The sequence below is a fragment of the Mastacembelus armatus genome, chromosome 22 (genome assembly GCF_900324485.2).
Source record: "Mastacembelus armatus chromosome 22, fMasArm1.2, whole genome shotgun sequence".
Taxonomy (NCBI): Eukaryota; Metazoa; Chordata; class Actinopteri; order Synbranchiformes; family Mastacembelidae; genus Mastacembelus; species Mastacembelus armatus.
This window is the reverse complement of record NC_046654.1, coordinates 22,334,441-22,406,529: the sequence shown is the minus strand read 5'-3', so window position 1 is coordinate 22,406,529 and position 72,089 is coordinate 22,334,441. Positions and strand designations below refer to the sequence as shown.

The following is a 72,089-nucleotide window of genomic DNA, read 5'->3' as shown; positions in this document are numbered from 1 at the left end:
AAAGACATGATCAGGTTGGAGTTTCAATATGACAAATATAAATACAATTAGTCAATTTTCGCTTACCTGAATGGTCAAAAGCATGGTGGCTGAGTGGTTAGCACTGTTGCCTCACAGCAAGAAGGTCGTGGGTTCGCATCCCGGCCTTTCTGTGTGGAGTTTGCATGTTCTCCCTGTGCTTGCGTGGGTTTACTCCGGGTACTCCGGTTTCCTCCCACAGTCCAAAAACATGCATGTCAGGTTGATTGGTGACTCTAAAATTGCCTGTAGGAGTGAGTGTGAGTGTGAGTGTGTGAGGTTGTCTGTCTTTGTGTGTCTATATGTGGCCCTGCGACAGACTGGTGACCTGTCTAGGGTGTACCCCTGCCTTCCACCCGAGAGAGAGCTGGGATAGGCTCCAGCGGATCCCCGTGACCCTGAACAGGAAAAGCGGGTATAGAAGATGGATGGATGGATGGATGGATGAATGGTCAAATTAGTGAAACTTGCAAGTCAGAATTTAAAGCCACATTAAAATCTTTGTTTTGTTTTAGAGCCCCCTACAGAAATGAGCAAATTTCACATTGGAAGCTACAACAAGATATGATCTGATTATGAAAACTAATTAAATTATTTGTTGATGAGCTGACTAATCAATTATTTCAGCTCCAGTTTAAGGTTCCAAATAGAGTGACAAAAAGAAAGCATTTAAGCATATAAAAGTTTAAATTTCCCCTGAGATCAGGCTTGTTTGTGTGTTCATCCACCTCCCTCTCCCTGATGAGGAGCCTGTTGCCATGCTAACTAATGGCCGACGTGTCACCAGGGCAGTAAATGTATATGTCGTAGTTGTTATAGACTGATATCCCTGCTGCCTGGCCGCGGCCCAGTGCACCCTTGTCAGTTTAGCGATTGTAAAGTGGCCACAGGAGGTGACGAGGCTCAGCCAACGCTACACCAGCCAGCAGCGTTAACCAGATACTCAGAGCCAATTAAAACGCTCGTCCTGACCCCAGGGGCCAGGACAGCAGTGCTTGCATCCCCCTCATCCCTCTCATGCTTCTCTCTCTCTCTCCCTCCCTCACTCTTTGGGGCCTTCATTAAAGACGAGATGCAGAGTATTCATCTCCAAGGACACTTCAGACACACAAATGTGCATCGCACACACACACAAAATGAACAATGAGTGCAAAGCAGATTCAGAGTGTGCACACATGATTCCATTATGAGTAACAATGCAAGTGCACAGTTGAACATGTACACAGTGCCCCCCACACATGGACACACACAGGATATAATTAAGCAGAACAGTAATAACAGCGGCCAACAAGATTGCATCAGCAAGAGGGGTGCTGAAAGGAAAAGGCAGGGTTGCATCACAGCAGCAGTGGTGGTGATAATGGGGTGGAGGGGTTGGTGTGTGTGGATGTGTGTGTGGATGTGTGTGTGGGGGGGAGGGGAGGTGGTAGTCTGCTTACCTGCAAGCACCAACATGAATATACATTGTAAGCATTTTAGGGCATGCAACCAACTCAGCTGACAGGCACAACAGTGGTGCTGATCAGAATACAGCTGTGTGACAGATGCTACAGTAATGTATTTGGGGGGCAGGAGAGGGCACAGTATAGTACAGTATATGTTTTATAATGTTTTATTGTTATAGCAGGATCAACAGTTAACATTGCTATAGAAAAGCAAAGTACACATGAGAAGGAGAGCTCAACATTAAAGTGGCAATGTTAATTCCAATGTTAATCTTTTCCCTAACCTATCCAATTTGTTTTTGTGCCTGAAACTCTATAACCACATTTAAGACAAGGAAGGTCCAGTAGACATGCCACAACATGTGCTGAATTTCAGGAGACACTCCTATAATTTGTATGTGAGGATCAAGGATAAGTGACCTTTATTTAAGTTGGAGAACTTGATTGACAGAAGAAAAGGCAGTAAAAAGTTGGATGTAGAAAGTGTCTTTCAGTGTTAGGGACTATAGGACAGATAGTCTGTAAGCCGAATATTAAATCATTTGAATACTCACAAAGTGCAGAAGACTGTGGTGACTTAAGGTATAAAAGATACCTCAAATATATTTATATGTCACTACTTTGGAAAGGAAACATTATCAATATGAGAAAAATGTTGTTAATATGTGTAGTTGCCCACTTGCAAAATGTTTAGACTGAACATATCTGCAAAATATTGACATAACATAACATAATTTGTTTCCCTGCAGGATCTGCTTGTAGAAAGTTAAAGCATGATTAACATCAAATCTGTCAAATAATCATTAGTCATTATCTGTGTGATGTTTCTCATTTTCTGTTCAGTTTGAGGATTTATCAAGTCTTTTGCTGTGTGCAGCACATAGAGTCAGATTGATACAGACAGCCAGGACACTTTGTGTCCCTTGTTCCCCATTGGCAAACACGCCTCCATAAAGAGAGGCCTGCAGCAATGCCTGGAGGAAGCACCAGCTCAGCAGCACTCTGACTGTCTGACCAGGACCCAGGGACCAGAGCCATAATGTGCTTTTAATTGGGGACTAGGAAGCATGGTGCGAGGACAGGTTTCAGAACACATGTTCCAGGGTTACTGCTTAATGTGTAATAAATGAGATTTATGACACGTTGCTCAAACATGTCCCCCCCTGGTAGTTGCAGAGGGAGTGATATAGGGCGATGCACAGATGTGGGGATGGCTTGTTTAGCCATGGGATTCAAAGTAGGGCCATACAACATTTACTGTGGTTTGTTGTATTTTTTTTCCTGACATTTGTTATTTTACAGTTAGCAGAGACAGAGAAAGAAGTCTGGGTCAAAGGTGCCAAGCTGGCATCTAGGGTGTGAACATGACATGATGTCAGTCAGTAGCCAGTGACTGCTGTCCATTTTCATTTGCATACACTTTAAGAAGTACCATAACAATGGTTTAGCTGTCCATAGTCATGAATCATAAAAACATTTCTGGTAATCAAGCTGGTCTTCTTCATGTACTGTATATTCTGGAAGATCCAAATGTCTGGTCTCCCTTGACCCAAAAGATCTACTTGAACAATAGTTTCCAGAATTTAGCTAGCAGAGTGGGTTACTATAACAAAGGCTTTCAGTGAACATTATCCTCAAACTGAGCCTGTAACAGCCACTACACACATAGAGACTGCACAAACATACAGAACTGTACTTCCACCTCACCAGCTCTGAGAGCTCTCAACTGCATCTCATGGTCTTAACTGAAACAATGAAGTTGGCCCAGATATCATGTAAACACAATGTGGATTTCTGTCATTCAATTCAATTCAATTCAATTTTATTTGTATAGCGCCAAATCACAATACAAATCATCTCAAGGCACTTTACAAAAACTAAAACTAAAAACCCAACAATTCCCTTATGAGCAAGCACTTGGCGACAGTGGAGAGGAAAAAACTCCCTTTAACGGAAGAAAAAAACCTCCAGCAGAACCGGGCTCAGTTTGGGCGGCCATCTGCCTCGACCGGTTGGGGTGAGTGGATAGAGCAGAGAGAAAAGAACAGCAACAATAAACAACAAATAGACACTGCAAGTTGGTGGGGCCAGTAACTGCACATCAGCGATAAACAGCTCCAGGACCAGGGACACCTGCAGAAGGTACAGAGAGAGAGAGAGAGAGAGGGAGGGAGAGAGCACAAACGGGGAGAGAGAGAGCACAAGGTTAGTAACATTCAATGGTGGAATATACATGAGGTGGGAGAGAAGGGGGGGGGGGTAGGGTAGGGGAGCTCAGTGCACCGATGGTCCTCGGGCAGTCTAGGCCTATAGCAGCATAACTAAGGGATGGTTCAGGGTTGCCTGAAGCCAGCCCTAACTATACGCTTTGTCAAAGAGGAAGGTTTTAAGTCTAGCCTTAAAAGTACAGAGAGTGTCTGCCTCCTGAACCCAGGCTGAGAGCTGGTTCCACAGGAGAGGAGCTTGATAGCTAAAGGCTCTGCCTCCCATTCTGCTTTTGAGAACTCTGGGAACCACAAGTAGGCCTGCACTCTGAGAGCGAAGTGGTCTATTGGGATAATATGGTACTATGAGGTCTTTAAGGTATGAAGGAGCTTGATTATGAAGGGATTTGTATGTGAGAAGAAGGATTTTAAATTCTATTCTATATTTTACAGGGAGCCAATGAAGAGAAGCCAATATAGGAGAAATATGATCTCTCTTGCTAGTTCCTGTCAGGACTCTGGCTGCGGCATTCTGGATTAATTGGAGGCTTTTTATTAAGATATTAGGACATCCAGATAGTAATGAGTTACAGTAGTCTAGCCTTGAGGAAACAAACGCATGGACTAGTTTTTCTGCATCATTTTGAGACAGGATGTTCCTAATTTTGGAAATGTTGCGCAGGTGAAAGAATGCAGTTCTAGAAATTTGTTTTATGTGTGAGTTAAAGGACATGTCCTGGTCAAAAATAACTCCAAGGTTTTTTACAGTAGTGCTAGAGGCCAGGGCTATGCCATCTAGAGTAGCTATAATTTTAGAAAAGTTATTTCTGAGATTTTTAGGCCCAAATATAATGACTTCTGTTTTCTCCGAGTTTAAAAGTAAAAAGTTACTGGTCATCCAAGCCTTTATGTCAGTTAGACAGGCTTGAAGTCTGGTTAACTGGTTTGTGTTAACAGGTTTAATAGATAGATATAACTGAGTGTCATCCGCATAGCAGTGGTAATTAATAGAGTGCTTCCTAATGACATATCCTAAAGGAAGCATGTACAGGGTGAACAGAATCGGTCCTAGCACGGAGCCTTGTGGAACTCCATAACTAACTTTTGTTCGTGTGGAAGGTTCATCATGGACATGAACAAACTGGAATCTGTCCGATAAATAGGATTGGAACCACTTTAACGCTGTTCCTCTGATACCAATCACATGCTCCAGTCTCTGTAATAAGATGTTGTGGTCAATGGTGTCGAATGCTGCACTAAGGTCTAGGAGGACAAGTATCGAAACAAGTCCATTATCTGAGGCTAAGAGAAGATCGTTGGTAACTTTCAACAGTGCTGTTTCTGTACTATGATGTGCTCTAAATCCTGATTGGAAATCTTCAAATAGTTCATTCCTGTGTAAGTGGTCTGATAGCTGCTTAGCAACAGCTTTTTCTAGGATTTTAGAAATAAATGGCAGGTTGGATATTGGTCTATAATTAGCCAAGACACCTGGATCAAGACTAGGCTTTTTGAGTAAAGGTTTGATTACTGCAGTCTTAAAGGCCTGTGGTACGTAGCCTGATACTAGAGATAAATTTACCAAGTCCAATAAAGATGAGTTCATTAATGGCAGGGTGCCTTTAAGCAGTCTAGTCGGGATGGGGTCTAAGAGACGTGTTGATGATTTAGATGACGCAACTACTGATGTAAATTCAGAGAGATCTATGGGAGAGAAGCAATCTAAACATAACTGAGGTCCTACAGATGATTCAAGAGCTACTGTAGTAAAAGATTCATTTATTGCAGGTATAGGAAGCACCTGATGAATTTTATCTCTAATAGTTGTGATTTTATTTGTAAAGAAACTCATAAATTCATCACTGCTGAGAGCTAAGGGAACACTGGGCTCAACGGAGCTGTGACTTTTTGTCAGCCTGGCTACAGTGCTGAAAAGAAACCTGGGATTGTTCTTATTTTCCTCTATTAGTGATGAATAGTATGCAGTTCTGGCTTTACGGAGAGCTTTTTTATATGTTAGTAGACTGTTTTTCCAGGCTAGAAAAATTTCCTCTAAGTTTGTGGAACGCCACTTCCTTTCCAGCCTTCGTGTCATGTGACCTCTGTTGTCAGCACTGAATTTCTGATCTGTCTAGCTGTCCATTGATACTGCGTTGATTACCTTCAACCTTTTCTCAATGGCTGCTGTGAGCATTTTAGGGTATGTGATCACAGTGTTTGTTGTCCATGAGATCTGACTGAAAGCTGAGGAGCTAGGAAGTGAACATCTGAGATTATAATAGATATTGAGATAATTTACTAAAGTAGAGGTAGGAATACTAAAGTGTAAAAACACTTGCACTCATCATACTGTATTACTGAAGTAACATAACGTAAGTATGTTCTTATACAATGAAAATTAAAGAAAAACTAATGCCCAGAATGCATGTCTTACATTTGTATATATGTCTAATTTGTCACTACTGATTTAGTAAATTCCAAGCAGGATTTTAATGTTGTGGCTATTTCACATGTTACAGTTCTAACTATTCTCTCTGACTGGTCTTTGGTATTAAGGTACTACATTTTATAAAATGATCATATGTTTGTATGCAACGTCTAGATTCTTAAAACTTCGGCACACACGTAGTCTCTCCACATAGGTTACTTCATTAGACCTCTGCTTATCTTTCTCAGTGTTTTTTGTGTGATGTGTGTGTTAGAAAAAGACAAGCAGGTTATTGTTTCTATTATGCTGTCCATCCATCCATCATCTATACCCGCTTATTCCCTAACCAGGGTCACGGGGATCTGCTGGCACCTATCACAGGTGTGACACCTGTGAATTCTGTGGCAAGGTGTTCAAGAACTGTAGCAACCTGACGGTGCACCGGCGCAGTCACGCTGGCAAAAGGCCGTACAAGTGTGAGCTGTGCAACTATGCCTGTGCCCAGAGCTCCAAGTTGACACGCCACATGAAGACACATGGCCAGCTAGGTAAGGAGGTCTACCGCTGTGACATTTGCCAAATGCCCTTCAGCATGTACAGCACTCTGGAAAAACATATGAAAAAGTGGCATGGAGAACATTTGATGACAAATGAGGTCAAAATTGAACAAGCAGAGAGAACCTAAAAGTAGGTTCCCTATTTCCATACTCTGCACCACATTTTGACTTAAAAAATGAACAAAACGGGGTAGCTGGATACTCTTCTCCTGAAATATTGCTTTTGGATTTATTTTGTGTTTTTGTCTAAGAAACTGCCAATTGAGAAAAAGTGAGAACAGAAATCTTAACACCAACTGAAGCTGTCTAAACTGCCTCTCTTGGCGTTCCTTTTTAAGCAATCAGTCAATTAAGTTATAACATGTGGAGCCTTTAACTGTGCAATAATTTCTGTATTTATTGAATTTTATATCCCAGCTCTGTTTCGGGTGGAAGGCAGGAGTACACCCTGGACAGGTCACCAGTCCATCGCAGGGCCACATATAGACTCACAAGACACACTACCACACACTCACTCCTATTCTAATCAACTTTGGACTGTGGGTGGAAAGCAGAGTAGTCGGAATAAACCCATGTAAACATGCAAACTCCACACAGAAAGGTTGCGAACCCAGGACCTTCTCGCTGTGAGGCAACAGTACTAACCACTCAGCCACGCTGTGTTCATGCAATATCTCTGACTAATTTTGAGCAGCTGTAGTGAAAAATCTACTTTAAGACAGCGTTAAACTGAATACCTAATCATGAGGCTTAACCAATACTGAATATGTAAAGTTGACATTTATGTCTTAAAAAAGGTAAATTTGCAGTAAATAACTCCACTGGTTCACAAATACTGATTGAAAAAATCTTGTGTTAAAAGGCAGAACTACAATTGTTTAACTTTTGATCTAAAAATCCAAGTCAGTTTGCTACATGTAGGTTTGGTGACAAACTTGGACATTGAAGATTAAGCAATGCTCCATAACTGGATCAGATCAGACCTCTGTAAGATCAAGTTACCAGCTGTCAGTCATATGAACCAAGACCAAGTTTAGCTACATAAAACCCTGCACGTCTGACTTTTCTGAAGTTGTAAACCCCACCAAAATGAAGTTTTTGACATTGCAAAACTGGAAATCTTCTTCCTGAAAATTTCAATGACAAATTCAAAAAAGATGAATTCAGAGAGATGGTGTTTAGATGGAAATATTTCAGTAGTATGAATTCAGGGGGATTCAAATATCAATATATGTGAATGTGCAAAGTATCTCTTGTAGTAACATTCTTAGAGATAAATATAGTGCAGTAAAACAAACTCTCCAACTTAAATGTACTAAAATTTAAATTTAAAATTTAGGCAGTAGTAAAGTACAAATAGTAAAGTACAAGTTCTTCAGCACTTCAGTACTTGAGTAAATGCACCTCCTCACCTCCTCTGGAATCACCTAGTATAGTGTATGTGTATACTAAAACCTGCAGGTTACTGGTACATGCATGTCATAGATGACTGACATCAGAATGCTTCTTCATGGTGACTCCCTCAGTCAGCCAGTCGGATAAACACTCCAGTATAAAGGCACTCAGAGCACCAATACTAAATTCATAACCCACCATAAAAAGTTAATGAGGGAGGGAAAACCTGTTGCATGGCTTTTGTTTTTGCTGTTTAGATATCAGTCTTTAGTTAATTTCAATATAGTCAAAAAAACAGGCGGATGATAGCTCTGTTGTCCCTGAGGATCATCCCTCTAAAGACACATAATACTCCTGAAGACATTCGACCTTTTTAAATATTAACATGTCCTCTCTTTTTTCATTTTATTCACAAGGCCCGCATCATGTTCTGGGAGTGAAAAATATAAAGTGAGGTGCTAACAGGAAGACAGAATAAAACACTCTGCAGCCTCAGAGTTTTGCAGAGTGCAAACAAATAGCTTAAAGGTAATGTTACAACATGTTCGTTCATTACCTGTACAAACTGTACTCTAAACATCAAAAATAAATTCCTGTCATCTGCTTTTAAACATGGCTTTTAAACATTTTTGTTTAAACAAGTGAAACCATCTGCCTTCTGGATAATTACATCCTAATTAGCATCGCAACATCATTTATCTAGAATGGAGATGATTGATTCTAGAAAATTTTGTAAAAAATACAAACACGTCAGTAAACTAATTTGTGTACTGTGTGATTTTTTTCTATTATTTTATGACATCCTGATTTTCTAGTATATGTCTTCTTTTTAAATTTTTTTGGCAGTGATTTTGTATTTTACCCTTTATAGCCATGTTGCCATAGAGGTCTCATCTTTTCTGTCCAAGAAAATGCATTGATAAGGTCTGAGCATTTCTATCATGATAAGACATGATATTCCCATACTTTAGATGAAAAAAATGCTTCATATGTATTCAAATGTTTAAACACTATACATTCTTTCTGACAAAATAATAAGTTTTCAGCTTTATGTTGCAATAAAGGCTAAAGTGTCTTTACATGACAGAGTGAACTGCTGATGTGGGTGGGGGTGAATTACAATAAAGTATTCAAAGATAGTTCTATGTTGGTCTGGAGTCTCATCATTCAAAATACTGGACATTCACACTTTCTACACTATTTACATGGCTGAGCTTAGGGAAAGATTAATTGCAGTCCAGGGACAGTAAACAAACGCCTGTACTAATGTAGGCACTACATGCCTGCAAACCTTTAGTTTCTGCCTCAATGCTATGCTCGTCATTTGTGCTTAACCACCCGGTTGGAATGTTGTCATGCTCTTAATACTATAATTATGGGTCAGTAGGTCCCTGCTCACCTACTGGAACCTACTGGAAGGTTCAGTAGGTCATTTTCATCCTACAGAGCTTCACATTACATACATTACATGAGTTATGACCTTAAATTTAAGCACAACTACTCAGTTTATTTAGGCATTAAAACATGTCGGTTAGGTTTAGGCATTAAAACGTCTTGGTTAGGTTTAGGCATTAAAACATGGTTAGTTTAAGGCAGGGGTCTCAAACTCAATTTACCTGGGGGCCGCTAGAGGCAGAGTCTGGGTGAGGCTGGGCCGCATCAGGTTTTCCACAAGAAAAGCTTTGTTAAAAAAATTCCAATCTTTTTAAATCTCTTTATTTTTATTTTTTAACACAAAATAAGATAAAAAAATAAACAAATTAAGAATTAATAAGAAAATAAATAAATCAATCAGTAATAAATAAATAAATAATAATAATAATAATTAGATTTCTCTAGTCTGTGACTATATGTGGTTTCTATTTCTTTCAAATGTCTGTATTAACAGTTCTTTAACCTTTAACCTTCTTCTGAACATGAATTGTCCTGAACATGAATTGAACATTGAAGAACATGAACTGTTCTTCTGAACATGGCTTGTCTTGCAATGCAAATAGCGCGATGCAAATAAAAAAACAAAAAAAAAAACAAATGACCGACAAATAACAGTGCAACCTTATATTTTATAGCTGGGCGCCACGGACAGACGCCGAACGGCACATTAATAATTTTAAAGACGTGGCGCGACGCGACGCTGCGTTTCGTTCGGTGTGCGACCCCCTTAAAGTGCCATACATATCAAACTTGCGGGCCACACTAACATTAAACTTTGATATTAAGGCGGGGGCCACAAACTATCGTCCTGCGGGCCGCAAATGGCCCGCGGGCCACGAGTTTGAGACCCCTGGTTTAAGGCATTAAAACGTCTCGGTTAGGTTTTAGGCATGAAAACATGATTAGGTTTAGGCATTAAAACATGTTAGTTAGGTTAAGGCATTAAAATGAAAAAAATGTTTATGTCAGTTGCTAATGTTAATAACCACTGACTCTCATATTCTCCAGTAGGTGTAGTAGGCTCCTACTGACCTATATATATATATATATATACACACACATACATATATATATGTAGGACTGATGTACGCTGATAACACTAAACCACTGTCTTTTGACATAAGTACAGAGTTCTAGAATACTCATGTACCCATTTTCCTACACTTTTCACCACTTATCCAGGGTAGTCGGCTAAGCAAGGTTGTCTCTAAGACCTTCTTATCAGCAGCATGTTCCAGTTCGTCCTGTGGGATCCTGAAGCATTCCCACACCATATGAGATATATATAATCTCTTTAGATTGTTCAGGGTCTACCATCATCAGAGCCAAGAGCACTTTCTAATGGAGCCCCCAGTTGGCATCCTTATCAGCCATATCAATACAAAGGATACTGTACTACTATCCCCCCCAGAAGCCTGAGCTCTTCATCCTGTGTTTAAGGGTGAGCTGTCCTACAGAGTAAACTTGTTTGAAGGACACATAATCTTACTACCTAATGTGCATGACTGTAGGTATGGCCAAGTACAATGCTAGCATTCCTTCTGACTCAACATCAATCGTCCTGTTGACCTCACACTACATTTTATCCTGACTTGTCAGCCAGACCACGAAGCATTTACAGAAATTTATCCCCAACACAGTGTTTTTCAGAAATTAACCATGGCCTCCAGTTAGGGGTACCTTCCATTCCAATTGCCATTAACACTGCTTCAAACCATCCCAGAGCATGCTGAAGGTCACAGTGATTTTAAGGTGACTTACTCTAACTTAGCAGTTTTGTGGATTACAGTTTGCAAGTATTTATGGATGGTGGAGACTATGCTGTTTACTTTTCCAAATGTAACACTTTATGCAATTCTCATGTAATTCCAGAGCTGGGAAGTAACAAAGTTCACATTCTTCATTACTAAGTAGATTTTTCAGGTGTACTTTACTTATGGTGTATTTATTTTTCTGAGGAGTTTTTACTTTTACTCCCTACATTTAAAGACAAATATCTGTACTTTCTACTCCTTACATTATCAAAACAGGCTTTTAACTTTTTCAACCTCCACGGATGACGACAAAACGTAACTAATTAGAGAGGGAAATCGAGTGAGTGTACAGGTTATGATAGAGAGAAAATTTGCAGTGCGACATGCAGGAAGAAGGGGATCCAGGGAGTATTGGAGAGTCCGACATCGATGCAGCAGATTCGGAAAAGCCAGACATTCCCCATGCATGGGCTGTATTTAAAAAAACTGTTCAATGTTGATGGCTCCAAGCTTGATTCATGGTGAATGTGTTTTGTTCCCTGTACCAGCACTGTACAGGTTGTTAATAAAAGAAGAATCTCCTTTTTTTGTGTCAAAAGATGTATTGTGTATCAATAAAGGCAAAAAAAAAAAACATTTTTACTTTTTATTTTTAGTTAAGTACATTTCAGACCCTGTACTTTCTTACTTTTACTTTAGTAAAGGAGTTGAGTTAGTACTTCTACTTTTACCAGTCTTTTTCACACAAGTGTCTGTACTTCTACTTAATTATAGAATGTGAGTACTTTTGCCACCTCTGTCTAATTCATTGACCAGATCCCAACAACTGAAACTATCCAAAAGAAATGGTAACAATTACCTGGAAGGATGGATGCTCACTGTCAGGATAGCACAGTATAATAGTACAGCTAATTTAGTAATTATCATCAAAGCACAGTACCATCATATACCACGATATAACTATTGAACTGCAGCAACATGGTTGTAACCAAAGACCAGCTCACAAAATCTTAAAGCTTAAAGATATCAAAGATATCAAATTCAGGCAGACAAGCCCATTAACGAAGAGGGGAGCGGGGTCAAGCAGCGGGAGTTGAGTTTGAGTGGCCAGTGACTGCTGCTATCTGCATGTGTATATGGAAACATTTTTTTGTGGGAGTTAATGCCCATTCTATAGACACATTTATGTATATGTGTTTGTGGGTACTGCATGTACATGAGTCTGTGTCCCTTCTCCCACAGGAGGCCCTTCACCACACTCTTAATGAAGTCCCATGGAAAGCATGGAGGAGAGTGTGTGTCTTTGTGCTGTTAGACATGTATGTGTGTTTCCCTTGTTTTTCTCCCCAGCCGCCTTTTGAGCCGTGGCCTTAATTGGGGGCCCGAGCGTCCAATTAACAGTGAGCCAGCACGGCTGTTTGGTAAGGCGAACATGCGGTGGCCAAATGTAATGTTTTTATCACAGCCCAGCCCCTGTCCCCCTCCAACCACCTCCTCGAAGCCCCCACCCATGGGATCTCCTTTTAACTTGTGAGACCACATGGGTTAACAAGTTTCTGCCTGGCGCCTCGTCCAGTCCACTTCACACGATGAGAGAGGTAAGTTTCTCTTTCAATCTGTGTCCTTTGCTAACCGTCCAGCATCTAGGTCACAAACAAGGGAAAGGCAGTGGGTGTGTGGAGGGGGAAGATAGAAGGAAGAGGACAGACTGGGAGAGAGAAAGAGATGCTGGGGAGTCCCTCGGTCCCTACTTCATTAAAACCAAATAAAAACGGGAGGTCATTTATCTCTTTCCCTGCAAAACCATAAACATAAATAGGTTCACTGTGGCCCTCCCGTCTTCCCTCTCTGAGCCTGAGTATGTATCACAGCAGATAAAACTGGCCAAAGATGATAGGTTATTTTCAATTGGAATGTAAGTCAAATTTTAGATTGCTGATATGACTGGTGGGGTGTTAAATCACTACTTCCAGTCTGAATGATGAGCACTGCTGCTTTTCCTTTTGTAAGCTATTAAGGTGTTTAGTGGTGTATATTGTTGTATTGCTAATCAAGCCATATTAAGATGTATCAGGACAAGTTTCAGACATCTCTAGGTGGACCCAGCTTTTAAAAGGATACCAACAAATGTGGTCATTGATATAACTGTGTAACTGTTTGTTCATAACACTGAAATTCAGTTGGCAGCCTGCAGCATGTGATAATATGCAAAAGTAAATTTATTAATCAGATAAGATACTTTAATTATTGATCCATAGCAAATGTGGTAGGAGAAGGCTAAGTAGTGCATCAATGTAATGTATGTACAAAACTGCTGTTGTCATATAGTAGATGTACTGTATATGAAAAATAAAAAATTTGTATTTCTGTGTTGATGTGTATTAAATATAATCAAACCTATATTGGGACCTTGCATGTTCCACCTGCATATGGAACATGCAAGGAAGAAATTACGTTTTTCCTGCAGCTTGGTAAACTGCTCCGAAAAAGGTTTTCAGCTGGACAGCAAACTGTAATAAAATATTTAAAAGTATTGTGTTATCATAGTACCTTTTTTATCAATACATCACTGTTTTAGAAGAATACATAAAAATGCAGACACAGTCTGTGTTTGGATAATCGTCAATAGACCATTGTCAAAAATGTTTGATTAGTAGTCAGTCCATAGCTTAAGAATCAAAATGTTTTGTTTGATAAAGTTTCTATATGTCTTAGTAATATTGCCACTGATATTGGAAATCAAATTAAAGTATCTATATTTACAATTAAATTCATACAATTGTAGCTTGGCCATCAAATCACATAAAATGCAATAAAAATGAGATGGCAGCTACTTATAACCATTGAATGTCCAGTGGAAATGGGCCTATAGGGTGTGACCTAAAGCCATAATGATATGGGTAAAGCAACCTGTCAATCAAACCTATCAATCATCCCCATGATTGGTCAATAATTTACTGTAATATCTTTTATTATGGAACAAATATTGACATAAAGAATTTAGGAATATTAAAATCGTGTTCAAATAAAAACACTGATTACTGTGGCTGTGTCCAAATGTCCTCCCTAATCACTACATAGGGCCTTATATAGTGGATACGCCATTTTGTAGTGGTTACCCGATTTGCTAGTAATCGAAAAGTAGTTCCCTCAAAATTTCCCACAGTGCATTGTAAAAAGTAGTGAGCAGCGACCGTCATGCATTGAAAAAACATGGCAAAATTAGTATAGTAGCATACAGCGCAAATAACCACAGTTTAGAATAAATTCAATTTTAATTTTAGATACTGAAATTACTCATTTCAGTACTCATTACTCATTCTCACTTTAGGTGAGAATGTACACATGAAACTTAAAAGCCATAAAATTTCTTCATTAGTAGATGGACAGTAAAAACTGAGCTAAAACAGACCTGAACTAATTTAGTGTGGACAAACAACTCTCCAAATGAATAGCCTATGTCCTCCCTGTTAGTCTGAACTTTTCTGTTTTTAGGTGAGCGTGCTGCCTAGTAACATGCTTGCACAAGTGTGTTTTGTGGTGTTCTGAAGTGTATCTGTTCAATGAACGTGCTTCATCATTATGTTTGATGCTAATTTGATTAAAATTAACCAGATTTAACACTTATTGATAAGTGATTGGATTGGTGAGGCAGACAGCCCCATTACCCCAAGCCTCACCTCCACATCTCTCTCCCCCAGCTTCGCCTCCACTCATAGTGGATACCATGAGGGAAGTGACAGTGAAAAATCTTCACTAAACTATATATATTAACCTCTGGCTAGGAGAGAATAGGATAGAGAAAGGAAGTGCATGGGAGAACAAGACCTCAAGAAAGAAACAAAGATTCGTTTTTATGGCATTTGTGCTTCCAAAGTCCCTAAACTGCACTGCAACCATCAGCCACTGGGGAAGGCTGCCTTTTGATATCCAGGAAAGCCATTCCACAGAGACACTGAGTTGGCAATGTGTTGGCGTTGAGTCCAGTGGAAGTGTCCAATATTATCACTGTTGCATTTATCCTAAAATAGTTAATTTGAGTGAAGTTTTGAACTACGAAAGCAGATTGTTAATGTGAAGTTTGTTTCTCCTCAGCTTTATTGACATCTATAGTGATGATGGGAACATGTCAAAGTTGAACTAATGCACAGTGATGGATCTGATCCAGATGTTTTTCTGTTATGTTGTGCTTTCAAAATTAAAACCTAAAACAGACGGGATTTGAATGCCTTTGCTTTAAATAATTCATTTACCCCAGTTGGAGAGAAAAACACCTTTATTTAAAATGGGCATATACTGTATTACAGCTAATGTCTGTAAATTCTAAATATACTTCAGCAAGAAGGGTCTGTGTTGTTTGACATTCTCCTACAGTATTTATTAATGCAAACCTAAAGGTACCTGTTATAAGAGAGAGTTTGGTATAACCTACATTTCCACAGCACAATGGAGTCATCATACTCACCACCCTGCTGTTAAGAGTTTCTTCTTTAGTCGTCATACACTCACTGGCAGCATCATTTTAAAATTGTAGCTGACACCAATAACACCACTGATACTGTGTGTAAGGATTATATCACTCAGATGTAATCTATTTGAATACATACAATACCTTTCAACTGACAGAGCTAATGCTGTGAAAATGTACACGATACTAAGTCATTATAGTATAGTATTCCTACCAGAGTATATATAGTATTTCATACTATACACCTACCAGAGGATGTATGTATGATTTTTTTTTTTTACTGTACTAGATGGAAGACAATCATAACATGCTTTAATTTGTCACAATGTGAAAACAATGCTTTAGACTGACAACAACAATAAAACTACATTTGGAGAAGTAGTTTGAGTCTAATTAGTGCGGATGGCACACTTTCAACTGTTGCAACCCCATGCTGTGAGTTTGGATGATGAGACGAATGGATTTTTACATGAGCCATTATTCCAATCTATCTTCCTCCTTATCTGCTGTCTGGAGCAGCAGAGCAGAGCAGGTTAGCTGGAGAGAGGCCCACTGCTTCCTGTCCTCTGAAAGCCAGAGCCACACAGTGCAGGCTGATCCAGAGCACTTGTTAAATGGACTGATGTATGATAATCCAGAGATGAGCCCACACTTGTAGCTCATTTTACTGTACAACCTTGCCGTACATCATAGTGAAACGCTTCGTAAAATTCCTACCTGCACACACACACACAACTCATAGTTACAATTCCCAAGACACTGACTTCAGGGGTCTTCCAATGTTGTAAAACAATTACACACACTATAATTTCTCATGTAAAATGTCACTACTAGTAGAAGTCTATGGCCTACATTAATTAACTAAGGTAAAGGTGCCTTTCTGTAATTACAATGATTAAACCGTGCATATGATCACATGGGATTAGGAATGTCTCCCTACCAGAGGACTTCATCTGTTTTCATGTATATCAAGACTTCGTCCTAAAAAATTTAACATATTTATTTTATTTTGAAATGTACACTGTATGCTCCGTGACCCTGGCTTTCAGGAAAAAGCGGGTATAGAAGATGGATGGATGGTTGGATGTACACTGTATGCTTCTTACAGTGCTCTGTCTATCACCCAATGAGAAGCAGATAAGTAACACCAACCAAAACATATGATTACAGCTGCTACAAACCATTAGCTATCAACACAATGGCGTTCTATGGACTTGCCTGAGTCAGAATTCACTTCATATCATCCTTTTATCATAGTTTATCTAGATCTTCCAACTAACCCTAACCAAAAACACTTTTTTTCACAGTTTATTCTGGGATTGACCTGCCATTTTTTTTAACCCAAATACTTCTTTGTAATACTTCCTATATCTGCAGTAAATTAATCTTCTACTACAGTAGCTCTTGAATCATCTGTAAGACCTCAGTTATGTTTAGACTGCTTCTCTCCCATAGATCTTTCTGAATTCACATCAGTAGTTGCTTCATCTAAATCATCAACGTGTCTCTTAGACCCCATTCCGACTAGACTGCTTAACCTCCTATGACCTGGCATCCACATACGTGGACATCATATTTTTTGTTATCTGCACAGTAAAACTTCATTTTGTGTCATTTTCTGTCTTTCACAAAAGTGTGATCCAACTGTTCCCACAGACAAAAAGGACATTCCTGTTTTGGAGTAGTAGTTTTGGTAGTTACAAAAAAACAAAAACAAAAGCAATAACAAAACATAAGCACATTACTTATTGGGTACATCTAACCCCAAATAGCTAGAAATCTAAAATGCAAGCCAAACCAAAGCTTGGGTCTTAGGAGATTAACGACACCCTGCCATTAATTAACTCATCTTTATTAGACTTAGTAAATTTATCTCTAGTATCAGGCTACGTACCACAGGCCTTTAAGACTGCAGTAATCAAACCCATACTCAAAAAACCTAGTTTTGATCCAGGAGTCTTGGCTAATTTAAAGACCAATATCCAACCTACCACTTATTTCTAAAATTCTTGAAAAACCTGTTGCTAAGCAGTCCACATACACAGGAATGATTTAGAGCACATCATAGTACAGAAACAGCACTGTGAAAAGTCACTAACGATCTTCTCTTAGCCTCAGATAATGGACTTGTTTCTATACTCCTCCTAGACCTTAGTGCTGCATTCGACACTATTGACCACAACATCTTATTACAGAGACTGGAGCATGTGACTGGTATCAGAGGAAAAGCGTTAAAACAGTTCCAATCCTATTTATCGGACAGATTCCAGTTTGTTCATGTCCATTATGAACCTTCCACACGAACAAAAGTTAGTTATGGAGTTCCACAAGGCTCTGTGCTAGGACCGATTCTGTTCACCCTGTACATGCTTCCTTTAGGATATGTCATTAGGAAGCACTCTGTTAATTACCACTGCTATGCAGACACTCAGTTGTATCTGTCTATTAAACGTGTTAACACAAACCAGTTAACCAGACTTCAAGCATGTCTAACTGACATAAAGGCCTGGATGACCAGTAACTTTTTACTTTTAAACTCAGAGAAAACAGAAGTCATTATATTTTGGCCAAAAAATCTCAGAAATAACTTTTCTAAAATTATAGCTACTCTAGATGGCATAACCCTGGCCTCCAGCACTACTGTAAAAAACCTTGGAGTTATTTTTGACCAGGACATGTCCTTTAACTCACACATAAAACAAATCTCTAGAACTGCATTCTTTCACCTGCGCAACATTTACAAAATTAGGAACATCCTGTCTCAAAATGATGCAGAAAAACTAGCCCATGCATTTGTTACCTCAAGGCTAGATTACTGTAACTCATTACTATCTGGATGTCCCAATATCTCCATAAAAAGCCTGCAGTTAATCCAGAATGCCGCAGCCAGAGTCCTGACAGGAACTAGCAAGAGAGATCATATTTCTCCTATATTGGCTTCTCTTCATTGGCTCCCTGTAAAATACAAAAATAGAATTTTAAATCCTTATTCTCACATACAAACATATACCACATACTTGTGGTTCCCAGAGTTTCCAGACTGGGAGGCAGAGCCTTTAGTTATCAAGCTCCTCTCCTTTGGAACCAGCTCCCAGTCTGGGCTCAGGAGGCAGACACTCTCTGTACTTTTAAGGCTAGACTTAAAATCTTCCTACAAAGCATATAGTTAGGGCTGTCTTCAGGCAACCCTGAACCATCCCTTAGGTATGCTGCTATAGGCCTAGACTGCCCGAGGACCATCGGTGCACTGAGCTCCCCTACCCTAATCCCCCCCTTCCCTTCCCCTCCCCTCTCTTCTCTCCTCCCACCTCATGTATATTCCACCATTGAATGTTACTAACCTTGTGCTCTCTCTCTCCCCTAGTTTGTGCTCTCTCCCTCTCTCTCTGTTCTCTCTGTACCTTCTGCAGGTGTCCCTGGTCCTGGAGCTGTATATCACTGATGTGCAGTTACTGGTCCCACCAACCTGCAGTGTCTATTTGTTGTTTATATTTGCTGTTCTTTTCTCTCTGCTCTATCCACTCACCCCAACCGGTCGAGGCAGATGGCCGCCCAAACTGAGCCTGGTTCTGCTGGAGGTTTTTTCTTCCATTAAAGGGAGTTTTTCCTCTCCACTGTCGCCAAGTGCTTGCTCATAAGGGAATTGTTGGGTTTTTAGTTTTTGTTTTTGTAAAGTGCCTTGAGATGATTTGTATTGTGATTTGGCACTATACAAATAAAATTGAATTGAATTGAATTATTTGAACATCCCTTTGCCTGACCCCTCCAGATACTTGTGACCTCTTCTGCACTCTGCAGCCTGACGATTGAATCTGTTGCCTCATCCAGACTGCACTCTCTAGACCTTTGTCTCACCTTTAGTTCTAAACCCTCAACACCTTTTCATGCCACTCACTGCGTATGTAAGTGGGTTAGCGCTGCGCTAAGGCTACCTGCCTCTCACTTCTATCAGGCTGTGAGGGTTCAGCTGGGGTACAGGTCTTAGGGAATGTCCTTTTTTAATGACAACCATATTCTCACCAATGTGGGAGAAGAAGGATGGGGGGGGGGGGCACAGGGTTTAAAGGGGTTAAAGGAGGGAGAGTAACAGCACTCCTTTGGATTTGAACTTCAACTTGACCTCTGACACTGCTCACTCTGGCTCGGATATCAAAACATAGAACCATCTGCCCCTTACTGGAGGTTGAGCAAGGAGCGTGGGGTTAATATCATACACTTAGGGAGCAGAAAACAGACTGCAATTATCTTCTCTTCTCAGACAGAATCCTATTATTTGATCCTGGAGTCACGACAGATGGAAGGGGGCTAGTCACATCCTTTCTTTCCTTTCACATCCCTCTCTCCCTCTGTCGTTGCTGCCATTCCTGTGCAACACAAATCTGGAGGGCAGGGCAGGCATGGATGAGGACATAATGGTGAGAGAGGGCAAGGAAGGGGCAAGGGGCAGTGAGAGAGGGCACAGGGTGAAGTGAGGTTGCAGGGCTGTGGCAAAGAAAAGGAAATGGAAAACCGAAACTTGAGCCGGGAGCTGGTGGCTTCCTCCTCCCTGCTTCAGCAAAAATAAATACAGATACCTTAGAACTGTCCTGAAGTACACTACTTAATGTACTTTGTTACTTTCTACTATCAGGGATGGCAGCACAACTTGAGTAATTATTCAAATCTCTGGACACAGCCTGGACCTAAAGTTAATTAATATTCCATGTTTTTCTACATGGCACTTTAGAAAATAATCTGTCATGGATTTCATGGTTATATAGTAAAATCATCGGGAGTAAAGCAGAGGTCCATAAGCTGAGTCCTGAGCTCCGGCTGATAAAAATTCAAATGCCAAACCCAAATATTTGTTTTGTCACTTTAAGAGGATTATTGCAGTTTTGATTTTGGCACTTCTGATCATGTTTATGAATATTTGCCGCTCTAGCCTATGTACATGGGGGCATGATACATAACTAAACTAAAAACAAGCACATATATGTTTTCTTTCTATAATGTTATTATAATTTAGGCAAAATTCTGCATTGGGCTCACAGACCTGTATACAGCCCACACCAACAAAACTTGCCACAGGCAGATGCCGTAGCTGCAAAATCATCTCTGAATCAGATGTGATCAGATGAGATAAGCAGCAAAGGCAGGATTCTGTAAATGCTCACAACTACAAAAGGTAAGACTATAAATGACTATGTAACTTTCAAATTTTTAGTCATTAAAAGACTAAATTGCATGTTCTCCCTGTGCTTGCGTGGGTTTTCTCCAGGTACTCCAGTTTCCTCCCACAGTCCAAAAACATGTATATCAGGTTGATTGGTGACTCTAAATTGCCCATAGGAGTGAGTGTGACTGTATGATGTTGTTTGCCTCTATGTGGCCCTGTGATGGACTGGTGACCTGTCCAGGGTGTACCCCTGCCTTTCATCCAAAGAGAGCTGGGATAGGCTCCAGCAGATCCCTGTGACCCTGGTTAGGAATAAGCAGGTATAGATAATGGATGGATAGAAACATCACATCAGTAAGTGATGATTCATGTCTGTTCAAAGCACCATGAAGAAAATGGAGTATTTCACACTGTGTGGATAAAATGCTGCTCATGAAGAAATAGTACCAATGCCTGACTCACATAAAGCCTCCAGCACAACACATTATCTTTAGATTTCTGTTAATGTTACTGTTACTTATCTATAATTTTAATGCAAATATTAATTTTGAAATGCTTTTTTAAACATGCTTAACATCAATAAATATTTGGTGTGTGTATCGAAATAATTGTAAAATGGGAAGTTTGTGAAGCCACAAGACATTTTTCAATGTTTTCAAATTCCAAGATTTTTTTGTCAAATTAATAAATCATGAACAAGAGGCCTGTGCCAGAGACATACAGCAGATATGCATACATCTGTGGGAGAAAAGTTTTCAGCTAAAAGATTCATTAAGTGTAATCCCATAATCCAGTGCTTCCATGTACAAATGCACACATGCACACACAGTGAGGGCTGTGAATGGACATGTTTTCCAGGCAGACATCTGAAAATGGACCCTCACAGCAGAGTTTCCTTTAGTATTAGGCCCAGGAGAACTGGTTTACAGGGCAAAGAACCAGCTTCGCTCATTTAATTACCGCCTATCAGTGCCATCACTGTGTGTGTTGCTACCAGCTTAAATGGAAAGTGGAATAAAGCAGGCACTGGCATCGAGGGCAGAGACCAAACGCAGCAAGCTGCTGTAATAGTTTCATACCGAGATTTTAAACTGGTAGCTGTTGTTTATCTCACAGCTCTTCATGAAAATGCAAAAAATAAAGTGATTTAGAAAATAAGGCAAGATCTACTCTGATGTCATCTTATGATAACATAGTTTGATGCTTATGAACGTGCTCATAAGTACAAATTTGCTTATCTGTGAGATCAGTTATGACATCATAATGTGATGTTTAATAGAATCTGGTAGGAGGAAAATCTTTCTACTTCTGTCAGTCTCTCTATTCAGCCCTTTGATGTAGATTATGGCATCTTTGGAGATTTCCAATCATTTTGGTTTACCTATTCAAATGGTGATTATTCATAAACTTAGTGACCTCTCTAAACTTCACTCTACCTTATTCTTAGTCCAAACATACTGTACCTACCGGCCCAGTGTCTGGGAGAGATCGTATTAAGTGATGTGGAATTCTATGTCTGTTTTTAGTTCTAGACCTTGAACCTTTTTAAATAGTTCAGACACCTAGCATAACACAAACTCTCACACTCACCAGTGGAAGGAACATCCAGAAATGCTGGCCGTTATTCATTGGGCAGGCCACCATTCAATTTTCTACTTGGTCCATGACAAGCTATCTTAACGAAGATTGTCATGGACCAAGTCCCTTCAAGTCCCTCTACTTGGAGGTGTTTTTGACACAGACACAGTCTGTGCCCAATTGTACTGAGAACAGCGTTATTAGACTGACATATTTTAGCTTTTTAAATGATCTTGAGTTAAGATTGCTCAAACAACCACCTATAATCTGTAGATTTTACTGACACAGGCCAGAGTTTATTATGCATTTAAATAGAGATGAGATCACTCGTCTTTTTTTTTTTTTTTTTAAATCAAAGGAGTCCACTGTAAAGTCACTGCTCACCAGTGAGGAAATGTTTTTAGAGCCACCATGAGTATGTCATTTAATTCCTGACTTCATTATGCTAGCATATGCTAGGAAAAGGAACTGAAACTGTTGGACTAGTTTGTCCTTTCCTTTAATAAACCAATCCTGATCACATATGAGATAGACTATTGACCAAAGGAAGATTCTGGCAGGATCTGCTCTCCAGCTGACCACAACTCTGTTGTAGCTGAACTAACAGATTTCCACCACAACATTGTTCTGCGGCCTTAGTGTGGGACATTGCCCAGAGCTTCCCACCGGCCCTCAGTGTTCATGAATGAGCATATCTTCCCTGTGGACCACAAACAAGCTTCTTCACTCTCAGCAGAAGTCATTCTCCTCCCAGCTACAACACCCCAGCCCCAGTCAAGGAGAGCGCTGCCTGGGGCCAGTCTACCAGCTGGACCCTGACGCTATTTCCAGACATCTAGGGGAACTAAATGCTCTCCGGTGGAATGAAAGCTCCACCCCCATGACACACCAACTGTCTGAAGTGTTAAAGTAATATTGTGTCAGAAGACAGTCATACAGCATGAAGGGCTTTTGACTATAGGTCATGAGTCGTTGCACCTCTGCCACTTTAGGGTAATATGACTCCAGCAAAAGAAAGCAGGGGCAAGCAGGCAACCTCCAAATAAACTTTCTAAGTCAAACAGAAAGGATGACCAAAATTAGGTGCACAATTAAGATGCTTGGATTTGCTACATGAGCTAAACAGATTGGGACCTACTGTACTACTGCACAATTTAGCTGGTGAACCTTTCTGGACATAGTTTCAGTGTATTTCAGTTGGAGGTGCCTTGTTTCAATTGATTTATAGCAAAACTGAAGCTTATTTGGAGAGCTTTACTAGAATCACTTTATTAATATATTTAGTTAATCTTTCCAAAATGTCTATACAAAAGTGGCAAGTGCAAAGTTACAGTTAACAATACATGATGTAATATGGCAAAGAGTGTATATATGCTATTGCAACTTATATTAACCAGCAGATACATATACCATCAGTTAGTCCTCTGAAATAAAATATCTATATACAGCTCCTGTGTGGGTCTGATTTGACAGACAAGTCCACAGGATCACCAGGGTGGGCACCCTATCAATAATGGTGCTTTGTTGAGTTGGGCCCACAACACCAAGAAGGCTCCAGTGTGACTTCCTAAAACTACTCTAAATTGCCAGTTTCTCCCTGCTTTTAGTTGCCTTATATGTTAAAAGTTTCTTCCTGCCTCTTTCACTCTCCCACTATCGTCCCATGTGATTGGACCTCTGTAAAACAAAGTCAGACATTATGATATTCAGTTAAGCCTCTAGCAGGGAAGTCATACTGTCAGTAAACAACCTTCTCTGATTAGCCTTAAATAGATGTTTCATGGGCTGAGGTGCAAATTGCTTAATGAATATGTCCACATAGGTTTATTTCCCCTTAATGGCACTCCCAGCATGGCATCCATTAGTCGCTGTGACCCAATTTAAGAGCCATCACTCACACAGCCAAATCAGAGCAGATGAACATCTCTGCTGCCAGTATCATTTTACCATCCTGCTGAATATGTTGACAAAACCGCCCACGAACAGGCTGACGAGGATGGGTCAGGGCTTTGGCCTCAGAGTCGTGAAGGTCTGTTTGGGTTTGAGGTGGCTAACGGGGTGAAATTAAACTCTGAGGCAGTTATCATCTAGGTGGGAGTGTCCTGACTGAAGCAGAGATAAAGGGTGGTGTCATTACAGCTATGTGAAGGCTGCTGACTCCAGACCATTAATGAAAATATCAGCACACAATTATATTATGTTATTGTGTTCATAGATGACAGTGACTGTTTAACCTCTGAATTCTCGATTCTTCCCTTATCCAGATCCTAAATTCTAACCCTAAATTAACCTTAAAGAGCTGCAGTAATTCTGAGGGGAATTTAATCTACTCGATTCATTATCTGACAAGAACATTGGCACCAATTATCTCCATAGCTGGACTGAAGTCATACAAGAAAGGGGTACAGCTGAAGTCCTCCACGTCTTTGCAAAAGAAGTTAGTGGGTAATTCACCGCAGCAGCTTGACAGTCACCAAGGTTGTCAATTCACGTTCAGACTGATTGATAACTTTACAATGAGTTAACTTTGAAAGGTATATCTGTAAGATTGACTCTGTATCCAAGTAAATCCAGAGAACTTTTACAGACTTCACAAATGAAGACCAGAATGACCTTAGGTCTTTGTTAGCTGGTTAGCTAATTTCTGTCTTCCTGATATCTCAAGCTGCCTGTCAAAAGCCTCTTTTGTCAAAAACGACACGTTTATTGAAAAATAAGTAGAGCCCATATACTAGCATCACCTTAGGACACACTCAATTTAGGAAACAAATACTTAATACAACCTTTGGTTTTAAACGGGTAAACAGGCCTATTACAAATATTGTCAACAATACCATTAATGCAACAAGAACCCCGGAAGTAACTGATCCAGTGGTGTCTAGCCAGTAGTATAGATATTACAGAGTGAATGCGTGTGTGGGTAGGGCTAAGCACTGATGAACATGTCTTCTTGATGACTGCTGAGCCCAGACAAAACCTCCGCCAGCACGAAATCAAATTAAAGCTGCCACGTGGCCTGCAGCTGGCTCACCCTGGCACTGTGCTACTCTTACAAGAGCCCATCACCCGAGGGTCTGAAGAAAGATGTTGACACTCATCCAGCTCCTCCTCTGTTATGACATCTATGAACACACATTCACAAGAACCACATTATATGGCCATCAGACTGTTCACTCTTTTCCCTAAATTCTCATCTACTGCTTCTTCCTACCCCTGAAAAAAAGAAAAAGGATCAAATTAAATGTGTGTGTACATTTTATCATGTCTGCTATCAGCTTTTGAAAATAGCAGGTAGCAGAATGTTTAACATTCTCTTGTCAAGCGTCCTCCTGCTGGGACAATAAATGCCTGTCCAGTTTTGCTCACAGCGGCGGCTGCAGATTACAAACAGCAGGAGCACACCGTAGTCTCAACACAATACCGATAAGGACGCCTGTCTTAGTGCCGCCGCTTTGGCTGGCTTCTCCTCACGCCAGGAACCTGCTGCTTTCTAATATTTACACACAACTAGAATGGCAAATGTACCGTAACTTCAGCCACACACTCCTCCTCACACCTGGAGCCGTGTGCATACTTTTCAGTGTTTTTTTGTCTTCTGGGAGAGGGGGGAGGGGGAGGACTAAATTACAGCACAAACAGAGTGAAATTTCCATTGCATCTTTTCAAACAGGAGTTTCAGGAGGAGGTAGGTGTGGATGATTGCAACTGATCTCTTGTGGTGCAACTGTTGAAGAATTTTTATTGTACTTTTTTGGGTGGAAGGTGGGTGAAATGAAGAGAGTTCAGCTTTACTTTTTTCAGGTGAGGCGGGAGGGTGAAATGCAGATTTACTGTCTAAGCTGTGACAATTGAAGAGCCAGAGGATATAGGGAGAAGACACAGGAGGCCACTGACACAGCGGATTATTCATGACCATAAGACAAAGAAGTGCATATGGTTTAGATTAAAACACAATCAAAAGAAAAATGACTTTTGAAACCTTTTCATATCTAATTCTCTGTCATAACAGGCACCAAAAATACATTTATTCTTTCTTCAAAATGTCAATAGTCTAACAGCGAGAATGGCAAGATTTGGTAACACTTCACAGCATACTAGCATTGTTTTTAAATAATCTGTCACTTCAGCTGAAATCAAAAACCTTAACTTTTATCAGTGTTATTATCAGACAGATCTTAGTTCTTAACTTAATATATAATGCTTGTCATACAGTACTTTGCAAAGGTTTTAAGCAATAAAACACATGGGATGCTTTTAATATAAATTACTTAAATATTTTTTCATTTATGAATTAACTTCATTCAAAGTGCCCTTTGCCGTTAAAGCAGCAGCAGTTCTCTCTGGTTTGACCTGCACCTTGGAGAAGCTGCTGCAGTTCTTCTGTAGATTCAGCCCCTCCCAGTGTATCTTCCTCTTCATATGATCCCAGACTGAGTCCACATTGCCCAGATCAGGCCTCTGTGGGGGTCAGACCATCTGCAGCAGAACTCCTGGTTCTTCTTGTCTCTGAAAATAGTTCTTCATGAACTCTAGTGGGTTCTTTATGGACTTGTCCTGAACAGTGAACCTGGATCAATTAGACACCTGATGGTGTTGTGTGATGAGAATCTAAAACGTCTGTAAAGTACATCCATTCATCATCTATACCCACTTATTCTTTAACCAGTGTCACAGGGATCTGCTGGAGCCTATCCCAGCTCTCTTTGGGTGAAAGGCAGGGGTACATCCTGGACAGGTCACCAGTCCATCACAGGGCCACATAGAGACAAACAACCTCACACACACTCACACTCACTCCTATGGGCAATTTAGAGTCACCAATCAACCTGACATACATGTTTTTGGACTGTGGGAGGAAACTGGAGTACCTGGAGAAAACCCACACAAGCACAGGGAGGACATGCAAACTCCACACAGAAAGGCTGTGTTTCTGTAAAGTACAGTACTGTATATTTTTCATCTTAGCCTACATATAAAATTAAGTATGTGATTTACAGTATGTGTTTTGATAGCAGAATGTGAACTCCTCCCAGATTGCTAACACAGCAATTGTCACATGCCCAGCATGCATTGGATTTGGTCAAAAATCCAATGCATGAATGAATTAAAATATTTAATTCAATTCAATTCAATTTTACTTGCATAGTGCCAAATCACAATACAAGCATCTCAAGGCACTTTACAAAAAAAAAAAAAAAAAAAAAACCCAACAAAACCCATATGAGCAAGCACTTGATGACAGTGGAGAGGAAAAACTCCCTTTAACGCAGGGGTCTCAAACTCAATTTTCCTGGGGGCCGCTAGAGGCAGAGTCTGGGTGAGGCTGGGCCGCATCAGGTTTTCCACAAGAAAAGCTTTGTTAAAAAAATTCCAATCTTTTTAAATCTCTTTATTTTTATTTTTTAACACAAAATAAGATAAAACAAATTAAAGAATTAATAAGAAAATAAATAAATCAATCAGTAATAAATAAATAAATAAATAATAATAATAATAATTAGATTTCTCTAGTCTGTGACTATATGTGGTTTCTATTTCTTTCAAATGTCTGTATTAACAGTTCTTTAACCTTTAACCTTCTTCTGAACATGAATTGTCCTGAACATGAATTGAACATTGAAGAACATGAACTGTTCTTCTGAACATGGCTTCTCTTGCAATGCAAATAGCGCGATGCAAATAAAAAAAAAAACAAATGACCGACAAATAACGGTGCGACCTTATATTTTGTAGCTGGGCGCCACGGACAGACGCCAAACTTCACATTAATAATTTTAAAGACGTGGTGCGACGTGACGCTGCATTTCTCGTTCGGTGTGCGACCCCCTTAAAGTGCCATACATATCAAATTTGCGGGCCACACTAACATTAAACTTTGATATTAAGGCGGGGGCCACAAACTATCGTCCTGCGGGCCGCGAGTTTGAGACCCCTGCTTTAACGGAAGACAAAACCTCCAGCAGAGTCCAACTGAGTTTGGGCGGCCATCTGCCTCGACCGTTTGGGGTGAGTGGATAGAGGAGAGAGAAAAGAACAGCAACAATTAACAACAAATAGACACTGAAGGTTGGTGGGGCCAGTAACTGCACATCAGCAATATACAGCTCCAGGACCAGGAACACCTGCAGAAGGTACAGAGAGAGAGGACAGAGAGAGAGGGAGAGAGCACAAAGTTAGTCACATTCAATGGTGGAATATACATGTGAAGGGGGAGGAGAGGAAGAGAGGGGAAGGGAAGGGAGGGGAGGGTTAGGGTAGGGGAGCTCAGTGCACTGATGGTCCTCAGGCAGTCTAGGCCTATAGCATAACTAAAGGATGGTTCAGGGTTACCTGAAGCCAGCCCTAACTATACGCTTTGTCAAAGAGGAAGGTTTTAAATCTAGCCTTGAAAGTACAGTGTCTGCCTCCTGAACCCAGACTGGGAGCTGGTTCCACAGGAGAGGAGATTGATAGCTCTGCCTCCCATTCTACTTTTGGAAACTCGGGGAACTACAAGTTGACCTGCACTCTGACAGCAAAGTGCTCTATTGGGATAATATGGTACTATGAGGTCTTTAAGGTATGAAGGAGCTTGATCATGAAGTGATGTGTATGTGAGAAGAAGTATTTTAAATTCTATTCTGTATTTTACAGGGAGCCAATGAAGAGAAGCCAATATAGGAGAAATATGATGTTTCTTGCTAGTTCCTGTCAGGACTTTGGCTGCGGCATTCTGGATTAACTGGAGGCTTTTTATTGAGATACTGGGACATCCAGATAGTAATGAGTTACAGTAATCTAGCCTTGAGGTAACAAATGCATGGACTAGTTTTTCTGCGTCATTTTGAGATAGGATGTTCCTAATTTTGGCAATGTTGCGCAGGTGAAAGAAGGCAGTTCTAGAGATGTGTTTTATGTGTGAGTTAAAGGACATTTCCTGGTCAAAAATAACTCCAAGGTTTTTCACAGTAGTGCTGGAGGCCAGGGCTATGCCCAGGGCTAAAGTAGCTATAATTTTAGAAAAGATATCTCTGAGGTTTTTAGGCCCAAATACAATAACTTCTGTTTTGTCTGAATTTAAAAGTAGAAAGTTACTGGTCATGCAGGCCTTTATGTCAGTTAGACACGCTTCAAGTCTGGTTAACTGGTTTGCGTTAACAGGTTTAATATATAGATACAGCTATCTATATATTAAACCTAATGACATAGCCTAAAGGAAGCATGTACAGGGTGAACGGAATCGGTCCTAGCACAAAGCCTTGTGGAACTCCATAACTAACTTTTGTTCGTGTGGAAGGTTCATCATGGACATGAACAAACTGACATCTGTCCGATAAATCGGATTGGAACCATTTTAACGCTGTTCCTCTGATACCAATCACATGCTCTGTAATGAGATGCTGTGGGTCTAGGTTGGTGACTTTTAACTATGCTGTTTCTGTACTATGATGTGCTCTAAATCCTGATTGAAAATCTTCAAATAGTTCATTTCTGTGTAAGTGGTTTGATAACTGCTTAGCAACAGCTTTTTCAAAGATTTTAGAAATAAATGGTAGGTATTATAAATGGTATTGGTCTATACTTAGCCAAGATTCCTGGATCAAGACTAGGCTTTTTGAGTAAGGGTTTGATTACTGCAGTCTTAAAGGCCTGTGGTACGTAGCCTGATACTAGAGATTAATTTACCAAGTCTAATAAAGATGAGTTAATTAATAACAGGGTGTCTTTAAGCAGTCTAGTCGGGATGGGGTCTAAGAGACACGTTGATTTAGATGAAGCAACTACTGATGTGAATTCAGAAAGATCTATGGGAGAGAAGCAATCTAAACATATGAGGTCTTACAGATGATTCAAGAGCTACTGTAGTAGAAGATTTATTTATGGCAGATATAGGAAGCGTCTGTTGAATTTTATCTCTAAAAGTTGTGATTTTATTTAAAAATTTAATCACTGCTGAGAGCTAAGGGAACACTAGGCTCAACAGAGCTGTGACTTTTTGTCAGCCTGGCTACATGTTAATAGACTGTTTTTCCTGGCTAGATTAAATTCTTCTAAATTTGTGGAACGCCACTTCCTTTCCAGCCTTTGTGATGCCTGCTTTAATGTACAAATATGTAAATTGTACCATGGAGCTAATGTCCTCTGATTCACTAACTTCTTTTTCAGAGGAGCCACTGTATCAAGTGTTTCATGCAGTGAGGCTACTGCACTGTCAACAACATGATCAACTTGGTAGGGACTAGGATTGAGGCAGCTGTGTTGGCACATGGCATAGATGTAAATAAAAATGGAATCATTTTCTTAAATTTATTAACAGCATTGTCAGATAAACATCTGCTGTAGTGAAATGCTGCATGATCCATTATCTTAAATTCAAAAGTTATTAAAGAATGATCTCAAAAAAGAGGATTTTAGGGAAAAACTATCAAGTGATCAATTTCAATGCCATAGGTCAGAACAAGATCAAGGGTGTGATTGAAACAGTGGGTGGGTTTATTTACATTTTGAGTGAAACCAATTGAACCTAATATTGAATTCATGCAGTGCTGAGGCAGTTATTTTCAACATCTACATAAAAACTCCCACTATAATGACTTTATCTGAACTAGCACTATATCAGACAGGAAGTCTGGAAATTCAGTTAAAAACTCTGAGTAAGGAGCAGGTGGACGGTACACAATGACAAGTAGAACTGGTTTTTGTGTTTTCCAGTTTGGATGTGAGAGACTAAGAGTGAGGCTCTCAAATAACTGTCCTGAGGATGAAAGTTTAATAATAAGTTTGAGTGGAAGATTGTAGCTACTCCTCCACCTCGACCTGTGCTTCGAGGAACATGACAATTTTTGACACATACAATAAGTCACATATCTAATTTTATATGTAGGCTAAGATGAAAAATATACAGTACTGTACTTTACAGAAACACAGCCTTTCTGTGTGGAGTTTGCATGTTCTCCCTGTGCTTGCGTGGGTTTCCTCCCACAGTCCAAAAACATGTATGTCAGGTTGATTGGTGACTCTAAATTGCCCATAGGAGTGAGTGTGAGTGTGTGTGAGGTTGTTTGTCTCTATGTGGCCCTGTGATGGACTGGTGACCTGTCCAGGGTGTACCCCTGCCTTTTACCCAAAGAGAGCTGGGATAGGCTCCAGCACCCACACTTTGTTACAATGCAAATACACTATGGACTGATGATGGTATGAAATACATATGGAAGCAAGGCACCATCAAATCACTAATTTTTCTGCAGAATCACCAGCCAGTAAAAATATGCATATATTAGGTGACATGTTTTCCTGTTTGTGGTGTTGTGACCCAAGCCCTTGACAGGATCAGTAGTCAGTAGTAGCAGTAAACATGTCCACACCCTCATGACTCTGTACACCCACATATCTCATGGATAAACAGAAAAACAAAAGGAAAAGGGAATACCAGTTAGGCGGCTGCTGAGTCGCATGGCAGAACATGCCCGAGCAGATGTTCAGGCTATATCAATGCTGACAGCAAACCCTCTCTAAACTGCAGCACTGTCAAAGTTTTTTAGATCTGCATCGCCTTCAAATGCCTCCACTTGCACACAGTTTCTTTGAATTAAATTCAAAACTTTTTAACACTTTTTTCTAGTACTTCGCAGGTTTAGTGATTTTGACTTTTCTATATGATTTACATTATCCTGCAGTGTCTTGCAGAAGCAAAGGACTCTGATGGACTGACTATCCTTTGGGGCAATACAGCACTGTGACGCTGATACAAGAATCTACACAGGCTTTATTACCACAAAGTCCTAGTCTTGAATAATACTCTGACTTTTCAATAGCCGTTGTAAATAAGACATTAAAATGAAGTAAGGCTATGTAATTTTGTAAATAAGATAATGTGCTTTGAGACATACTGGGAATATATGAGAAAAATAAAGTTTGTGTAATGTATCCTTTCTTTGAATGGTAGATGATGACTGACTAGTTTCACTACTGACTGATTAACTACCTGAATTTCACTTCAGTAATGGTAGTAATAAAGTTTATCGTATCTCATCATCTCACATTAATGTTCTTTCCCTCATGTTTGCTGTAGTTCCTTGCTCCCTGGGGACACATCTATGAGGCTGTCTGCACCAAAGCAATTTTGGTGACCTGACCAAACTGGCTTACTACAAATTCTGTTTATCATCACATGATGCCAAGGCAAAAGAGTTAGTGTCGCCTTGTCATTTGCATGTATGCCTTTAAGACACAGCTAACTGCAAGCATGGAATAGGTGACCACATTCCACATCGTTTCCTTTAAAACAACATCTAGACCTGTATGAAGTGCCCTAGGTCTGCCTTACACTTCAGTCTGAATATTTTGGATCTTCTCTTACCCCTCCCCACCAAAATACTGACAATTGTCACAAACACAGGAAGCCCACTGGTTGGGGAAACTGTTATTGAGTTATTGGTGTGTGGTCCCGGGGAAGGTTGGCATCCATACCATGAGAGTGGTGGTTAGGCCACTGCTGTGAGGTGTTCATGCACTGTTGGCTCACCAATGAGAGGCTGGCCACAGCAAACACACAGACAACAACTGCCTACCAGGCTGGCCAATGGATAACACAGCACCAGTAAATGAAAAAGGCCAGCCAGGGTGAAAATGTGCACCACTGCCTGAAAGCAGAAGAGATGCTAGAGTGTTGTGTTTAAGTGCTGTCCCTTTCCCCTTCATTTTGTGGCCCCCTCCACCCCCTTACCCCCACCAATCTACATCCATTTGCTATCATTATGTACTACTGCCCCCTACTGTGGGACCATGCCAGTAATGGCCCCAAGGTCAGTGTCTGGGAGGCAGTGGAGGTGAGTAGAGGTGTTCTTTACTCTTTAAGAGGCGGGAACAATTGATGGCAAGCCACCAGCTATGTGGGGGCCCCTGAGGACCCTCAACAATAACAACAGTGGGGAGATGTCCTCCTCCATGGGAAAGGAAGAAAATGGGTAGTGGGGCAGCCTGATTGGAAGAAGGCGGGGTGGGGGTGAGGTCCTATCGGGGATGGTGTATAAGCTGAGGACTGTTGACAGCTTGTCAACAGCTTCTCATGAGTGAAATTTTCTCCTGTACACTCTGTGATAGAAAAGTAGTTTAGATGATTTGACACAAGTTAAAAAATATCTGTCAAATATGGGATATTTCCACAGTAGGAAAGAGATAGACAGGAGGACAAAAATCTGCACATTCAAAATAGCTAATGCACTGAGCTCAGCACAGGTGCATTAGTTCCCTCAAAGGTCTTAGAAAGTGAAACATAACATCTACATTTATATCTACATTATAAAAGTAGTGAAAGCTTTTAAATAGTCAAAATCCTTCCTTATTACAGACTTTACACTGTCAACTAAACCAAATGTGTCTCAGCTGGTGTTAGTCTTGTAGAAGATCCCCAAAACATTCTTCTAATCAGATTTCTTTGCCTACACTTAAAACATGTTGGCTTCATTCAAAGTATTTGCCACTGCTTGACATACTCTTCAAATTCAGTGGACTTAATGGCTAATAAATATATATTCTAAAGGTTTTATAGGTCAATCATTTATAAACCAGCAGTAAGAACTGTAGATTATTGCTTCAGCAGCACACCTTCAAGCCTCTTATTCAGCAGGCAGATCCACTAATGGATGACTTGTGGAGAAACAAATTCATTTATTTACATTTATAGCAGAAGTGATGGCTCATTAATGCACTAGATTACAAACGTGGCAACAATAGTTAAAGAAAAAAAAGCCATAACCTGGGAGTTTTCACCAACTTCATATAAAAGAAGGTGAAGTAAATGATGTATTAATTTTAATACAGTCATTAGCTACAGTACAACTAATGAAACTTTTACAGAGGGTAACTTACCATAAACTCATAATGCCAAACATCACAGTGATTAGCCTACACTCATTAGTACTGGGTTAGACAACAGCAGCACAAACTGCTTCCACCAAAATGCTCAGACAGCTGAACCAGCTGCTCTCCAAAACCATTTGAACATTATCACCTTCATGGAAGATTTATTACAAGACTGTTCAGTTACTATAGCTAGGTGTACCTAATAAACTGCTGACTGACTGCAGATGGAACAATCATCAGTAAGGTGAGTGAACATGGGTGTCTTTGAAGTAATTCTTCATAGGAATAGAGTGGCTTTCTTTTGGGTTGAAGACAGAATAGACTCAATAGCTGCTCTCACACTGACTGGACGAAGCAGACTGTTCACTTTCCTAACATAATTATACTGTAACTAAATGGAGGATAGTTGACTTATCCAGAGTATCAACAAACAGCAGGTCAGCCTTGACCAAATCACATTTTAGTGTAACCTGTGTACGAACACATGCAACGCGAACAGCAACTCACCTCTTCGACTGAGGGCAGGAAGGTATTTCATTCAAGTTGTTGCTGGTGGAGTCATATGATAGTACATGCTGCAAAAACTTTTTTTTTTTCATTGCAACATGCAGTTACATAAAGATACCCGCATCATTAAGAAAGGAACTAGGGACTGACTCGCCTGACACCTCCTAGTCCTGATTGGGCTCCACTCCTTAGTCTGTTGGATGATTTCTTTATTAATCACCAAGCATTAAATCTGCTTCTCATCTAAAGGTTGAGTCATGGCAGCTGGACTCCTAGTTTTTGGGTCAAAACATTTCACTACTCACCTGAGTAGCTTTGTCAGTCTGAGGAAAAGCTGGTATGGAACCTCCCATTTATCTTTCAGGTTGGTTTCACTCCACCCCTAGTCCGATAGGCTCATTAGGTGAGTTCTGTAAATCAGGTGAGTCATTAGACCCACACTCCTGAGTTGGTTTCATTTCACACCTGGCCTGAATAGGCTCATTAGGTGAACAATAGAAGTGAGCTCAGGGGAGGGTTGTTAAGGATCTAATGGTGGACTCATGTGACCCCTCTGATTCACCAACTGGCTCCAGAGTGTGTTCACCCTGGAAGACATTTGATGTGTTCCTTAATTTGCTGGGAACAGATGAAATGTTTCAACCAAAAAACTAGAAGTGCAGTTGCCATGACTCAACCTCTAGATAACTTCACTTGGACAACTGAGAGTCTTCAGACATCTGCTTCTCATGTTTCTGGGTTCAAAATCATTTCATGATGATGATAGCTCAATTTCCATCAAATATCTGTCACTGTAACACTGAAGAAAAAATTTGTGTTTTCTTTCCATCACACTCTGACCTCTTGACCCTTTAAAGTCTTCATTTAAAAAACAAAAGATGGACAATTTAATTCCTCTTTATTATAATGAATCTGACCTCAGTCACAACAAAACATCAAAACGTCAACTTGTCAGTGTTTAATAGTTAGAAAACCAATCCATATAAAACCTTAAAAGTCATTATTTAAAGAAGCAGATGGGGGGGGGGGGGGCAGACAGTGTAGACAGGTGGCTAATTAGGCACTGGACTTCTTAGGTCTGCCTCTGGATTTCTGGGCGAGTCCAGGTGAGGTCTGGGTGGCCTTTACCGCCTGCTTGCTGGTGTTAGGCACTTTTCTTGGTTTCACTTTTTTGGGACTCTTCTCCACTCCATTCATTCCTGCAGGGGAACACTGAGGTTTAACCAGGGAAATAAAACATATGTCCCCACTCCAAGATGCCCATACATAATATTTTGACATTGATTACTATAATTTTTGTCTTTAACTTTAATGCATAGCTATCAACTGCTGAAGTGCAATGTATTAATCATTAGATTTCGACCTGTACTTGTGTCCTTTGGGTTAGACTATTTGATGGACTGCCATGAAATTTGAATACTCTGAATTTTCATCTAGTGTCATCAAGTTAACAATTTCAGTAATTTGATACTTTAGTTTATCATCAAATACCTGCAAACAAAGCAGCATTCCCATGAGCTTCAGATGTAATATGTTTTTAGTTCTAATTAAAAATCTGTTTTTTCACAGCATAAACTGAATTTTTTCTCCTATTTCTGCCAAATACACTTGGTTTCTATCAAGTGGCTCCTGTATAAAATTTCAATTTTTATCTTTTCACTTTCAATTTCTAATTTTTCCATTTCAAATGCCAAGTGTTACAGGACCATGTCCTCATTGGCCAAAGTTATACTGGGTGTTTACAGGTACACTGGTACAGAGATACTGGATGGTTTTTAGTCTACGCCAAGAAAATGCAGGCCAAGTCAGTAAAATGATTTCAAGTTTTCTTTTTTATTTATTTTATATCTTGCCAATATCATTATCATTACAGTGCAGTGTCCAAATAAAAAAGCCCATATACTCAATGAATAAACTAAGTTTTACATGAATAATGTCATTAAATGTTTGGCTTGTGAAACTGGCTGAAGCCAGTAACTACAGCAGAAAGACAACATGTCACCGACAAATATTGCAGATAATCAGACTGTCACCTCCACCCAGGAGCTGCCACTGAAGAATGCTCACCTACCTACTGCTTCCTTTGGCCACTATTATGATTATTCAGTTACCATTTCTTCAGAAATGCAAGTTTTACAAAGATATACCTTCGTACTACCAGGTAGACACACAATATCTATTTTCTAACTATTACGGTTTGAGTCTGACAAAATCTGCTGTGGGCATCTCATTTGACAGCACTCCCACTGGCCATAATCAGTCTCTAGCAGACAGTCACTTTTCAGCACAACACCACCGGGAAACGTAGCCGGGCAGTGAGAACAAAGTGCAATAATAGTCATTCAAAAGTAGCTGGGCAATGAGGATACAGTCCTGTAACACACACCCCCATGACATTTTTGTACCAGAACTGAAATGAAAAAATGAGAAAAAAAAACTGAAAAACTAGAAAACTGAAACAGAAAACTTTTAAATTTTAATGTCCTCATTTCTGTGCTTGTCTTACGTCTCACTCCATAGAAACGAGGCCACCATAAAATGTGAGAGGCAGTTGTAAAATATGAGAGACAGTATATTTCAGTTCCTTTAACCTGTCCTCCAACTGCAGCTTACCCCCCCCCCCCCAATGGAGGGATGCAAAGAAAAGATGTGAGGAGACAGGAAGTGAGGAAATTTGTTTTTGAATGAGATACTTCGTGAAGGCTTCGTGTCTGAACTATAACAGATGACGTGTGCTCAGCTCGATCTGCTGACAAACCCTGAAATACTTGGCACTGGGTTTTCCTCTCTCAAAAATTATCATCGATAAAGTATGCACCCATAACAAAGGCTCCACATTATTTCTAACCCTTGCCTACTGATAAACTGAAAATAATAATTAAATAATTTTTGCACTCACCTTTTTTCTTTGTGACCTTCTTCTTCTTGACAGGACTTCCATCAGTCTCACTATCTTCATCTTTTGCTTTTTTCCTCTTGGTTGTCTTCTGGAAAAAACAAAAAGGGACATTAGCTTGGTGCTGTCAGCTAGATGAACACGAGGATACAGTCTTGTTGAAAAGTATTCATTACCCCTCCACTTTTTGCATACTTGATGCAAATTTAATTGTACTGTAATTTGATTTTTGCTGTCAGCCTACATTCAATGTCCTATAATGACAAAGTGAAAACTTATGACCCTTTGCAATGGCCCTCCAAGCTGGTAAGGTGGATCTGCTTTATTTGTCTTCAGATGTGTCTACATCTTGACTGGAGTCCACATGTGGTAAACTGAAATGATGGGACATATTTTAGAAAGACAACTTAAGATACTTGTATATCTAAGGTCCCACAATTCATACTGCTAGTTCAAACAAAAACCTAAACATGAAGTCACAGATCAGGGTGAGTGTACGAAACTACTTCTGAAGCTTTGAGTTTTCCCTGAAGCAGAGTGCCAGGACTCTTCCTAGAGTCAATCATTAGGCAACCTGGGTAATGGGGAAAGATGGACCATGTTCAGAGAGCTGACCAAGAACACTGCGCTACCTCTAACAGAACTTAGAAGCTTCTCTACAAAGATGGGAGAGCTGCTGGAAGAGACGACCATCTCAGCAGCTCTCCATCAATCAGACCTTTTTGGTAGAGTGACTAGACAGAAGCCACTTTGAGTAAAAGACATGCTCCAGCTGCCTGGAGTTTGTCATCAAAGAGCTCAAGAGTATGAGGAAAAAGATTCAGAGTCAAGTCTTTGCACAGAACTCCAAGCACAGTATGTGGTGAACACTAGGTACTGCTCATCACCAGCTAATTCATCCCTGTATCATGTTATGATAAGGCTTCTCAGCAGTACGGGCAGAGACACTGGTCAGACTTAAATGAAGGGGAAATGCAGTCAAATCCAAAGATGACTAATGACCGATTTTTTATACATTTGCAAAGTTAAGTGTAACAGTCCTTTAGACAAGTAAAGGTCTATAAATTAAATTAGTTTTGTTTTGAACTCAAATTAGATGCAGTTTATACTGCAGCGTCATCCGAATGAAGAAAAACGCTGAAACAAATATTGAGACATGGCCTTGACTTGGCAAAGACTCCAGTCGTCTGTGTGATGTCTTAGCAACTGCAATTATCGCTCTGCCATCTCACCAGCCACCAAGAACTTGCAGACATTAATCCATTAAAATGTCTGATCATGCGTTCCACCATTTTGACAAAGCATTACACACTCTGCTCTCCTTTCTCCTGCTTAAATGCGTTTTATCAGTGGGGTCAACCACTGCTAAAACAGTGAAGAGTTTTCAATAAACTATGCCTTATTACCTCTGTCCCCTACAGGAATCAGTAAGAGTGGGGTCTGCTGAGGAACAGGTGGCTGCTGAGAGAGTCCTGCTCTTAATGAAGGCAATCAACTCCTCTGTCCATATTCGTCCTTCTCCGCCCTCTATAATGGAGCTCAACACTCAGCCTGAACTATCACTATCATCCCCTTTCCATTTTTTCCTCCATTTTGACAACTGCTACCTCATGATCACCATGCAGCACCTGCTGAGGTGAACAGATTGGCAGGATAATTACATACAATAACCAGCACTGGGGCCAGTAACCCTTCAGCTGGCAACACTGCGTCCCCAGTGCTATCTTCCATATGTACAGAGTGAAAGAGCAACAGAAAGAGAGACTGGCGGAGGAATGAAGAGTCACAGGAAAATGTAAAGCAAGAAAGAGTAAGACAGTTAGTGTATTGACTTACAGGGTGCCCAAACTGTACATGCCACAATTATTGTTTTGTGCATTAACAGAAAAATGCAAATGCTTTGCTGCATGACTTGTATTTACCACTTCCTACTTCAAAAACACAAGGTATGTAATTTACCCAATTGCACATACTGTGTTGAAACGGAAAGAAGTTTTGCACAGGGTCAATTACAGAATGCAACGACATTAAATGGCTACTGCTGAAGAAATTCCGAAAACAAAAGTATGAAAATGTGATATTATAAAAACTCTTGAATCTATATGAATTAATTGATTGACCAGTTCAAGGAACACGTCCAGCTGAAAAACATCCAGCACTGCCTCGCTTTTAGCTTGCTTAAGAGAAATATCTTGAGCTGCTGAACGCTGGTAAAAACTAACTGTCAGCTGCTCAGCAGCAAGTGTACAGTGGGTGTTAAGAGCTTTGTCAATGAAAAGAGCTGCCTGCTGCGACTGCTTGAAACAAGACAGATGGGCTTACTGAGAATGGCTGCTGCAGCTGTAAAACCAAAACAATGAGCTGAAAGAAGCTATAATTCACAGTAGAGTGAGAAACTTTTTGGATAATTCTACCTGACTTAGTTTTTTTCCTTGATCCATAGAAAAGTAATTTTTCATGTAAAAATACTGATTATCTTAGCTTTAAGGATATGAATTTTAAGTAACAATCTTCAACACCGAAACAATAATTGTCTGTTTCAACGTGAATGAAAAAACAGTTAGCAAAGGAATAATTGACTTAAATTCCAGCATCAACAAAAAATCCATGGCAAAACATACCAGATGACTCTAGTCAAACTTTACATACTTAAAAACATTTCCAAAGCTAGTTTGGACCTTCAGATAGTGAATTTCATTTGCATATGCTTGACTAATATGGCCAACACTTCGCGAGTCTTGCTTAAGTCTAAACACTTCAGGGCTACATGGCCCACACACTAAATGACTCAGTCATCTTGTTGTCTCAGTGTGTGTGCTGACCTGGCCAGGTGCTGATACAGCCCCACTGACAGGAAAAAACTCCAGCCTGCTGTCGTCTTTAGCCTGGATGGTCTTCAGCCCAGTCTGCAGGATAGAGCGTAGTTTCTCATATGGTGGTTTGTCTTTATATGCCAGAGATTTAACCTCCTCCATAAACTTCTGGATTTCATCTGCAATACAAGAGAATGACACTTTGATGCACAAGTTCATCATAAGCTGAAAAATATGAGTGCTACCACAAACAGTCAGACAAGTCAGGTGTTTCTGCTACAGTAAGTCCTTTCCCTTGCCTTTACTGTATTTGTAAGCTGTGTGAGCCATGTTTTGTGATAGACTATATAACAACATAGTTACATGTCACACACTATCTTTGTCTAAACACACTGTCATCACCATAATGCTCTGCACTGGTCCCAGTGTTGTGCTTAATTGTGTATGGTGTGACTTTCTTCAGACTTTTCACACAGTCACAAACACACACACACACACACACAGATGGAGTTGTAAACAACAGTCCGCATGAGCTCAGCAGAGCAGAAGGAAGGGAATGTGGCACTGCATGTTCGTCTCATCTCCCTGAACCGACACACTGCCTGCAGATCAAAGTACCAGCATTAAAATGGCAACTCTTACCACAGTGACAAAAATCAAAGTTACCATTTACAGCCTACACCATTTAAAACTAAAAGTGCTTGCTGCAGTGTGTGCCATTGAACCTTTGCATATGTATTGGAGCAGACAGTGAGAGAAGAAAGCAGATGGACAAAGCTTTTCTACAAATATGTCCAAATTTTCCAGTCAAACATTCCATAGAGAGACTTATACTTCATCAGGCTACTTGTTAATTTCAATCACACTTAGTGTGATTCGGGTGTGACGACACACTGGACCATGCTGGCCAGATCTGTTCCAGACTGGGTCAGCCAATATTGACTCTGAGGTGGTAAAGATGATAGTGTCTGATATATAAAAATGTTAACCTTCAGTCTACAGATACAGTCGTTATCAGTCTCAGAAAGATTTTTTTAAACATATTTGATATTTGCAAATGACATCAGCAACTGATGATGTCCCTTTCGTGTTGCCTGAGAGAGGTATATAGTAAACAAACAAAAGATAAAATATAAGGATTAAAGGACATCAAGCAAAAAGGACTGCAGTGTGAAAGTGAAATGCAGCCAAAACTGACTGAACTGTGGCAAAAGAATGAATGTTAGTACATTAAACTGAAGACACAGCACAACAGGAATGAAATTCCAGTCCGTCCAGAATTCATTACTGGACAGTCATTAAGTCTTTTGTGTCCACGGCCATAAGACTATAATTCCACAATAAAAACAATAACGCACACACACACAACAATTACTTTATTAACTATGTTATTAATTAATATAATAATAATATTAAATGTAATAATTTTAAATTTGAATAATTGCTGTAACAATTGAGTTTCCCCTTGGGGATTAATAAAGTACTCTTCTTTTTCATCTATAGTCTACTCAAGCTTTGTGCTCTTTCCCAACTGTCACAGACTACAGCCCATAATCAACCAAGTAAACCGAGAGTTACGCATGTAACTGTGGTTCTATGAATCCTGAATGACCGCCAGAGGGCGGTGCTGTAAGCACCGAATGTTCCCTTTGCACATGCGCAGTTCGAGTAATTATATCAACAAAGTCATATGTGACCCCGGATGACCCCCAGAGATGATATATTCCGGCATCATCCGAGGCTCTTTTCCTACAGAATTTTCTCGTGGGAACGCAAGGATCCTGAAGGACAAGAGAGCTCTGGCGGTCATTCAGGATTCATAGAACCGCAGTTACATGTGTAATTCTCGTTCTATTTCATCCTTCCTGACCACCAGAGGGCGGTGCTGTAAGCACTGAATGACTTATACCAGAGAAGTCACGAAGAATCCTGAGTATCCACCTCATGGAGAGGACCCCAAGGCCTCTGGCCGGAGGACCACCTCTAGTGGCTGAGGGATTACCACATTCAGCCTATAGAACCTGGAAAATGTGGTGGGCGATGTCCATGAAGCAGCAGCACATATATCGTCCAAGGGAACACCTCTCAAGGCCACCCATGATGTTGCGACACCTCTAGTGGGAATGACCCTTTAGGCTTTGTGGCGGCGAGCGATTGCCTGCCTTGTAGGCATGCGAGGTGACATCGACAATCCAATGGGAGAGGCGTTGCTTAGAAAGGCCGCGACCCCTCCTAGGACCCTGATAGCACAAGAACAGCTGGTCAGATGTTCTTACCGCAGCTGTAGCAGCAATGTATGCCCGCAGGGCGCGTACTGGGCACAACAGTCTCAGCTTGTCCCCTCCTGATTCCGGTGGGGCGTCAAACCGTGCAAGCCATATGGGTTGGTTGCATTGGGAAGCAGACAACACCTTTGGGAGGAAGGCTGTGTTCGGCCAAAGCGTAACGCCCGAGTTGTACGGACTCCATCTCAGGCACGTCTCACTGACCGACAGGGCATGCAGCTCGCTGACGCGTTTTGCAGATGTAATTGCCAGCAAAAAACGCAGCTTTACGCGATACCCACTTCAGTTCTGCCTGTAACAACGGCTCGAAAGGGGGCCTGCACATGGCCTCCAGCACCAGCGGCAGGTCCCATGCCAGTGCACATGGGCGTGGCGGTGGGTACAACCGCCAGGCCCCCCTCAGAAAAAGAGACACCAGCTTCCACCTGTTCTCATACTGCTGGCAAGTGGACAGCGCCCTTGCGTTCAGGATGGTCTGCTAGACAGGGTTTGAAAGAACTGTCTGCTGCAGTTCGGACACTCCAACGGCCAAACCCACAGCTGGAGACGTCGAGGATTGGGGTGCCAGATCCTCCCTCCCAGCTGGGACAGAAGGTCTTCCCTGTGCGGAAGGCACCATGGCCTGCCGCAACAGAGTTCGAGCAGTAGTGGGAACCATGGCCAAGCGGCCAGAAGGGGGCCACCAATAACAGTCTGTGACCCTCCTGAAGAACCCTCTGGAGTGTTGGAACCACTAGGGATAGCGGTGGGAAGGCATACAAGAGACCAGGGATGGGCTAGAGCATCCTGACAGTGCGTCGACTCCTGCGAGGCAAACAGATCCACCTCTGCCCTCCCACAGAGGCTCCAGATCTTGTGCACCACCTCCGGGTGGAGAAGCCACTCTCCCGGAGGGGGCACCTGCCGAGAGAGGTAGTCTACGAGCTGGTTCCTCTCTCCTGGTAGGTACACTGCCCGCAGGCTGGACAGGCATGGGGCAGCCCATACCAAAAGGTCCCAGACTGCCTTCAGAAGTTGTGCTGACCTGGTCCCCACAGATTCCAGTTTGTTCATGTCCATGATGAACCTTCCACACGAACAAAAGTTAGTTATGGAGTTCCACAAGGCTCCGTGCTAGGACCAATTCTGTTCACCCTGTACATGCTTCCTTTAGGATATGTCATTAGGAAGCACTCTATTAATTACCACTGCTATGCAGATGACACTCAGTTATATCTATCTATTTAACCTGTTAACACAAACCAGTTAACCAGACTTCAAGCCTGTCTAACTGACATAAAGGTCTGGATGACCAGTAACTTTTTACTTTTAAACTCGGAGAAAACAGAAGTTATTATATTTGGGCCAAAAAATCTCAGTAATACAGTAATCTAGCCTTGAGGAAACAAATGCATGGACTAGTTTTTCTGCATCATTTTGAGACAGGATGTTCCTAATTTTGGAAATGTTGCGCAGGTGAAAGAATGCAGTTCTAGAAATTTGTTTTATGTGTGAGTTAAAGGACATGTCCTGGTCAAAAATAACTCCAAGGTTTTTTACAGTAGTGCTGGAGGCCAGGGCTATGCCATCTAGAGTAGCTATAATTTTAGAAAAGTTATTTCTGAGATTTTTAGGCCCAAATATAATGACTTCTGTTTTCTCCGAGTTTAAAAGTAAAAAGTTACTGGTCATCCAAGCCTTTATGTCAGTTAGACAGGCTTGAAGTCTGGTTAACTGGTTTGTGTTAACAGGTTTAATAGATAGATATAACTGAGTGTCATCACATAGCAGTGGTAATTAATAGAGTGCTTCCTAATGATATATCCTAAAGGAAGCATGTACAGGGTGAACAGAATCGGTCCTAGCACAGAACCTTGTGGAATTCCATAACTAACTTTTGTTCGTGTGGAAGGTTCATCATGGACATGAACAAACTGGAATCTGTCCGATAAATAGGATTGGAACCACTTTAACGCTGTTCCTCTGATACCAATCACATGCTCCAGTCTCTGTAATAAGATGTTGTGGTCAATGGTGTCGAATGCTGCACTAAGGTCTAGGAGGACAAGTATCGAAACAAGTCCATTATCTGAGGCTAAGAGAAGATCGTTGGTAACTTTCAACAGTGCTGTTTCTGTACTATGATGTGCTCTAAATCCTGATTGGAAATCTTCAAATAGTTCATTCCTGTGTAAGTGGTCTGATAGCTGCTTAGCAACAGCTTTTTCTAGGATTTTAGAAATAAATGGCAGGTTGGATATTGGTCTATAATTAGCCAAGACACCTGGATCAAGACTAGGCTTTTTGAGTAAAGGTTTGATTACTGCAGTCTTAAAGGCCTGTGGTACGTAGCCTGATACTAGAGATAAATTTACCAAGTCCAATAAAGATGAGTTCATTAATGGCAGGGTGCCTTTAAGCAGTCTAGTCGGGATGGGGTCCAAGAGACACGTTGATGATTTCGATGAAGCAACTACTGATGTAAATTCAGAGAGATCTATAGGAGAGAAGCAGTCTAAACATAACTGAGGTCCTACAGATGATTCAAGAGCTACTGTAGTAAAAGATTCATTTATTGCAGGTATAGGAAGCATCTGCTGAATTTTATCTCTAATAGTTGTGATTTTATTTGTAAAGAAACTCATAAATTCATCACTGCTGAGAGCTAAGGGAACACTGGGCTCAACGGAGCTGTGACTTTTTGTCAGCCTGGCTACAGTGCTGAAAAGAAACCTGGGATTGTTCTTATTTTCCTCTATTAGTGATGAATAGTATGCAGTTCTGGCTTTACGGAGAGCTTTTTTATATGTTAGTAGACTGTTTTTCCAGGCTAGAAAAATTTCCTCTAAGTTTGTGGAACGCCACTTCCTTTCCAGCCTTCGTGATGCCTGCTTTAAGGTACGAACATGTAAATTATACCATGGGGCTAGTCTTCTCTGAATCACTAACTTCTTTTTCAGAGGGGCTACAGAATCAAGCGTTTCACGCAGTGAGGTTACAGCGCTGTCAACAACATGATCAATTTGGTAGGGAGTAGGATTAAGGCAGCTGCCCTCCACTATGTTTATACTTGGCATAGATGCAAATAAAGATGGAATCATTTTCTTAAATTTATTAACAGCGTTGTCGGATAAACATCTGCTGTAGTGGAATTTTCTTCCAGACGCTGCATGATCCATCATTTTAAATTCGAAAGTTATTAAAGAATGATCTGACAAAACAGGATTTGGGGGAAAAATTATTAGATGTTCAATTTCGATGCCATAGGTCAGAACAAGATCAAGGGTGTGATTAAAACAGTGGGTGGGTTTATTAACGTTTTGAATGAAACCAATTGAATCTAATATAGAATTAAATGCAATGCTGAGGCTGTTATTTTCAACATCTACATGAATGTTAAAATCTCCCACTATAATGGCTTTATCTGATCTAAGCACTAAATCAGACAGGAAGTCAGGGAATTCAGTTAAAAACTCTGAGTAAGGAACAGGTGGACGGTACAAAATGACAAGTAGAACTGGTTTTTGTGTTTTCCAGTTTGTATGTGAGAGACTAAGAGTGAGGCTCTCAAATGAGTTATAATTGTTCTGAGGATGAAAGTTTAATAATAAGTTTGACTGGAAGATTGCAGCTACTCCTCCACCTCGACCTGTGCTTCGAGGAACATGATAATTTTTATGACTGAGGGGGGTTGATTCATTCAGACTGACATATTCATCCTGCTGTAACCAGGTTTCAGTAAAATAAAGTAGGTCAATTTGGTGATCAGTTATCAAATCATTTACTAACAGAGATTTAGAAGAAAGGGACCTAATATTTAATAATCCACATTTGACAGTTCTGTTTTTCTGTTCAATAAGAGGAGTGGTCTTAATTTCTATTAAGTTTTTATGAATAACTCCTCTTCTGTTAACTTCTGATTTGTTTGATTTATATGTTCGAGGGGCAGACACAGTCTCTATGTGGTTTGAAGGGGGCGGCGGCTCTAAGGAAACTGCAGAGAAGCGTTTTAGACTGAGTCTCTGCATCCCGGTCCCCACCCTGGATTGTCAGGCTTTAGGTCGGCTAAGAAACTCGGCCAAATTCCTAGAGATGAGAGCTGCACCATTCAAAGTGGGATGGATGCCATCTCTCGCTATCAGACCGGGTTTTCCCCAGAAAGTGGCCCAATTGTCTATGAAGCCCACATCGTTTGCTGGACACCACCTAGACAGCCAGCGACGGAACGATGACATGCGGCTAAACATGTCATCGCTGGTCAGATTGGGGAGGGATCCAGAGAAAACTACGGAGTCCGACATTAATTTAGCAAAGTTACACACCGACTCGACATTAATTTTAGTGACCTCCGATTGGCGTAATCGGGTGTCATTGCTGCCGACGTGAATAACAATTTTCCCATATTTACGATTAGCCTTAGCCAGCAGCTTCAGATTTGACTCGATGTCGCCCGCTCTGGCCCCAGGAATAGATTTGACTATGGTCGCTGGTGTCTCTAGCTTCACGTTCCTGACTATGGAATCGCCAATTATCAGAGTCGGTTTCTCAGCGGGTGTGTCGCTGAGCGGGGAAAATCTATTAGAAACATGAACAGGTAGGTGATGAGCCGTGGGCTTCTGCTTAGGAGTATGTTTCCTTCGGACCGTCACCCAGGCTAATTCTCCGGGCTGCTCCGGAGCTGCCCTTGGACCGCTAACAGACCCTGAGCTCGGTGGCTCCACACCAGCTAACGGGGCTAGGCTAGCTGGCTTTTGTTCGAAGGTGCGGAGCCGCGCTTCCAAATCAGTGATCCTCGCCTCCAAGGCTAACAGAACCTTACACTTAATACAGGTATCATTATCGCTAAAGGAGGCAGAGGAATAACTAAACATGTGGCACACCGAGCAAGAAAGAGAGAGAGAGGGAGAGGCCATGTTAGCAAGCTAACTAGCTAGCTAAGCTAACCGGTAGGCCAACGAGCGCTAAGTCAGGAAATAGCAACAAACACCGGTCAAAACAGAAAGGTACCCGACCAGCACCGGAATGCAGCAGCCAGTGAACCGTTCAAAGTCTAGCCGGTTCCCAGGTGTGCCAAACCACAGCTAGTCTGCCGCCAGTCTGCAGACGAACCACACAACACACACAACACGACACGCCTGCAAGACAAAAGTGATTCGCTTACCCGGATGTTCCATCCATGTTTTCCTCTCCACTGTCGCCAAGTGCTTGCTCATAAGGGAATTGTTGGGTTTTTAGTTTTAGTTTTTGTAAAGTGCCTTGAGATGATTTGTATTGTGATTTGGCGCTATACAAATAAAATTGAATTGAATTGAATTGAATTGATGATTGATGTGATAGACGGTTGAAGTATTGTCCGACTGTATAAGCGCCTGTCTTCCCCTCAGATATGGTATAAAATACTTGAGGGCTAGATGCACCGCCCGCAGTTCCAACACACTAATGTGGTCGGTGCGTTCCCTTACAGGCCACTGCCCCTGTGCCATCCTGTGTTGCCACACTGTTTCCCATCCTGTGGGGCAGGCATCCGTAGAGACAACTTCCCTCCGCGACACCACAGTGCCCATCGGAACCCCCGTGGACATGTAGGTCCTTCTCTGCCAAGGGGCTAGGGCACGAAGACACTGCCCTGATACCCAGAGCTTTTGATGCCTGTGACACTTGGCATCCAGGCGGAAGCTGTTCAGCCATCTCTGAAGGGGGCGTATGTACAGCAAGCCCAGAGGGACAACCTGTGAGACAGAGGTTAACTTGCCCAGAAGACGCAGAAATGTGATGTAGGGCAGTGACCTGCCCCGCCTAAAGCGACGGAGCAGGCAAAGGATTTCGCCTACCCGAGTCGGGGTTGGGCGAGCCATCATAGAGAGTGTGTCCAAAGACATCACGATGAAAGTCAGTCTGAGAAGGGATCAGGCAGCTCTGGCCACGTGGGACGGCAGACGAGCCGTGTCCTGAGTGGCCTAAGCCTGGGACTTGGCGCAGACCAGCCAATCGTCCAGGTACGGCAACAGCTTGACACCCTGGGCTTGCAAGGTAGCAAGAGCTGCCTTTACACATCGAGTGAACAGCCGTGGTGAAAGCGACAACCCGAATGGAAGCACCCCGAATTGCCAGTGGCGTCCCTGGTATGCGAAGTGAAGGAACCGCCTGTGCAGTGGTGAAATGGGGACGTGGAAGTAAGCGTCCCTGAGGTCTATAGAGGTGAACCACTCCCCGCTGGCTACGGTCTGCAATACCTCTGTCACGGTCAGCATATGGAACGGCAAAACTTTCTGTTGAGCCTTCATAAGTCTAAAATCGGGCGGAATCCACCTGTGTTTTTTGGAATGAGAAAGTATGGGGAATAGTACCCCTCTGGGTTGTAATAGAGGGTCTACTGCCTCAATCGCACCCTTGGCGAGGAGGGCAGATAGCTCCTGATCCAGCGCCAGGGCTTTTGCTGGGTCTCTGATGATGGTCATTTTGACCCGGGTCAAAATAGGGGGCCGGCGTCGGAATTGCAACTTGTACCCATGAGTCAAGGTGGCAACCACCCATGGGTCTAAAGTGAGAGCAGCCCAACAGCTGTTGGGTGAAGCCCCCGACCACCGGCCCGGACGGTTCATCGCCTGCCCCCACGGCCTTTAGGGGTTTTGGGGGGGGGGGCGACGGGGAGGACGCTGGGCCCAAGGCTGTTCTGGCGAAGGACGGGCCTGATCCTGAAAGCCCCTGCCCGCCCTCAGCGCCCGCTGATGCGGGTAAGGACCCATAGCAGGGTGGGTTCTACGCGGCAGCCGGGTCCCCTGAGCTGCCGTTCGAACTCTGAATGTGGGTAGGGAAGCCATGGGTCTACTGAGGCTCGACAGCTGCTGTCTGGTCTCCCGAGCTCGAATGGTGAGCTCCAGCTTCAGAAGGCGCTCTGCGGGGTCAAGTCAGCCTGCTGTGGGACCTCTATTTTCAAGCACTCCAGCGCCGTGCGCATGAGGCATTGCATCAAAGTGTCCCCTGTGTCACTCTGCGAGCTGCGACCAGAGGACACCGAACTCGTGTCTGAAGGCCAAGAGGCCCCCTCCCCAGCATCCTCCATAAACTGGGAAGCTGAGGCAGTCAATGAAAGGACATCGTCCTCCAGGGCCCAACCAGGCATAGGCAGAGACGACGGCTCTGCTGGCGCTGCTGGAGGGTCAGGGTGTTGAGCTAAGAACACAGATCTCATCTCAGCTAATTCCGCTGACAGTTGGTCAACCCTCGAGGAAAGCCCACATCTGGCTTTTGTCCTCTTCCTGGGGGGTGGTTATAACCATGGGCTCAGCCAGGCGCCTTGACCGCCGAGGTGGCCCTAACGCCTCACATCCTGAGGGGTGAAGGTCACCCTCATCCCCCAGTGTCAGCAGTGCCAACCTGGCTAATCTCCGTGCATGAGACAAGTAGCTGCAATTCATGCATGGGTTGTCAGATAAAGTGATCCAGACCGAGGCAGGCCGGGCAGAGGTCGTGCCCATCATCTAGCAGAAGTATGTCACCGCAGGTTGCACAGCAGTGAGCCCCCTCCATGCTGGGAGGCTTCACTGTCTGCTCCTGTATAAGGTGGCCGGCACTTCCCTGTCTCTGCAGCCACGAGGAACAATCCAACTGCCGAAAGCTGGGAGCGCGAACGCTGCCGTCACCAGTAGAGGCTGAAGGTGCCGTCTGTATGTCCTTTTTGTTTATGTTGTTTCTCTCTTTTTTTTTTTTTTTTTTTAAAAAAGGAAATCTGGTAGAGCGTCTCGACCGCAGCCGAGAAACGACACAGCCAAACAAAAATGGGAGCGGGGAGCACGGACGCTGCTGTCACCAGTAGAGGCCGAAGGCACTGTCTGTATTGCCCTTTTTTTCCTTATTTTTTTTTTTTTTTTTTTTATGAAGACATCCGCTACGTTGTCTCAACCGCAGTGGGTAAACGATGCGGCAAAACAAAAAAATGGGAGAGGGGGGCGCGAATGCTGCCGTCACCAAGATATAGTCAGCCCACTACCGAGCCGAAAACCAACTACGGTCCTTCTACTGCAGCGAAAAACGATGCGGAGGTCACCTAAGTGGGAGCGGGGAGCGCAAACACTACCGTCACCAGCAAATGCTTGTGGTATTTAATAACCGGAAACGTCAGTATGGCGGCTTGCGCAGCAAGCAAACCCTACAGCAAACAAGTGGGAGAGGGGAGCAGAAACGCTACCATCACCACAAATTCTCAAATCACTATTAACGAAAAACAACTACGGCAGCTTGACCGCAGCAAACAAACAATGCGCCAAACACCGAAGAAATGGGAGAGGGGAGCACGAACGCTACCATCACCACCAAATTAGGCACTCGAAACGGAAAACAACTTTGTCACTGCGGTACACCCACAGCAAAAAAGCGCACAAGTATTACCTCCTGGGTAATGTTACAGCGTGAAATCCCCGAATTCACAGTCGCAGCTCCTGGAGGGCAGAATCCCGCTTCTCCGACCAATGTGGTCACGGAGCTCTCAGCAACTGGTAAGGAGTGCGCCGCTTGCTAAGCAATCGGCCCACCATGCGAACCGCACGCGAGAAGAAAAGAGGAAAAGAGCCTCAGATGACGCCGGAATATATCACCTCTGGGGGTCATCCGGGGTCACACGTGACTTTGTTGATATAATTACTCGAACTGCGCATGAGCGAAGGGAACATTCAGTGCTTACAGCACCACCCTCTGGCGGTCAGGAAGGATGAAATAGAACTACAGTTCACAAACACAGTGATTCATGCAACAAACAAACATTTACAACATATACATAAATACATCTGGAATATTTCCAGGTAATAAACTTTATCACTGAAAATACATATTTCATCTGAGTTTACGCACTAAAAAGTGAGCACTAGACCGAAAGCAGAAGGAGCAGATCATTCCACCCTTTTGGAATTTAAACAGTAACCCACTTTCATAGGTTTCATTATAAATAGCCTATTTAGTCTGCATTGTGCTACAAGTTATTGGCTTTAATAAAGAAAAATCTGCAAATTGATGGACACAGTCTTTACAAGTCTGATGCACTGTTACTGGCAGAGTCCATTTTTTCCACAGAGTTCAAATTGGGTACCAAAATAAGACTCACAAGATGCCTGCAAGCATGGCAAGGTTACTTTTTATAGTTTTATTATTAAAAGCTGGATTTTTAATTACTTCTTACAATCATCTCAGAAATGCACATCTCAGTAATTACAGCTACTGTAAACCTTATGTTTCCTAGTCCTTCACATTGAGCAGAAAATGTGGAGACCAATATGGGCTGATTTATTTGTGCTACTGGGCCATTTAAAAGCTGATGGAACTAAAGGGTAAAAGGCACTACTAGTGGATCCTTACTGGTTGTCTGTTGTTATTAATGGACAAGTCTATACTCATCACTGCAATTGGCATCTGCGTGTGCATGTCCTACCTGGGTTATCTTGAGAGGAGAAACACTTGGTCATAAACTGAGAAATGTTTTCCTGACACCTGTAAGGAAGAAACAAGTTGTAAGACTTTGCCTGACAAGTTCCAAATTGTCACTTTAATACACTAGAACCATCTATTGATAATGAACCACTGCTACAAAACTTTGTCAAGACACGATGTGTGCAGTGAATGCAGGTGTGCTTCTCTCACATGACTTTGCTATCTCTGACATAGACAGGGTCCTGCAGCTTGTCATCCCAGGGCAGCCGACCACAAAGCCAATAAACCATGCAGTAGCTCAGGATCTCCAGATCGCTCCGCCTAGATGCACCTAGAGTCAAACAACCACATCAGCATCTTCTTAAAGGTAGTGGAAAATACCAAAATAGAAAATCACATCAAGTGAACACAGTTGTTATATCAATACAAATGTACATATAGTACGTATAGTTCTTTTAAAGTGTGCAATTATTGTATTAGTTTGTATACCATAATGTAATTCTGCACAGGTCAGAAAAGTGTTGTGTTTTTAGTTATTTGGGTCACAATATTGTGAACATGTGCCCAGTATAGACAAACATCAGTCTGCCGCGAGATGCTACATGCTGCACACACAAAGATTTGGTGTAGTAACAGTGTCAGCTTCTAAAATGAATGAAACGAGAATATTTGTATAGTATTTGATTTTTATTAGTAAAATAAAGATCTGCTCAGCCTGCTTGTATGGCCTTAATGTTGTTAAAACAAGACACAATCTTGGTAACGGATGCGCTGTTCGGTTGAGAAGCGGTCATAAAACTACTGGTAGTAACCTTGTACCTACATGCTCCTTTGTGGGCATCGATGCTTGTGAACTCGATGGTACCATCATGACATCTCTTGGGGTCTTCCTTGTATTCTTTGAGGACACCATCAGGGGAGTACCTATACGCTAGCCCATAATCGACCAAGTAAACCTACAGTTCAGAGAGACAGTGATTCAGGCATACACATACATGCAACAAACACAAACATTTACATAAATACATCTGGAATATTTCCAGGTAATAAACTTTATCACTGAAAATACATATTTCATCTGAGTTTACGCACTAAAAAGTGAGCACTAGACCGAAAGCAGAAGGAACAGATGATTCCAGTCTTTTGGAATTTCAACAGTAACCCACTTTCATAGGTTTCATTATAAATAGCCTATTTACTCTGCATTGTGCTACAAGTTGGTTATTGGCTTTAATAAAGAAAAAACTAAACCTACATCCCAGTAACCTTAGGTCAAAGCATCAGAAATAGCACAGCTACAAAAGAAAAAAAATTACCTAATATTGCAATCCTGAGGGGCGAATTTTCAAATTGCCATTTATAAATAGACCTTTAATAACAACACCAATGATACATTATTAATCTTCAAATTAAATATTTGCCCCAGCCCCACCTTATTTGCTATAAAAGGCTCTTTGCTGTTGCCATCCACTCACACACTCACACACTCACACTCACACACTCACACTCACACACTCACACACTCACACACTCACACACTCACACACTCACACACTCACACACTCACACACTCACACACTCACACACTCACACACTCACACACTCACACACTCTCTCTCTTCACCCTTAATTGAATCTAATGAAGTAGCTCAAGTCTGTTATGATCAAAAAACACAATTTTTAATCACGATGCTTTAATTCCTACTGACCTGGCTAGGATCACTGTGGCTCAGCATGAGGTTGGAGGCTTTGATGTCAGCATGCACATACTCATGCTCATGGATGTACTCCAGAATATCCAGCTAAACAAGAAAAATACATATATTTGATATCTCATGTTTCTACTGGCCAAAAACTGTCATTAAGTGATATTTATCTGAATACATTTGGTCTGGGTTAAGATAAAGGCATATTACCACAGGCGTACAATGGACTTCAGAATGTATAACAATCACAGTTTAACTGAATTAGCTAATCATGTTTTGTGATAAGATCTTAGCCAAATGTGAATCACATCTGTACAGTTTAGACATAATTTCACTTACCTACCTGGTAGTTCACATTTACTCAAACATCATGCCTTAAAAAAGTGACAGCTTGACCTCTTCCCACCTCCACCTAACTAATTTCCATATTGATATATTAAAATAAGACAACAAAACCACTTGTTAAGACCAGATACAAAGATCTGACAGGATGTCAGTGTCTAGGTAGAGACTCAATTTTAATACCATGCGTAAATGAGATAAAAATAACCAACACTCAATATGACTGCTGGATGATTAAGAACGCTATCATCTGTTATAATATAATGCTGCACTTAGATTAGATGCTACTAAAGACTACTGCGATAAGGAACCAACAGTAAAGCTGCCAACCTTAAATTGAGAAGAATGACCTAAGGTGAGACATATTGTGTAGAGCTCTGTGGGTTTGTCACTACACAAAATGACATTCCATTAATCTGCTGTTTACCACGTAACTGCTGTTCAGTGAAACACATGAAAGTGAGATGTAACCATGAAATCACCAACCAGTCGAAGCCCAAGCTGCAGAACCAATTTCCTTGGGAACCTCTTTCCACATTCTTCTAATTTCTTCTGCAAGTCTGTGCCAAGCCTGTCAATAACCATGAACCTATACCTGAAAGACAAGGAATAGGCCTTCTGTAGTCCTTCACAAGTTTCAGATATAGTTTATTACTAAACTATATCCACAGATTTATAGCAATAAGATGTACCTAAAAATCATAAGAAATATCACAACACATTGTGCCCTTTGTAGTAAATCTTAGAACTACTGTTCTACGTTCAGTGATGCCTTTATTGCAAAAATTTTATGAGCAGCCATACTGAATAAACCTAATATTATTTTGTAAATAGTTATTATTTGGTATTTAAAGTGCTTAGGCACCCATCAGTCGACAAACTGTCTATATAAATGTAGACAGTTTAGTACTGTGGTTACTAGAAGATGGTACCCAGCCAAGATGATTCCAAAGGCACAATTCAGAACCCTAAAAAACCCAGGAGTAAGACCTAAAGGCTTGAAGACACCACTGGAACTGGCAAACATCTCTGTTCATGAGTCTACAATACACAAGTCTTTGAATCGACAGGGTGTCCATGGCAGAAAACCACGGAGGAAGCAGCTGCTTTGCTTTACACCTAAAGTTTGCCAAACACCACCACAATGTTTTATGGACTGGTGACAGTTGAATTGTTTGGGAAGAACACACAGCAATATGTACACTGCAAAAAGGGCACATCTTACAAACATCAAAACATTCACCTAACAGTGAAGTACAATGGAGGAAGCCTCATGATTTGGGTTTACTTCTGTCAGGGTGGCTGTTCCTCGCTGAAGCTTAGTAGAAGGATGCTTACAAGACAATGACCCTACACTTCGAAGTAATTCTACCACTGGCTTCAGAAAAAGAAAATGCCCCTGTTGGAGTGGCCCAGTCAGAGCCCAGAACTTAACCCTTAGAAACTCTGTGGAATGACCTCAAGAGAGCTGCTTCCAACAGACATCCTGTAAATGTGTCTGTGAGCTGAAGCAATTCTGTAAAGAGGAACTATCACTGAACTTCCAAAATGAAATGTTCAGTGATATGCCCACCTTAACATCCTGTTCTTTGCCTTATAAAACACCTATTGTGATCAGGGTTTTGCCCTTAAAACAATATCCTCAGACACCACAACTATGGTGAGTGCAAGTAAATCTGATAATATAAAGCATAAAAAAAATAGCCTAAATCAGGAGGATTCCCTTAAGTTTAAAATCAGGATATTCAAGTTAGAGAAATTATAATATAGCATGTTCTATTATGTAGCTACAACTGTCCTCCACTTACATCACTCAGTAAAACTGTCAAAGTTATGACAGGTTTTCACAACACTCGCACCTGGTATTTTATATTCCCTGCTTAGATTCCAAATATCAAACTGTATATGGAAACCTACTTTGCTAGTGACTGGAGAGGCCCTGTCATTAGACCTTTACTTCTGCATGTAATAGCACCAGTAGGAAGGATTTGTTAAATTATGAGTGACTTAATAGAAAAATTAACTGAAACCAGTGAAGTCCTGGAAGGGAGGAAAAACTCATTTTAAAAATTACAGCACAACTTGCAAAAATTGTGAAATGACTAGTGGTAACAGCACTTGGACATCCAGGATTTAATGAACTGATGAGACTTTAATGTGTGTGCAAATGCACTGAAATGGTCATTTAAGTGTAAAAGTGTAAAATAAAATTAATATTATAATCACAAAGCTTAAAAAGCAATTTTCTCTCAAAAAGTTATTTTTCTTTGTTGTACAGTTTAAGGATTTTGCACTTTGTCTACTGTTTAAAAACAGAAAGTGTTGGCCCCATGAGCAGCTCTGGTCAGCATCTTACCTTTTTCCTTCTTTCTCATGCAGCCCTGAGCCCCAGTACCTGGGAACTCCAAGATTTTTCAACTTGTGGGACTTCACCCAGCTCTGGACTGCAGGATGAGAGACAACTTAACAAAACAGTTTGAGTTCTCATTCTGGCTTGAATGTCTAAAATGTAAAGATGAAATGTACATCGTGTCAAATCAAAGATAGTTTGGTTACTGACACTGCCTGTGAACACTCTGCTAACACTACTGGTGTAAGTGGATGGTGGCTGTGCCGCTCCAAGTAATAAGAGTATAATTCTGTGGGGGAAGTCAGGTAGCACAGCCGCAAGCTAATCTGCTACTGGGACAAATATTTACCAACAGCGTCAAATTCCAGCATGAATAAAATATGAGCCTTTGGTTGCTTAGTAATATAAGAGTTAATTGTCAGGGGAGATTGACATTTGGATTGTTATTATATAAAATGCAAAGCTGTGGCCCGGGGGCCACCAGCACTGCCACAAAAAGCTTTCCTTCCTCTGCAGGGCCCCTCTGTGCTTCTGCTACAAGACGGCCATTTTTAATTAAGAAAGTTACTTTTCTTTTATTTGTTGCTCTGGTAGTCAGAGACTGTGGTATGTTATCATCACAAGGCTAACTTTGGCTTGGTGACATACTTCTTGATGTGTGTGATAAGGAATTATGGAGTTCATAAGGAATTATGACAAGGCTTACTCAGATCAGGCTTAGCAGCTCGCATGTAAAACTTGAGCTCAGAGAAAAGTGGTCCATTGTCACTCGGCTCCTGTGGACAAAACAGCACAACAATTATGTGCAGATTTTATGTGTTCAGACCAAAAACAGCATTGCAAATAATAGGACTCAAACAGTCCACTATGACTTTATCAGACAGTGGTTTACAACACTATGCTGAAAGTACTTCTTTTTTTTTTTTATGTGCCACTAATTTCAAAGGACTAAATGAAATGTGCTGTCACTTGTTTCACAGGAACACACCACAAAGACTACACAGAACAGGACAGAGGGCGTTATATACGTGATTTTATAAGGACTTACTGATGCAAGGAAATGACATTTATATAGCCATTTCAAACAACCACAGAAAATAGCACATATGAAAAATAATGTGACCAAAAAAAAAACAAAAACAAAGAAATGTTACCATAAAGCAGCTATGATCTCTCGAGAACGTCTAGAAAGAGCAATTAAACACACCGATTCACTACAATGAACAGTCAGACAGGTCTCTTTCACTGACTGCTCCTGACACTTTTTTTTCAACATTCTGGGTTGGTCAAAGTGTCACAAATAAAAGGCAAGTAGAGCCATCCATATGGGATGCTTTGTAGAAAACTACACCAACATCAGCAATTTTTCACCACACTGTCGTTCTCTCTGAAGCCACAGTATTCGAACAGACATCGATCCTGCATGAAACAACATAGCCCTTCTCATTTCATGAGTAGGGTAAATGTGGTGATGCAGTGAAAGGGCAGCAAAAAGTTGGACCTGTTCAACTTTTTCTGTATTGCGACGTCACTCTGCAAGGCATTGGGTTGCCCAGCTAGGTAGATGCAAGCATACATTCCTGGTGGATTTATTGAAAATAGTCTCTACTGTTCCCATCAAGATCATCAGGACCAGGTAAAACCACCTGTAAGGCTCCTAACAGGTAACTGATAATTTCAAGAATGACACAAACAATTCAGTATAAAAGCTTCTCTCTTTTGATTTGCCCATTTGTTGCAGTTTAATAATAGTGCAAAAGACATAAAATAAAACATGTTGACAAGACAACTTCAGTTAAATATATTAAACTCGTCTATAGTCTTACCATCTTGATGGCATAGCGAGCATCAGCACCCACTGGCTTTGCAGAATGCTCATCCGCTAGATGACAAGAAAAGTTTGTCAGAACTATATTGTTAATGTAGAGTTTATAACAGAAGGCACTGGTGGCATTTTAAAACCTCTCTGGGCCTCTGCATTCACTTTTGTATTTAACATTTAAACAGTTCTTCGCTATCATGTGCAGTTTCCTTTATTCAAGCATACACTAAGCTATAACTCACAGATGCCTATGAAGATTTACAAATCTCCAGTAATGAATCTACTACGGGAAAACAATAGAATGCAAATATAAATATATTTGCACAAATGCAGCAAAGTAGGCTAAAATTGTTACCTATTGTGTTTTGCTCTGTCACATGTATAGATGCCTTTGAGCACTGCACGCCTGACTTTTGAAATCGATTATCATTCTTACCCAAATATATGCGACCAAATCCACCCTGGCCGATGGGACGGCCCAGCTTCCAGGCCTTCTTCCCGGTGTCAGTCAGTACTTCTCCGGGTGGGAACTCCTCTGCCAGTCTCCTCTTAGCTGGAGCTCTGCTCCGTCCCGCCGCCTTGGCTTTGGGAGGCATCTGGGGAGCAGGTCATTGGGAGCTGTTAGTGCATTAAGGACCTGGCTTTACCTGTTTGGTAGTAAGTGGGACTGACCACGACTTCACAATGGACAATCCAACCAGCTCTCACGGGACACGTGTGGCCCCGTTTCACTCCCAGGAACACGGATAAAGCCAAGGCCCCGGGCGTGTTTACTTCACACGCTAACTTAGCTAACCACACAGCAGCAACAACAAGCTCAGCAATTTTAGCTCACACAAATTCCGTGATGCGCAGCATCTTCTGTCGTTTGAACAAAAGGCATTTACGGCCTGAGTACGTCGGGAACGACGAGCACTGCGTCTGAACTAGCGTTTGTTAGCCAGCGAGCTAACCGCGCTACCTCGTTAGCATCAACACCGCTGGGCGACGTCAGGCAGCTACACTGCGACGTGTTATTGCTCCGCATCACGAGCGGCGTTACGGCTGCAACACATTAGACTGACCACAAGATGAATAGTATCCCTCACCTTGTCTTTTACCGCGGACTGTAGGCGAAACTCTATAACGAGCAAACTTCCCGCAAAACTACCGGTCAGGAAGTGACGTCACGCTCCATAGTTATTCTATTGGTCGCTTCCGCTGCGCAACCCCCACACGTTGAACGCACGAAAATGCATGGCTTTACAGAGCGTGTGGTTTTTTCTGCTTCCAGCCGTGGCTTTAGTAAAATGCAGAATGAAAGAATAATGCTGAAATAATAAAGAACTTACTGAGAGCCCCCTTACAGGACATACATCTGAAAATAATGCAATTAGGCCTATGTCACCTCTAATCAGCTTTTTTTAGAAAAGGATATTTTCTTTTTATTGTGTTTGTGCAGCAACTTCCCTATAATCCAAATCAATTTCTCCTATGGAAGACAACAAAGTAACCTTAACCTTAGTGGTACAGTACAGTATTATTGCAGTAGATTAGATGATCCGCAACAGGCTGGTAATCTACAGCCTACACTAGTCTTAAATTAGGCTCACTCTAATAAACATAGAAAGAAATGTGGTTTATATGATTTTAAAAAGGCTACTTAATAAATTTGGTGAACTGATAAATATTATTGTTGGATCATTAAAGAATTAACAGAAAGTTAGGTCAAAATGCCATACCTCAAACCCCTCTTTCTTCTACATAGCAATTTATAATACTTAGTCTTTTGGGTTAGGGTTTGTTTTCATTTATTTTCTGCTGAATAAATTGACAAAAAACATTTTCAGCCATGCCGAATTAGCACCTTTTCCTCATTTTGTACCAGGAAGTACTGGATAGAGCAAGTCTTACTTTGTTATACCATACCTTCCCTTCTTACTGCATGTGTATATATTTCTGAATGTTGAATCTGAATAGCTATGTAAATGGGTAGAGCATTACCTTGTTTGAATGTGTCATTTGATACAAACATATTGAGTTTCACTTGCAACCTGGTGCACAACTCATGAATAAGATATTGTTTCTTTAGAGTCTTGTCTTTCCAAGTGACACAGAGCGGCAAGAGCGGCACTTCACATTGAAGAAGGCCGCTGTTACAACTATATTTGTACATCAACCCATCTGCACCCTCTTCAAATCAGGATTACTTTCTGAAATGCTGCCATGGCTCCACAGAGGAGATATAGTGGTTGTTGACACATTGAGCGTTTCCTTCTTAAAGTAAACTGATCCTTTGCTTTCAAATTCTGAAATTTCTAAGGTGCAATCCTAAACAGAGGGATGCCCCACTGTACTGACAAAGAAAGTGACCGGAAGGGCAATGACGGAGCAGAAAAACCCAAGAACCAGAAGAAGAGAAATAAAGGTGGAAAACGTGTGTCTTTCCCACCTGATGAACAAATAGTATCAAGCTTTGCTGAGGACGGGATCAATGGCAGAAAGGGTAAGCTGCTGTTCAACCATATGCTTGATCAAGTTGAATAAAGGTAGTGCGATGAAGGTTATAGGATTATTATTAATATTATATTGTGGTGTCATTTCAGTGGCCTCTTTACTTCAATTCATAAGTGAAAAGACATTCTTCACTTACACTATGGTGGAGATGCTAAATACTTACAGAATGTGTGTATTTCCATAAATTCTATCAAAAACTTCTAACTTTAAGTCTCTTAATTATTTAAGTCTTGTTACATAGAGAGTATTGAATGAGGAATGAGGAAGGGATTTCAGACACAGAGTTCATTTTTACTGGATGTCAGTCTGGTTTACGTTATGATCCTGCTACCCTTCTCCTGTGCAGTAGATATTGACCGAAACAATATGATCTTGAAAACAAGAAACTAAAGCACTGAAGCATACATACCGTTTAATAAGTTCATACTGAAGTCCATAAAAGTAACCAAGGCCAGGAAAATGCGAGAGACAGTTAGGACTGGGGTGAGGTGTAAAAAAAAAAGACACAAAGCTACTATAAAGAGATGCTAAGTGACCGCAAAGAGTAGCAAAGCTGCAACAAAAGGGTGCAGAGTAATACAAAAAAACAGCACAAAGAGAAACAGAGCAGCTGCAAGGACATGCAAAACAACCACAAAGAGATGCCACAATGACACACAAAATGACTACAGAGTCAAAAAAATCTATGAAAAGATACAAAAAGACTACAAACAACTGCAGGAAGAGACAATAACTATAAAGACATAAAAAAGTTTAAAAAAAACTACCATAAAGCTACAAAACAAAGAACAGACACAAAGAAGCTAGAAAATTGGTACAGAGATGCAAAACACTGCATTTTTATTCATTTTTATTTTTGCTTGTGTGCACATTTAAACATTACTCTTAGTATGTATTTTACTCTGAGACCAAGCTTATATTTATCTTTGTTTTACTATGCCTCTATGTTTAAAATAACAAACTTAACTAATTAGCTAAAATTAATTCATTAAAAATTAATTAACTAGTTTATTCAAAAAAATAAAACTAATTAAATTAAATTAAAATGTTCATGTTATTCTCATGCTTATGCTTGTTGATTTATCAGTAGACAGACATTCATGTCCTTCCTGTTTTGTAGTGTCATCTTCCCTATAGTACATGTACTCAAAGCACAGTACAGTTTACCGTATGGATGAGTCCCTTAAGCTCTTTAAAATTGCTACTGGGGGCTCAATGGGATGCAGAGACATTAATGGCGTGATAATCATATTCATATTCCTTATTTTAGCTGACAGCTGTCTCACCTTGAAGGAGGTAATCTTGGCCTACAAGCAGAACTGCAACAGACACCAGGTCGAACCCAGAACACACATTCTGCAACAGCTTCAGGTACGCTGCCTCATACAGCATACTGGTCATTCATATAGCATGGGGAGATGTTTTTGATGGTTTACTGGTGAGGTTTGAGTTGCTGTGGGTGGCGTGAGGAAGACTTTATGGAATGTTTGAACTAAATCACTTGCACATGGGTAGCACAGCCCATGAGACTTTCAAAACACTAGAACCGCTGTATTTCTCATTCTATAAGACATTTGTTGTAGGGGGGTATGACTTGTAATGAGGGTCCCTCAAGTAGGAGTCCATCTGAGGATGCACAGACTACATTTACATTTCAGATCAAAGTCATCCACAATAAGTGGCACATGTTCAACTTCAAATTCAATCCACAGGAACATGTTGTGAATGCATGGCATTAAGCTGGTCTCATTTACCTTCCACTAACTTCATTCTTCTTGAATTGTCTGTCCCAGGTTATTTGGAGACACCTGTGGTTATTGATGCCATTTTAATAATCTAGCTCCCACAATTCAATTTGAAGTAAGACATGTATTATAAACTGGGGTTGGAGATAATGATGCTTGTAATGCACTTTAAATGACTGGCACTGTTTTTACTGTGACATGTAAGACCACAGAGCTTGTTTGGTGATATTTGGCAGGAAAAAAAATTACGGTGTCACAACACTGTTTGACACCTGCGTTACATTTCGATCATGAATGGTCTTGTTCCCTCATGCTATGCTATGATGTAGAGACTGCACTTGATACCATCTCTTCCTCCGCTTATTAAGTTCAGGTCACAACAAAATATCGTATTAAGTCCAGGCAATGGAATATTTTTTTTTCTCCTGAATGCCACCAGACAAGGCAGTTGTTTGACAACCGACAAATTTAGCAAATCTTAAAAGCTTATAGTGCAAACACTGACAACAGATCCTCATTCTAACAGGTCTAAAATGCAACGGAGAAGAAATGTGCTCCAGCAAAGGGAAATATTGCTCTAGAACAAATACATGTAGCCCTGTTCTGTTATGCAACATCAGCAACTCTGCTCATAAAATAACTGTACCATGTAATGATATAACAGCACACCAGGGAGGATCAATATCAACACTATAACCTGGTGCAAGACCGAGAGAAATGAAACACTCACATGCTGTCACAGTATATCTGACAGTAAACTTGAGACTTTTATAAAATAAAAAAAATATATAGAGGGAACAGGAGAAGTTTATACATAAATGCTAACTGCACCAATATACATTGTACTCACACTCAATCTGATGAAGGGAATATGTACAGAGACATATTAAAATCCCATGGATAATTTGAATCCTTTGGCTCCATCAGCCTCCATCAGGGTTATTGCTGGAGCACACCAGCAGCATCTCAACAAGAAGCTAAGAGCAGATTAGGCACAGCTTAACTTAATGTGAATACAAATAATTTAGCACTGTAAATTGTGTGAAGGAGAGATTCCGCAGGTCTTTTCTTCCTGCTGCTGTCAGACTCTACAATGATCACTTCTAACACTGTACACTTGTCATCCATCTCCTGTAATCATGTACAGTACTGTATTATAAGGTGAATCACCATCAGTGCAATATACTGTAGTCACTTTACCTCTTATTTATTTATCTATTGATGTCCATATAGTGTACATACCCATAGGCACATATCTGCACATTTCTAGTTTTTGACGCTTCATAGTTTTATTCCACTTAGTATTTTTTTATATTTTTAATTCCTTATTTATCTCGCCTCTTACTACTTCTGGCACTCTGCTGTGTACTGTTGCAACAATGCAATTTCCCCATTGTGGGACAAATAAAGGTTTTCTTATCTTATCTTAAACAACAGCACACACACAGGATGGTATATGACACTACATTAGTATAGAGGGAGAGGTGGTTATTAATTTACAAATATTTATTGTAGCAGTGATTTACCCAGTGATAATCTATTTTATTTCTTTGGTTCCTACTTATTATTCATGTTCCATTCCCAGATTCACTTAGGGTTTGTAACATTAAAGAGCTTATTAAAAAACAACCTTGGTACAAGTCACTCAGTTTTGTACTTAATGCTACCCCTTACTGGCATCCCTAGCTGCTAACTCATTGACTAACTAAATAAAAACATTTTAACCTCTGTATTTGTTCTGAACACACAATAAGTACTTGAAGAAAAACATGTTGGCTTCGCTTCCACCCGAGAGAGAGCTGGGATAGGCTCCAGCAGATCCCCGTGACCCTGAGCCAGGAAAAGCGGGTATAGAAAATGGATGGATGGATGGATGTTGGCTTCATTCATTGTAACTTGCAGCAGTGGCAACCTAGCACCAACCACACTGAGCTGGATTATCCAGTCTCATAACATGATTCATCGTACTTGTCCTCTACTAACTAACTATGTAAAAGAAGTACAAAAACAGTGGATGAAAACTATGACCATCATCAATCGTTTTCCCAGTGTTAGAAGTTTTATGTAAGAAAAAATGTATTATGGTGCATCAGTACAAAGGCCACATGACAAAATTACTGCCCAGAGCTGAGTATTTAAATCAGGAACCCAATGCAAACACACCTGCAAATGTCAGCTCCTGAGTGACAAAAGAGAGCTGGCCATTTTGAAACCATCTCATTTGCTTAAGTTTGATTGCCGAGCTGGGCATTCCACTTTTATTCACTCCAAACAGAGAGGGTACCAAATTACAGACATTAGCTGTAAGCTAGCTGAAAATCTGTAGCCAGGAACTCTTCTTTTTTTTCTTGTCTCTGTAAGTTTATGGAGAAGTGTTAGAAAACCTGGGAAAGATGAACCAATTTCAACTCCAGTTTGCACAGCTAATTGTGCCCACTTGCATCTCTCCACTGGCATTGTATTCTATTGTATTTTGCCTCTAAAATTGCCTCTCATTCTGTCTGAATACACTTTTAGAAAAAAGTCGTCGTAATTTCTTATTCTTTTTTGTTATAATATTCAATATAGCAGACAATAAAGTAAATGAAAAGGAAAGTCATCATATATCACAAATGGTATCACAAATTCCATATTGTTCTCCAATTTTGTACATATGCATCACAACAGAACTTGCATACACTTTTTTATGCAAGCTTGAGCCTTTTTTTCTCTCTGTGATACACATACTTTCTCTCTCCCTATCCCTCTCCCCAATAAAATAAACCCACTTATTCTCTCTTAGCCACACTTAAAACAGTGTGCCATTTATAATTCATTTTATGTACATACTTACTTTACTTGGACCCGCTGTGTTCAAGCACACTGCTCTCTGCTCACCCTCCAAACCCCCCGCATAAATTTCATTTGAGATCAAGGGGAATTATTTGTGGAAAATTAGAGCCTTACATTAAGCATACAGCCGCTGTATTATCTCTGAGGTGCTAATGAACCCAGCTGCATGGAAAACAAATGTAGGTGGTCCTCCTGAAAGAGTAAAATATGTATGGTTAAGCATTAGCTAAGAGGGGAAATATTTAGACCAAAAGGGCTGTGTGCAAATAAATTCATAATAACACTATGCAAAATGAAAAGACGAACGCCTAAAGAGCAAAATTATTAAATTAGGTTTTTTCAGACGAGTGGCGATTCCCCTGAGGACCAGCACTGAAGACTATTTAAAGCTTTTTCTATTGCACCCTTGGGCCCCGTTGCACTCCTTTGAAATGTTGTAAGTGGATAAAGCAGCATTGCTGTTGGTGACATCTTCATAGGAGTGGTAAACAATAATAGGTTGGAGCCTGCGGGGGTCTAAGGCCGCTGTGCTTAAACTCTGTGATTTCACTGTGCAAACTGTGAAGTCTGTGTTTCTGTTTGGCTCGCTCTGTGATTAGAAAGGTAATTGAGACAATCAGGCTGTGGCTCTGCACGACTGTTTTGGCACAAGGGAAGAGCTTAACTGCAGTGATTTATATTCAAATTGAGAAATAACTGTGAAGCACATTAGGAGCTATTACAGGTGGTACGATAGGGTTGAGCTTTCCCCAGGGACCTGGGGGTCAATTCCCAATTGGTTAATTGATCATTGTTTCATGGCACATTCTTACACATATGTATAAAAAATAATAATAATGAAACACACTGTACACTCTGTCCTAGACACCATGTCTCCCACAAAAATATTCCCTGCCTGCTCATGCTCTTCATAAAAATTCATTCAGAAAAATTAGCAGAAATGAAGGAGATGTTACTATGATGCCTAGTCCTTAAATCACCCCCCCCCAAAAAAGCAGCAAAAATAAAAACTACTGGGTCTTTTCTCACCATCCTACTCACCTGACACACACTAAAAAGCCTTTCTCTTTATGGATACCATTAAAGCTGCCTGTTTTTAAAGCGTAATGGTACTATACCTCAATGTACACAGAGGTCTTCTGGCTAAAGTATACATTCTATTGTTCCACACTATAGTTATTTTCTGTAAGGCATATTCTTACAACCCCCAGAAAGCCCCTCTGGTAATGAAGCTTAATACAGAAGTTCCATAAGATCTAATTTTTAATACAAAGTGATGATGCAAAGTTCTTCATTTCTGATTCAGTCCATTTTAAAGGAAAGCTCAGTAAAATGCCATGTTTAATAAGTTTACACTCCTGTTCCACAAATTCAGTTAAATTAGGTAATGATTAAATGATTTATCTTCCATGAATTTTGATCACATGCAACAGTTTGTGTGGAGTTAAATAATATTCCTTCTCCTTATGTACTAAGGGTTATATTTATTGATTTATGTCCTTCAGTTTGGAGAGAACAAAAACTGTTGTTTCTGTTTCAGCTGAAGTATTTTCCAATTCTCCAAACACAAAACAATCCTAAATCAAGCAAGCTTTGACTATGAGTTTGTATTCTTTAAATGGTGTTTGGAGAATATAAGCTCAGAATTAGTTGCATGTTGGCAAATCTTCTAATGAATAGCTTAGTGGTTGTTTCCCTTGCAGATTATTCAGTTGAGTGGACTGCAGAGAAATCAATTACCACAATTTAGCTTTCATTATTTATTCCACAGCTAAGGAAAAAAAATGGCTTTACATGACAACGTGCTTCTCGTAAATTCATAGGGTCAGATTCAATTCCCCAAAATGTTTTTTTCCTGGGATAAATCCCACTGAGGATGTGGAGGTGGAGGAGCGGCTGGGGAAGAGAGAATCCCTTTCTGAAATGAAAAGACAAGAGAAAATCTGTTTTTACAGACCACCGCTGCTTTCTCTGCTCCTTTGATTAGCATTAATGTTGCACTGCAGAAGTCTGCCAGCACAACTGTTATAGCTCTTTCCACGCACACACACGTACACAGAAAGCTATATCTCTCCCTGCCTGTGTGATTCTAAAGGGAACATTTTTTTTCTTTAAATTAAATGCATGGTGATTGTTATTGCGGCACCCTCCCGTGTGTGGAATAGTCAGCAGTGAAGTAAATGTCACTAAGTAAGTGCCACACTATTTTCGTTGGTAGTTGTTAGCAGGTTTTGCATACAAAATAAAGAGATTTGGGGGGGGGTTGAATGTGAGGACTTATCAGGAAGCAGCGGGAGGGGACTGGACATATGTCGCTCCTCTCATTACAGGACGAGACAGCGATAACTGGGTGGTTAGTGACACATTTGAAATGGCGTACAGCAGCAGCTACAGTGATCACACAGATAAAAAAAAGAGAGAAAGAAAAGCAAGAAGTAGGGGTTGGTTTGAGAATAACCACAGACCCTACCACTATCACACTCCAGTCATTCAAATGGCCTCCACACACATACTGTTAGACACAACATGCTTTATTTAAAACACACTGAGTCCACAGCATTTTCATTGTCGCTGTAACACAATCCTACTTTAATGCCACTTGGGAAACAGCATGCATAACTGAAAAGGATAAAACCTTGTCCACGTGTAGAAGAGTCTATTTTACATTTTCTGCCTCTAATTGAATTGGGAGCAGTTGCAGTTAAAGTGAAAGGCATGTGTGATGCACTATTGGTGGTGCACTATTAGACTGAATTGAATTTGCATGGTCGGGTGGTTGCACAAGTAATATAAGTGCTTTTGCAAGTTGGATAATATTACAGGCTTGGACTGACTGAAAGTTCATACAGAGACCCCATCATCAAAATGACCGTATAAAAAAAAAATCCCTCATCACAGGAGTCAACACATAAAGAGTCTTTATGTCTATCTTTGTCAAGAATCAAAGGGAGAGAGGCTGCTTGTGTGATTCCTGTGACAACCACGCGTCACATGTTGTACACTACTTTCAGTCCAAGTCATGTCGTGAATGTGTAGCACATTGTTTTTCAAGCAACAGTGTTAGCAGTATGCTTTGTATTTCTGAAATGTGTGTCATACATCATGTTGGACATCACCATAGTGAAAGTAACAAATGCATTCAGCCTGACTCCAGCTGAAGTGTCTGAAAAGAACTTTTAAACTTTTAAAAGGTGTGTGCACCAAATGAGAACCATAACAGGAAATATCATTAAATATTGCGGTATGTATCCGTCCAGAATGAACATAAGAAAGAAAAGGAAAAGGCAGCTGGCCTGAGAACTATATTAAAGTCCAAATTCACAAAAAATATGTTGCAACAGCAAACTCTGGATGTTTTTTTTAGCTGGTTAAGCTCAGAATTTGAGACTTATCTGCTAATAAAACATCTGCTAATCACTTTGTGAAGCTAGCAAGCCTTTGAAAAGAGCACTCTAGCGAAAGCTTACCATTTGGAAGTGCACACTATTTCCATTTTAAGATCAATCCAATATTCATGTTAAACAGTGCTCAACAGGAGATTAGCATGTAAAATGTGTTTAATGTAATATCACTAATTCACCTGCTTTTTTGATTAGGCCTAATATATTCGTTTTACTGTGGAATATAGGCATCAACTTGTTGAATAAATTTTTCACACTATTGTAAGTTTTGACTCCAACAGAGGTGTTCACGTCTAGTCCACTCATTACTTACTCAACAGTAAGTCATTCTCTCTTACTGTTGCTTATTTATACATTTTGCAGTATTTTAAATGTGAAAAGGGTAGGTATAATAAGCCCTGGCCTATACAGTGTTGGTCTTTGCTATAGTCTCTTTGTTGACACTGATTTATACATGTGTAGTTATTTATGTACATTTTTGGTTTCTGATTTCAGATTTTAATTATTTTAAAAAACAAATTAAAGTGATCCAATCAAATGTTGGTGCCAGTGGACCGACCCTGTTGATGCAAGACTCCAAGAATGTTTCAACACAGACATCCTCCATCAGACTGTTTTTGGTAAATACTGCAGTTAGAAAGAGAGAAATAATGGCCTGATTTAGAATAGATTACACACATTCAGATATGTTATGAAAGGTGTGCATTTACTCTAGTAAATAGCTTATTCAATATAAACCTGAAGTTACATTTTAATGATAATATACTGCTCAGTATTTCGGAAACAAAAAGTGCACTATCATCCTTCACTGTTCATCATACACCAGATTCCAATTTAAAATTCAACAGAGAGTTAAATGGGTAAAACACCCAAATACACAGATCAGACTACTGAAGTACTGATGCTGGTGCCATGTTCACACACACACCCCTCCAACCCAAACATCTGCCATTCAGCCTTGAATATATACACTAATTTTGACATCAACCATTTAAGGGGGACAGTATATTTTACACAAAGTGGCATTAATTAAGTCTCTAACCACATGCTGTCATGTATTTCAAAAACGTTGCAGACGAACAAAGGCAGTGACAGTGGCAAAAACGTGAAAGTCAATTAGAATTTTATGTACATTTTTAGATCTCTATTTTTTAATGGTAAATGAAGTTACTAATTTTGTCTGTGCTCTTTCTAGACACTGCAGCTTTAATTGCTAATTGTTAACAGAGAAGGAATATATTTGCATATTAATTAGCTACCCATTTACATTTTTAATTTGCTGCCTTCAAAGGGTGTGAGATAAAAGGTCGTTTTATTTTAAATTATTTATTCTTTATTGCAGAAAACATACTGAAATGAAAATGTGGGGGAGATTTTTAAACCCTAGGAGTTATAAGAATACATGTTAACACACACACACACACACACACACACATATATATATATATATATATATGTATAAGTATGTATGTGTGATAAACTGTGTATAAATATATATATATATATATATATATATATATAGAGAGAGAGAGAGAGAGAGAGAGAGAAAGATAGATAGATATATATATATATATATATAGATATAGATATAGATAGATATATATGTGTATATGTTTCAGTTAATTAGGACAGAAGCTAGGAAGAAAAATTCTGCACCCACACAGTTTTTAATACAAAGTGAAGAATAGTGAATGCATCAGAAATGACTTCTGCGAAAACCAAGTTTAGAAACCAAATCCCACTCTGTCTTTTCCTGAGGTGTGTGTGTGTGTGTTTCTTTTTATCACTCCATTCTGTCCTCTCTCCCGCCTGACACATCAATTGATTTGGCAGCCAGTGCATTCAGTTTCCGTCTTTCACCATGATGCAGCAGTGAGCAGAGAGAGAACGAACAATTCAGAAATTCATTAAGATGAAAAACAGCCACCACTGTATTTCTTGAGAGAAAGGTGAAATGCTGTGTGTGTTTCTCTTTCTCTTTCTCTTCATGTGCACGTATTTGTATTTGAGGAGTGTGATATGGGTAGCCAGCCAGTTGCTTGCGCAGTCTTGCTGAGCATTGTTCACTGGCTTGGTGTCACAAACAAACCAGTTTCACAAGCAGCTGCCAGCCTAACGCCAGGACACATTGACACTCCCTACTTTTCGCTGTTATTCTGACAAACAACAAAAAATTGAGAGATGACGGAAATGCATATAAAGTCAGTGAAAAAGATAAACTGACCAGGGCTGGACATTACAGCTCCAAACATGCCTTTACTTGAGTTGGAAATTTAGAATTGTCCAGCAAAAATGCTCCAAATATGCTCCACATATAAAAAAAAACAAATAAAAAAACAAAAGAAAAAGAAAGAAAGTAAGAAACACAAAATATCCTTTGGTGTTGGCAACACCACTGACATCACTGACAAGCTTACAATAACAAGATTCCCCAAAAAGAGATTTTTGATGCTGCAGTGTTAAATTGTTAAGTGTTAAATTAAGCATAATAAAAATAAAATAATAATAAATAACCCTGTGATGCATATAGTATTCCCAAGTTAACAAAATGTTTTTGATCCTATTTATACCTACAGCTTACACATTTTACATATTGTACAATGTGTATTTTATTTACACATTGTAATACCTGATGACAGGCATCTCATAAATCATGGGTTATTTTCTGGAGATACTGTACATATGTCTGAACTGAGATTGCATTGGTTATCTCAAGGCAAAGTTTTGCAGTCAGAGTAGTTTCCTTAAACAATGACTATGCTCAGCGCTGAGTCTGGTCATTGTTTTTGCTCTAATATGCTGTAATGGATTTTTTTAGGATCAGAGGAATGTGAACCCCCTGACTGCAAGCACAGTGACAATGAGGGGGGATGGATCCTCCAATCAGATTTGAGTGGCACATCTGTAGGTTTCTACAGTCTAGAACCAACACATAGGATATATCAGCCAATTGTTCACTTGTCATATATGAACATGTAAATGACATTATGTAGCCACAGAATATATTGGACTTACTTTGCAAAGGCAGAATACTACAAATTATCTGATACTCATCTCTTAAAATAAAAGTTAAAATATTTAATGTTTTTATACCAATTGATCACATTTATTTGACTGACAAAATTCCAATTTTTTAAATAATAAGATGAATAATAATTATTATTCTAATTATAGTAATTATTATTATAACACAACATAACATAATTCATGCA

The 72,089-nt window shown here is 40.6% G+C and overlaps 1 protein-coding gene across 1 annotated transcript; it reads right to left on the bottom strand.

Moving 5' to 3' along the window:
* Positions 1-35,671: 35,671 nt before the first annotated feature.
* vrk1 (VRK serine/threonine kinase 1) lies at positions 35,672-59,600 on the bottom strand. Its single transcript, XM_026306927.1, has 13 exons — positions 59,492-59,600; positions 58,840-58,999; positions 58,408-58,463; positions 57,288-57,357; positions 56,588-56,675; positions 54,718-54,826; positions 53,893-53,985; positions 53,007-53,139; positions 52,394-52,514; positions 52,185-52,243; positions 40,509-40,678; positions 37,690-37,777; positions 35,672-35,989 (listed from the first exon to the last, which is right to left on the bottom strand). Exons 2-13 carry the CDS (start codon positions 58,997-58,999, stop codon positions 35,847-35,849), a joined length of 1,290 nt encoding a protein of 429 aa, XP_026162712.1. The 5' UTR covers positions 59,492-59,600; the 3' UTR covers positions 35,672-35,846.
* Positions 59,601-72,089: the final 12,489 nt, after the last annotated feature.

What these genes read in the sequence shown, in the direction of transcription:
- vrk1 (XM_026306927.1), bottom strand. Translation starts at nt 58,999, where the DNA reads ATGCCTCCCAAAGCCAAGGCGGCGGGACGGAGCAGAGCTCCAGCTAAG. An exon ending in AGCTGCTAAGCCTGATCTGA is followed by an intron (nt 56,676 to 57,287) that starts GTAAGCCTTGTC and finishes CTCATCCTGCAG; the next exon opens with TCCAGAGCTGGGTGAAGTCC. An exon ending in GAAGGTCACAAAGAAAAAAG is followed by an intron (nt 35,990 to 37,689) that starts GTGAGTGCAAAA and finishes GTTCCCCTGCAG; the next exon opens with GAATGAATGGAGTGGAGAAG.